At 41.6% G+C, this 72,089-nt stretch overlaps 2 protein-coding genes across 2 annotated transcripts in view; one reads left to right on the forward strand and one right to left on the reverse strand.

Annotated features, from left to right (window-relative positions):
* The window catches only part of LOC120045706 (forkhead box protein J1-B-like), a 2,451-nt gene extending 834 nt beyond the window's left edge, over positions 1-1,617 (reverse strand). The window contains exons 1-2 of the mRNA XM_038990647.1: positions 1,048-1,617; positions 1-15 (exon numbers count right to left, since the gene is read on the reverse strand). The exon at positions 1-15 is cut by the window's left edge and continues 834 nt beyond it. Coding sequence (XP_038846575.1) covers positions 1-15; positions 1,048-1,617 — 585 coding nt within the window. The remainder of the gene's footprint in view (positions 16-1,047) is intronic.
* Positions 1,618-7,577: 5,960 nt separating this feature from the next.
* On the forward strand, positions 7,578-50,563 carry LOC120046760 (UBA-like domain-containing protein 1). The gene is made up of 3 exons (XM_038992248.1): positions 7,578-7,853; positions 8,511-8,570; positions 48,548-50,563. Exons 1-3 carry the CDS (start codon positions 7,746-7,748, stop codon positions 48,872-48,874), a joined length of 495 nt encoding a protein of 164 aa, XP_038848176.1. The 5' UTR covers positions 7,578-7,745; the 3' UTR covers positions 48,875-50,563.
* The last annotated feature ends 21,526 nt before the right edge of the window (positions 50,564-72,089 follow it).

The raw sequence follows: 72,089 nt of genomic DNA on the forward strand, positions 1-72,089 counted from the left end.
ATGGCGGATAGAGTTCTGTTAGGGGAGGGGAGAAGGGGGGGGAGTGGAGATGGGGAGGGGAGGGGAGAATGGGAGGGGGAGGGGAGAAAGGGAGGGGGGAAGGGAGATGGGGAGGTGAAGGGGAGAAGAAGAGGGGGAGTGGATAAGGGGAGGGGAGAAGGGGGGAGTGGAGGGGAGAAGGGGGGAGTGGAGAAGGGGAGGGGAGAAGGGGAGGGGCAGGGAAGAAGGGGAGGGGAGAAGAAACAAATGTGTTAAATCCATGTTGCATGTGATGTATATAATAATCTAATTTGATATAGTGTGTGTATGTGTGTTCGTATGCGTGTGTGTGTCAAATAGAGAGAAAAAGAGAGAGGGGGCCTTCTAAGGGGGAGGAGGAGTTATTGTTGTTGTTTGTGTAGGAAATGTACCTAATGAGGCTTTCTAGTGTAGAGCTCTGTGCATTTCAAACATGATCAACTGTGCTTAGCTGCCAAGGGAGATCTCATAGGGATACTCATTAACACACACACACACACACACACACACACACACACACACACACACACACACACACACACACACACACACACACACACACACACACACACACACACACACACACACACACACACACACACACACACAACCCCCTCCCTAGAGCAGTAAAGCACTTGTGTCTGACCCCCTGAGATAGAAGCCTGCCAGAGATCTCTTGGAGGGTAGAAATAGCAGAGATGTACTCTTATTTGAGACACCTTGGTTTATAAAATTACAAATGTAAATTCAAATGAATATCACTAGGATCTAATAAAATACAGTATAAGTTACTGTTGATGATTATAAGTTACTGTTGATGATTATAAGTTACTGGATGATTATAATAAATAACAGGAACAATGTGTTTTAAATAGATTTTTGTGTATTAATATTCTTACAACAAAACAACAGGTTTAGTGTGCATATTGCAACCCTTCAGCTAGCCCTTATCTGGTCTCTCTCTCTTCTCTCCCTGTCGCCATTTAGCTCATCAATAATAGAGTGACAGAGGATAACCGGGTCATTTACCTGCCAGCTAGGATCTGCGTGTCTGTAGTAGCAGAAGTTGTCTGTGATCCAGTTATAGATGGTGGACAGAGTCACCTTGGGCTTCTTGCTAGCCTGCATGGCCATACAGATGAGAGAGGCGTAGGAATACGGCGGTTTGACTTTGGGGTTCGTTTTAAAGTCAATCTCCTCTGGTGAGATGATCTGCGCCTTGATGTGGTGGTCGTGGTGAGGGTAGTTCACCAAACGCACGTCGGTGGAGTTACTGCCAGAGGTAACCGGGCTCCCGAGGCAGAAAGGCATACCGGTAGCGGCGGTGTCCCCCGCTGGAGGGCTGGACGGGGAGTCGGTTCCACGGGGGTACATGCGCTGGTGGTAGGAAAGCAGGTGATGTGATGGGCAACCGGAGCCAGTGCCAGTGGGTCTTTCCTGGTTAGCGCTGAGGATGGAGAAGTTCTGCAGCCAGTGGAGGCTGGTCAGGCTGTCGTCCAGGTGCACTGAGCCGGCTGCGCTGTCCTGAAGCTCCGGCTGGAGGTTCAGCCATTTCTCCTTAAACTTGGAGGCGATCTCCGGACTCAGCAGGACAGGCATTCTAAGCGTGAGTCACGGGACGTTCAATCGCGAAGATGTGGAAATTTTGAAGGACTGTTCAATGAGATGTCCTGCAGCAAAACAAATATTGACATCGACCAAAACCACATGAAAAATTGCATTTGAGCCACTACCCCCATTACAGTAGCCTATTAAAAACACACTATATAAAAAAGCCTATTTGTCTCAACAGTCGAATTCGAGTCACTACTCCCATTACAATAGCCTATTAAAAACATTCTATATAAAAAAAACTATTTTTTCTCAACATGCCGACATGTCAAAACATGAAAATTAAACAAGTGATTATAACACAGTAGCCTATATACCCTTACCTCAAAAACAGGTCAGCGACAATGCTCGGGAACAGTGTACACCTGTTGCAGTGGTCGGTGATCGGTCGGTCCCTGTGCTCTATTCTCCTAGGACTCCGGAGAAGCAGCATCTATCTTCTGCGCAACAAGTGCAGAGGGGGAGGGCTCACCTAAGTATGATCCAGCAGTTTATATAGAAATGTAGAAGATTATTTAATCAATTTCAGTCGTTTTTGCATAATCCATAATATTTCAATCCCGGCCAATTGCTCACCAGAATGATACATGAAAAGGTCTGGGTGCTGGAAGGTTCTTGGATGCTCATAATAAAGGTGGAGAGACTCCCCACGAGCCCTTTAAACGTCTTAGAGGTCTCTGATTGGTTGCCTGCTCTCCAGGTTTCACTTGTCTTGACAGACAAAGCTGATGTGCATGAGGATATGGGGAGCGCGCTCAACTGCTCAACCAGGAATTTATCATTATACCGACATTAGGCTGGCCCTATGTTAAGGTTACATTGCGGAATACAAGGATAACCACAAAATCAACAACAATTGACATCTCGTTCTTCTTTCCTAAATGCTATTGTTGTCCCGAGCCCAATCCTGATCCAAGACCTGTTGAGAGCAATATGGCGCGACAATGCCCCCACGGAGCGCTGAAATGTCGCGCCACAAGTCCCGCGCGTGTGCTACACTTTACACTCAGCATTCCATACCTTTTGTCAACATTTAGCTAACCCCGTATTAACTGTAGGCTATCAAATAGCACCATCCAACTGCAGAGAGGGAAATATGAGAGGGAATTCCTACACAATAGCATCATAGGCTATAGCAGGTCTAGGCCTACTATAACATATTACGGTATCTGAATTATTTCATTTTAAATAATGTAATGTATATTCAATTTGTCTCCAACTATAATGCTTGTGAAATAGAATACAAAATGACTCAAGTTGCACAACTTCACTCCTAGGGAATTAGCGTAATATTGGGGGATGACCTAACAAATTAGCCTACTCCAACAAATTATTGACATTTTGAGGGATTTTGTATAATCCCTATGGACATCTAGTTTTTCTCTTTACTACAATCCACAGTTTCTAAATGACAACACCAAAAAACCTGCCTCCATGGAAAGCTATCTCCGCTCCTCACATAGGGATGCACTGCTGCTCTGTGGAGATATAGTGTACTGCAGCTTAATTTGAGCAAGTTTGCGACAGCAGGAAAATAATCCTCCAGCAACAAGAAATGTGAATTATTATGTGGATTATAAATCATATACATTTTTGTAGGGGTTGGTACATTTTTCATATCGGAAAATCAAGTCTGATATTTCAAGGTTTCAAAAAAACTCAAATGCCAACAACTATAAATGTTCTGTATTTCAGGAAAGTTCTCCTGCAACTGGGTGATCATATTAAGATCCTACACACTATACCTAGAGAGCTGAATCAATTTGTACTGATATGATAAAACTGGACAGGTGAAAGCAAATTCCCAGCAGGTTGGTGCATGTAGATCAATGCAAATGAAGGATAGGGCATGAGCAGAGGAAACCACATAAGACATTGAGATGCTGCCCATGGTGGTTTCAGCATCTTCAAACAGATGGCCCCAGACCTAAGCCAGTAATAGATCAGAGATTTTCTAGAGGTTCGCAGAGATTAAGGATCCTAACCTGACCTTACCTCACTCTCCCTCACGCACAGTGACCTGTCCTGCAATATTTTCCCTTTCACAGGCTTCATTTAACCTCTGTTGTAGTTGCTCTGAATCCATAGTCGTGGGAAGTAGGGGTGCTGAGGGTATTAATATATTAATATAAATTATATATATTTTTTTCTCACAAAAGTAGTGCACTGGGCATTTACTAGTATTAGCGGACCGATATAGCGGGCATCTCTGATTTGGCAAGAAAGGTGGTTGTATAATTAAGAACAGTATCTTGCAGGATTCAATAGTTGGAATTGTAAGAGTTGTTGCCCTGTCCCCTTCTCTTCTAAATCCATTCTAATGGAATCCAGAAAGAACCAAACCCTGTCTGTCTTCAAATATTTACATCAAAAGGCATCAAGTTATGGGCGACGACACAAAACATCCACATCAAAATAAATCTTTTTCTTAATCAAATAACATGGAAACCACCACTTTTTGTGCAGTATTATTTTACCGTTCTTACAAACCACTTAATGTAAATGTACGTTACTGTATTGTACATAGGCTGGTCATCTAGGTTTGTACCTGTAGACTTTCTGTCACTAAAAACAATGCACAATACAGTAATTGAGTACATTGAGACATCAAGTGGTTTGCAATGATGTGATGACGTGGTGCAGTTGGTAGACCATGGTGCTTGCAATGCCAGGGATGTGGGTTTGATTCCCGTGGGGGACTAGTATGAAAAGGTATGTAAATGCAACTTATTTCTATGTGAAAACTGAAATTGTCTATTCATTCCTTTTCCATTTTAGTAGACACTCTTATCCAGAGAAACTTACAGTAGTGAGCGCATACATTTTCAAAGTGGAAAACATATATCAACCAAATATTTTTAAATCCACAAGTATTATCAGATAATTATCAGACTCAAATTACAAATGCTTGTAAACACTCAAATACATTTAGGTTTTAAAAAAATCACAAATGTAGTGGATCCCCCAATACATTTTTATAATTAACTGCCAACATGCCTACATTCCATTCAAATAATGCAGTCAACCCACAGCCGGTCACTGGCTGAAATCAGTTGATGATAGGACTTAGACAAGTTGTAAATGCAACAAGTACTGACATTGTTTCATATAATAGCACTCACAGCTTTCCCCCACTTTTATTTTTTATTTGGACATCTATGGTCTGTTTACATATTTTAGTGGCTATTTATACAGAAAATTGGTATAAAACCTGTATAAACTATATTTATAATTATATGACAATATTCTAGGTTGACAAACGTGTTATTACTCCATTTGTGATATATTACATAACTTACGCTACTTTTATTTTCCTGCTTTAAGTAAAATCAGGATTATGCCTCTACTGCCATTCATTCTAATTAGACTGGTTAGGATTTCTCCCTGACCAATATGGCTGCCATTTTCACCCATTCTGGAACTTTTAGGGTTTATGACATAGTCGCTCTAGTAATTTAATAGAATCTCTATTGCGCTTGCCCTGTAACTTGAGGGTTGGTGGTTGGAGCGCCGAGCTGGCTGTTTCCTCTCAGTTGTTACATTTGTGGCTGTAGTGGGAAAATACTGCAGACTCTCAATCATTACACTGTTAATAGTGGGCATACTAAAGAGCCTTTGGGCTATGCGCTTGTAGAAGAGCGGGTTCACAAACAGTAGGCTAGTTGCCTGAACAGATCTGGGGCAAAGCAGAGCTGTGAATGCTGGGACAAAGAAGAAGTGGGTCATTTTATGAGAGTGGAGCATGAATGACTGCATGTAAAAACTTAGATAAGCCAGTCCAGCTGTTGCAGGCTGTCTGTCACGGAAGGAAGGAGGCACCACATGGTTTCAAAATCCCACTGGGCACAGACGTCAATTCAACGTCTACTCCACGTTGGTTCAATGTCATTTAATTGAAATGACGTGCAATTAACGTTGATTCAATCAGCGTGTGCCCAGTGGGATGTTTCCAGGTTCGTTTCTGGTCAATCACGAAGGGACCTGGTGAAACAGGGTAGTGTTTGACCAGCTGTTCTTATGGTTGCTAGAGGCAACAGCAGTGTTTGTCAAGAGAGGCCTATGGCATACAGTACGTCTACAGACGGGGGTCTGTTGTAATAGGGGATGTCTTGTAATCTGTCATTATTCACCTGTTTTGCATGACGTCTAGCCCACTTTACATGAGGACACTGAAATCAGGCCACGGTATATGGTCTAGCTATGATGTCCTTAAGGGGTGATTATAAAGGTCATCAGACCAATCAAAAAGGGGATTATAGTACTAAAAGCAACAACATTGACCATATTCATAGAGAGTCCAAAACTAGAATTTGTCAGTTTGGTTGTGCCCTGAGGATAGCTATATTATATTGATATAATGCATTTTTCAAAGGGACCATTTCACCAGCAGGTGTCTCTATTTCCAAAACCTAACACAAACCCACGCACACACACCCACAGAGAGGCTGCGCATAAGAGAGGCTGCACACAGATAACAGGATATTTACAGTATCCAGTTTCCCACAATCCTTGTAGGTTTATTGACGGTATTGAGGGTTCGTTTTACACACAATCTACTCCAGGGATCATCAACTAGATTCAGGCGCGGGACGATTTTTCTTGAGCAGATGGTCAGGTGGCCGGAACGTAATTACAAATAATTTATCAACTGCAAAATGACCGCAAGAAGCCCAAACAGATATAATATTAGACTAAAACAGAATAATTTCAAACCTTGCTGATATTTGTATATGGTCACATACTGTATATATCTCTATTATGCGTGGGAATACTTTGGAACAGATTTCCAAAATGAAAATCACTTGGAGCTGATTTGCTGGTGTTTTTACAGTATTTTACGTCCAACAATAAAATAAACAAATATATATATTATTATTTTTTGCTCAGAAAACGCCAGCTGGGGAACCGTTGTCTACTCCCTGTGGCTGCACTGTTATTTTCCTTTCACCCTGCATCCACTTCAATGCAATTTAGGCATTGGGGTCTGTTGTTAATAGGGGTCTCATTGGGGCCATTAAATGAAACATTGTCTTTCCTATGAGAGCTAATTGGGATGAAACAGTCTGCCAACTAGAGGCTCAGTACATAGGGTGTATGAACAAAGAGAGAAAATTATTGCAGATTCTGAAATCTGCACGAGCAGAATGAGAACAAGTCACACATGCAGTAGTCTCGCGTTACCAAACCTCCAAAATCACGTCGTTGTAACGCCTCCCTTGGATAAGCCTGGTTCTCGACGAGGCTACGCGTACAGTAATAGAGTCGTAGACAGTTTGAAACATATATATATATATATATATATATATATATAATACATTTATTATAAAGTATTCATAATACAAAACATAGATATAATTGGTATATGACAGCATTTAACAAGTAATTTATAAACATGTAATAAATGATTTAATGACTGCATATAGACAATCTAGGTTGTGCTGCGTGGTTTTGACTGCAATATTGACTTAAATCACCTCACTAAAGAAATGCGCAGACACGACGCTTCTGAATGTGGCTATATTAAATACACCCGTGAATAGACTGTCCCTAATGTAATTGTGGAAGTTTTGTTTACCATATTTGGCAAGATAGTGACACAGCGCGCATGGGAATTGGACAGGACCGGCCGTCATTCACAAAATTCCACCCCCTAGAACTTTGCAAACAATGCATTGACTCACGGGATTTGTAGTCCAAAACAAACAAATATAATAAATCCTCATTTTTGGGCACATAATCCTCTCATATTTGACGTTACTATTTTATATTTTCATGAACATGTGAACTGTCTAGATTCTAAGCATTTCCATATTATTTTTTGCAAAATACTGACAATTCCTGTCTTGTGATTCGAGAACATGGAATAATTCATCAAGGTCCCTTAGTTATGGCAGGACTTTTGCGGCATACAAATCCCATTTGCAGTGCTTTCTCTTCACTGGCTGCCGGCTGGCGTCACTCAAGGGGCACTACTGCTCCTACAGTAAATATTTGTGTTTTCGCAACGGGTTGTGATGGTGAACGACTGAGACCGAAAAGAGAGGAATAAAACCACGAATATCGAAGTCTAGACACAATACTACTAGACGCGAGTAGGAATAAAGATTCAGCGCAAAATGGAGGAGCTCAAACACCAAGTAATGATAAACCAGTTCGTCTTGACAGCGGGTTGTGCTGCAGATCAGGCAAAGCAGCTTTTGCAAGCAGCACATTGGCAATTTGAGGTATGGGGTTAGCTACGATCAGTAGCGAGATGGCTTGCTAATGTTTATGTTTGACTGCATATGTGACAGACAGTAAATGTAGTTTTGACCGGGCAGCGATTTTCGTTGTTGTTGGTCATGGCCGAAATTTGATGTTGCACAAGAACATTCGAAGAGAAAGATCAGTATCAACACTTAATAAACTCAACTTCTAACATGTATTTATTTGTATTTTTATCGAATTGTGCTATTGTATTTGTGCTTTATAAATATCCGTAGTATCCATTATGTAAGGCTGGAATGGGAAACGTTTACCCAGTCAATATCCAATTATAATTTACTCTAGCGATTAAATTAACCTGTTCCCATGCAGTGGTTAGGCGAGGCTAGAAAATGCAATTATGCAATGAAGACAACCGTGAAGACAACCGTTCGTTTGTTTTGACTGCACATGATTGTTTAGTCTGCACAGAAAAGTGAAATAGATTTTTCACATCACGTTTGATTCAGCTCCATTGTTTATGTGCTGAATGTTTTTGTAAACACACTGTAATTACATAAATCTCTAAACAACATGGATTTATATTGATTTATAAAAATAAAAAAAATACATGTTCTGTGTTCTATGTATTAGAGTCTAAATGTAATTGATCAAATTATATTTTATTTTTGTTTTAGACTGCCCTCAGTGCCTTTTTTCAAGAAACGAATATTCCATACGGTCACCATCATCAAATGGTGAGTATGGGCTCCGTATCGGAATGCAGTCCACTCTTCACCTTAATCTTTTTTTAATATGATGGTGTCATTTATTTTTAACAGTGTCAATAGTAGTATAGTAGAACTTCTCTTAGTTAATTAATTACTTAGAAAACGATAATTATGATGTAGCAACAATAACAAAGCACATGTCGGCCATGTTGCGTAGTTGGGGGCTCTGTAAACAGAGGCATGCTTGCAGCAGCAGCCACGTTCTTTTCAGCCAGCACAGGCTGTGTTCGATCAGAACGTTGGTGATCATGGAATGGACAGAGGAAAGTTGCAGATGGATTCGAAGAATATGTCGGTGATATGTGGACTGCATAGTGGTGGATACACGTGAACGGATTTCACATTCTGTGTGCCACAAACACCATATATTGTAACATAGTCCGATAAATGGAGACACCAGGTAATGTCATTTCCCAGAAAAGGACAGCCAGTCCCTGCTGCTGCAGTTGTCTCCATTTGTCGGACTATGTTACATCATTATGTGTTGTTCTACGTGTATTACATGTGTAAAGCAATAGAGGAAACAACATCTCAAGCATAACATTGTCAGTCAGTCACTTGTTATGGTTTTGTAAGCACTACACTGCCCACTCAGTGGCACATAGGCCTTTGTGTTGAGCTGCATGTCATGGCAGGACCTAGCAACAGCTGCATTCTGGGACACACCATAGATGAGGATTTGGGGAAATGTTGATCAGTTTGGAGCTGAGCAGAAACCCATCGCTATGTTTGTCCAGATTCTCTCTTTGTCAGGTGGCCTCACCACCTAGTGGACATTTTAGTGTTCATGCTGCTGTGTCAATGCAATGATTGGTATCAGATATATGTTTTATTTGTGTGCATGGCATGATGCTTACAGTACAGTGTATTCATCCAACACTGTTTATTTAAACTGGAGAATATGGTGTTTTACCTGAATCTTTTGTGATTGAAAATACAACACTGTAGGAGTGATTCAACCAAGACCTGATGACATCTATTAGCTGTGCAGAAACAATACTTCTACCTTCCAACCTTTTTTTTAGCCTATATGTGTGTCACCTGAAATGACTTTTTTATTTAGTAAGTCAACATTCTCGCAGATATAGGTGAACCTGGGTCGTACACTTGTATTTGTGTACAGTAGCCTGTATCATATCAGTAGGGGGGATTTCATATCCATAGACACAGAATAATGAACCTCCGTCTCAATACTGAACAGTTGGCTCTGTGTCTGTGTGTGTGTGGTAGTCTTCTTCATGACAGGCTGCAGCCATTGCCAACCCCCTGGAGCCTGTATGTGTGGCTTGGCTATAGAGACTTAATCCACTTTGCTCCAGTCTTTCCTCTGACTGACACACTTTATAGTGATTGACAGACCTGATGGATACAGCTAAAGCGCCGTAAAGGAAACCGGCATAAACCAGGTCCTGAGCAACTGTACTGAACATTAACCATGTCAATGCTCTACAGTACAATACACATGAATATAAATCTACCCCTAACATGAATGGTAAGATACTTAGCTATGTGTTTGTATGTAGTGTTCTAATGTATGCTAACCTCTTGTCCTCAAGCAGGTGGAATTTCTCTATTCTATGCTCATGAATTCACATAAAGGTTTATCCTCAGTATAATGAGATGATGACTGTTCCAGAGTATACTATAAAATATTATCTTTATTAATTCTGACTTTCCTTTAGCTAAGTCTAAATCGTATTTACCCTAGCATCAACACATTCTACCAATGAGCTTTTTCCAGCTGGAGATTGATCACCAATTAAATATGGACTGGTCCCAGTCGCGGCATGCAGAAGCCCCTGTCTCTTCTTGCATAATGTTGTGAAAGGTGGGAGATTTAGCCTAACTTAAGCTTTTTATTATTTTTTCAGCAGCTATTGCAAAGCTAGAGGAGTGCCGTGCCCTTTCCCTGGCACAACATAAACAAACGTTAAGCTTTGCACAGACACAGATTTGATGGGTGTGTGTTTGTGTGTGTGTTTGTACACAATCTTTTTTCAGAGAGCATAACAGGCTTCAAATTAGTCGTGTTTATTGGATAGAATACTAATGAAGCATCCTCTGTTTGACAACACAAAGACTAATGGGCGTGAAGCAGACCCTTTACTGTGGACTTCAGTTCTGTGAGCCTGTTACTGATGTAAGGGGCTTAGTTAAAGCCTGTAGTTAAAGTGAGACTTAGCCTAGCCGTGGTGGAGTTAGGAGCCTACTACTCAGTGAGGAGCTTAGGACCGAAGTAGCCTTTCTGGTACAGGTCTAGGATCAGCTTTCCCTCCCTAAATCCTAACCTTAACCATCAGATGGACTAGAGACCTATAGACCTTTCAAATCAGTGGCGAGGGGAAATGTACTCCTAAACTCCTGCCGGCTGCCTGGGTAGATTCCCTCCCTACCCTCCACCCTGCTGCCCTGCCCCTCCCTACTCTCCCTCCTGCTCCGCCTGCCCCCCCCCCTCTTCCCTCCACTCTGCCCCTCCCTACCCCCCACTCACTCCCCCAGCCCCTCCCTACTCTCTTCCCTGCTCCGCCTGCCCCTCCCTACCCTCCAGCCTCAGCCTCCAGCCCCCCCGCCCTTCCCTGTACTCCTCTCCGCCTGCCCCTCCCTGCCCTCCCCCCTGTCCCACCCTGGCTGTCTCTCCCCCCCCGCCCTTCCCTGTACTGCTCTCCGCCCTCGCCCCTTCCTGTCCCTCCTGACCCAGCGGTCCTCAGAGGCTAGCCTATGCTCAGCCATGTTTAGGTTTTCCTCTTTGTTGTGTCTGCTCGGCTCTCCCCTCCGCGGTTTCCCTCTCCATACACTATCTGCCCATACAAACAGTGCCACCGCAACACATTCCAATAGGAAGCCAGACTCCGGCTGTTCCAAATGGACTCTTTCAGAGCAGCAGGGGCCAGCTAGGCTGCAGACACAGAGCTAACTATCTGGCTATGTTTTGGGCCTAGACCGAGGTCACACTGCACCTCTATGAGGGTGTGAGCTGGGGGACTTTCTGAATAGACAGAGGTCACACGGCACCTCTATGAGGGTGTGAGCTGGGGGACTTTCTGAATAGACAGAGGTCACACGGCACCTCTATGAGGGTGTGAGCTGGGGGACTTTCTGAATAGTCAGAGGTCACACTGCACCTCTATGAGGGTGTGAGCTGGGGGACTTTCTGAATAGGAGGTGGTGAAACCACCCACTCTTTGAAGTGTGTGCGTGTGTGTGTGTTGTTGACTGGCGGCTTTGCTGGAGAGTGGAACTGAAAGTAACTTCTCTTATCTCTATCTGGGCCTTACAGCTGTAGTAAAGTGAATGGAGCATCACGTGACCTGGGAGAAGGAAGTGGGCTGACTTTCACTACAGCACATGTGACTGATCACTAACCTAGAGAACCAGCTACAGTAACAACCAGGAAATACAGTTTATAAAGCCTAGACTGATACAATATGCCTGTAGATTTGACTAATTTCATGTCACTATTGTATTATCAAAACCAGGGGATGTGACTCACTCCAACACAAATATACAGTTTGTGGATATGAATGTCATTGTTCATTCATGTCTGGTGTGATATTGTAGGTCTAGATGATCAATGAACAAACCATTAGACTCCATGTGTCGTCTTGTGGTCCAATGAACCACTCTTTACAATGCTGGCATTCACAGTAGCTGGCTAGCTGTCGTCTGGATACGCTGACGTAGTCAAGAAAGGATTGGACAGCAGAGTAAGTTAGCAAGAGTAGTTGAACATTTGTTTCCTGGAACTATGAATACTCTGATGTTGGGTGGGAGAGAGGGATGGGGGTGGGAGAGAGGGATGTGTGAGGGAGAGAGGGATGGGATGGAGGAGGGGGTGGGAGAGGGATGGGTAGGGGGTGGGCTGGGGAGAGGGGGAGGGGGTGGGAGAGGGGGGAGAGAGGGATGGGTAGGGGGTGGGATGGGGAGAGAGGAGGGAGATGGGGGAGGGGTGGGAAAGAGGGAGGGAGAGGAGTAGGGGAAAGATGGGGGAGGAGGGAGAGAGAGATGGGAAGAGGGGGAGGGGCGGTGGGGAGAGAGGGATGAGGAGGGAGAGATGGGGGAGAGAGGGATGGGCGGTGGGAGGGAGAGAGAGATGGGGAGTAGTTTCTGGTAACTAAACTTGTGATTTTGTTTCTGGGTGTGGCTAAAAAGACTGTTAGAAGAACTCTGATTAGCTGACACACACAAACAAACACACTCTTTCACACACGTACATTGTAATGTTGTAATATTGTGGTATTATACATTTTGTATTGTAGAAATATTGTGGTATAGAGTAGTGTGTAATAATGTGTTGTATTGTAGATATGTTGTGGTAGAGTAGTGTGTAATAATGTGTTGTATTGTAGACATGTTGTGGTAGAGTAGTGTGTAATAATGTGTTGTATTGTAGATATGTTGTGGTAGAGTGTGTAATAATGTGTTGTATTGTAGATATGTAGTGGTAGAGTAGTGTGTAATAATGTGTTGTATTGTAGATATGTTGTGGTAGAGTAGTGTGTAATAATGTGTTGTATTGTAGATATGTTGTGGTAGAGTAGTGTGTAATAATGTGTTGTATTGTAGATATGTTGTGGTAGAGTAGTGTGTAATAATGTGTTGTATTGTAGATATGTAGTGGTAGAGTGTGTAATAATGTGTTGTATTGTAGATATGTTGTGGTAGAGTGTGTAATAATGTGTTGTATTGTAGATATGTTGTGGTAGAGTAGTGTGTAATAATGTGTTGTATTGTAGATATGTTGTGGTAGAGTAGTGTGTAATAATGTGTTGTATTGTAGATATGTTGTGGTATAGAGTAGTGTGTAATAATGTGTTGTATTGTAGATATGTAGTGGTAGAGTAGTGTGTAATAATGTGTTGTATTGTAGACATGTTGTGGTAGAGTAGTGTGTAATAATGTGTTGTATTGTAGATATGTTGTGGTAGAGTAGTGTGTAATAATGTGTTGTATTGTAGATATGTAGTGGTAGAGTGTGTAATAATGTGTTGTATTGTAGATATGTTGTGGTAGAGTAGTGTGTAATAATGTGTTGTATTGTAGATATGTAGTGGTAGAGTGTGTAATAATGTGTTGTATTGTAGATATGTTGTGGTAGAGTGTGTAATAATGTGTTGTATTGTAGATATGTTGTGGTAGAGTAGTGTGTAATAATGTGTTGTATTGTAGATATGTTGTGGTAGAGTAGAGTGTAATAATGTGTTGTATTGTAGATATGTAGTGGTAGAGTAGTGTGTAATAATGTGTTGTATTGTAGATATGTGGTGGTAGAGTAGTGTGTAATAATGTGTTGTATTGTAGATATGTTGTGGTATAGAGTAGTGTGTAATAATGTGTTGTATTGTAGATATGTTGTGGTATAGAGTAGTGTGTAATAATGTGTTGTATTGTAGATATGTAGTGGTAGAGTAGTGTGTAATAATGTGTTGTATTGTAGATATGTTGTGGTAGAGTAGTGTGTAATAATGTGTTGTATTGTAGATATGTTGTGGTAGAGTAGTGTGTAATAATGTGTTGTATTGTAGATATGTAGTGGTAGAGTAGTGTGTAATAATGTGTTGTATTGTAGATATGTTGTGGTAGAGTAGTGTGTAATAATGTGTTGTATTGTAGATATGTAGTGGTAGAGTAGTGGTGTGATAATGTATTGTAGATATGTTGTGGTAGAGTAGTGTGTAATAATGTGTTGTATTGTAGATATGTAGTGGTAGAGTAGTGTGTAATAATGTGTTGTATTGTAGATATGTTGTGGTAGAGTAGTGTGTAATAATGTGTTGTATTGTAGATATGTTGTGTAGAGTAGTGTGTAATAATGTGTTGTATTGTAGATATGTTGTGGTAGAGTAGTGGTGTAATAATGTGTTGTATTGTAGATATGTTGTGGTAGAGTAGTGTGTAATAATGTGTTGTATTGTAGATATGTTGTGGTAGAGTAGTGTGTAATAATGTGTTGTATTGTAGATATGTGGTGGTAGTGTGTAATAATGTGTTGTATTGTAGATATGTTGTATAGAGTAGTGTGTAATAATGTGTTGTATTGTAGATATGTAGTGGTAGAGTAGTGTGTAATAATGTGTTGTATTGTAGATATGTTGTGGTAGAGTAGTGTGTAATAATGTGTTGTATTGTAGATATGTTGTAGTAGAGTAGTGTGTAATAATGTGTTGTATTGTAGATATGTTGTGGTAGAGTGTGTAATAATGTGTTGTATTGTAGATATGTTGTGGTAGAGTAGTGTGTAATAATGTATTGTAGATATGTAGTGGTAGAGTAGTGTGTAATAATGTGTTGTATTGTAGATATGTTGTGGTATAGAGTAGTGTGTAATAATGTGTTGTATTGTAGATATGTAGTGGTAGAGTAGTGTGTAATAATGTGTTGTATTGTAGATATGTTGTGGTAGAGTAGTGTGTAATAATGTGTTGTATTGTAGATATGTTGTGGTAGAGTAGTGTGTAATAATGTGTTGTATTGTAGATATGTAGTGGTAGAGTAGTGTGTAATAATGTGTTGTATTGTAGATATGTTGTGGTAGAGTAGTGTGTAATAATGTGTTGTATTGTAGATATGTAGTGGTAGAGTAGTGGTGTGATAATGTATTGTAGATATGTTGTGGTAGAGTAGTGTGTAATAATGTGTTGTATTGTAGATATGTTGTGGTAGTGTGTAATAATGTGTTGTATTGTAGATATGTAGTGGTAGAGTAGTGGTGTGATAATGTATTGTAGATATGTTGTGGTAGAGTAGTGTGTAATAATGTGTTGTATTGTAGATATGTTGTGGTAGTGTGTAATAATGTGTTGTATTGTAGATATGTTGTGGTAGAGTAGTGTGTAATAATGTGTTGTATTGTAGATATGTTGTGGTAGAGTAGTGTGTAATAATGTGTTGTATTGTAGATATGTTGTAGTAGAGTAGTGTGTAATAATGTGTTGTATTGTAGATATGTGGTGGTAGAGTGTAATAATGTGTTGTATTGTAGATATGTTGTGGTAGAGTAGTGTGTAATAATGTGTTGTATTGTAGATATGTTGTGGTAGAGTAGTGTGTAATAATGTGTTGTATTGTAGATATGTGGTGGTAGAGTAGTGTGTAATAATGTGTTGTATTGTAGATATGTGGTGGTAGAGTAGTGTGTAATAATGTGTTGTATTGTAGATATGTAGTGGTAGAGTAGTGTGTAATAATGTGTTGTATTGTAGATATGTTGTGGTAGAGTAGTGTGTAATAATGTGTTGTATTGTAGATATGTAGTGGTAGAGTAGTGTGTAATAATGTGTTGTATTGTAGATATGTTGTGGTAGAGTAGTGTGTAATAATGTGTTGTATTGTAGATATGTAGTGGTAGAGTAGTGTGTAATAATGTGTTGTATTGTAGATATGTTGTGGTAGTGTGTAATAATGTGTTGTATTGTAGATATGTTGTGGTAGAGTAGTGTGTAATAATGTGTTGTATTGTAGATATGTTGTGGTAGAGTAGTGTGTAATAATGTGTTGTATTGTAGATATGTTGTGGTAGAGTAGTGTGTAATAATGTGTTGTATTGTAGATATGTTGTGGTAGAGTAGTGTGTAATAATGTGTTGTATTGTAGATATGTTGTGGTAGAGTAGTGTGTAATAATGTGTTGTATTGTAGATATGTTGTGGTAGAGTAGTGTGTAATAATGTGTTGTATTGTAGATATGTTGTGGTAGAGTAGTGGTGTAATAATGTGTTGTATTGTAGATATGTTGTGGTAGAGTAGTGTGTAATAATGTGTTGTATTGTAGATATGTAGTGGTAGAGTAGTGTGTAATAATGTGTTGTATTGTAGATATGTAGTGGTAGAGTGTGTAATAATGTGTTGTATTGTAGATATGTTGTGGTATAGAGTAGTGTGTAATAATGTGTTGTATTGTAGATATGTAGTGGTAGAGTAGTGTGTAATAATGTGTTGTATTGTAGATATGTTGTGGTAGAGTAGTGTGTAATAATGTGTTGTATTGTAGATATGTTGTGGTATAGAGTAGTGTGTAATAATGTGTTGTATTGTAGATATGTTGTGGTAGAGTAGTGGTGTAATAATGTGTTGTATTGTAGACATGTTGTGGTAGAGTAGTGTGTAATAATGTGTTGTATTGTAGACATGTTGTGGTAGAGTAGTGTGTAATAATGTGTTGTATTGTAGATATGTTGTGGTAGAGTAGTGTGTAATAATGTGTTGTATTGTAGACATGTTGTGGTAGTGTAGTGGTGTAATAATGTGTTGTATTGTAGATATGTTGTGGTAGAGTAGTGTGTAATAATGTGTTGTATTGTAGATATGTTGTGGTAGAGTAGTGTGTAATAATGTGTTGTATTGTAGATATGTTGTGGTAGAGTAGTGTGTAATAATGTGTTGTATTGTAGATATGTTGTGGTAGAGTAGTGTGTAATAATGTGTTGTATTGTAGATATATTGTAGTAGAGTAGTGTGTAATAATGTGTTGTATTGTAGATATGTTGTGGTAGAGTAGTGTGTAATAATGTGTTGTATTGTAGATATGTAGTGGTAGAGTAGTGTGTAATAATGTGTTGTATTGTAGATATGTTGTGGTAGTGTGTAATCATGTGTTGTATTGTAGATATGTAGTGGTAGAGTAGTGTGTAATAATGTGTTGTATTGTAGATATGTAGTGGTAGAGTAGTGGTGTAATAATGTGTTGTATTGTAGATATGTTGTGGTAGAGTAGTGTGTAATAATGTGTTGTATTGTAGATATGTGGTGGTAGAGTAGTGTGTAATAATGTGTTGTATTGTAGATATGTAGTGGTAGAGTAGTGTGTAATAATGTGTTGTATTGTAGATATGTTGTGGTAGAGTAGTGTGTAATAATGTGTTGTATTGTAGATATGTAGTGGTAGAGTGTAATAATGTGTTGTATTGTAGATATGTTGTGGTAGAGTAGTGTGTAATAATGTGTTGTATTGTAGATATGTGGTGGTAGAGTAGTGTGTAATAATGTGTTGTATTGTAGATATGTTGTGGTAGAGTAGTGTGTGATAATGTGTTGTATTGTAGATATGTTGTGGTAGAGTAGTGTGTAATAATGTGTTGTATTGTAGATATGTTGTGGTAGAGTAGTGTATAATAATGTGTTGTATTGTAGATATGTTGTGGTAGAGTAGTGTGTAATAATGTGTTGTATTGTAGATATGTAGTGGTAGAGTAGTGTGTAATAATGTGTTGTATTGTAGATATGTAGTGGTAGAGTAGTGGTGTAATAATGTGTTGTATTGTAGATATGTTGTGGTAGAGTAGTGTGTAATAATGTGTTGTATTGTAGATATGTTGTGGTAGAGTAGTGTGTAATAATGTGTTGTATTGTAGATATGTTGTGGTAGAGTAGTGTGTAATAATGTGTTGTATTGTAGATATGTTGTGGTAGAGTAGTGTGTAATAATGTGTTGTATTGTAGATATGTTGTGGTAGAGTAGTGTGTAATAATGTGTTGTATTGTAGATATGTTGTGGTAGAGTAGTGTGTAATAATGTGTTGTATTGTAGATATGTTGTGGTAGAGTAGTGTGTAATAATGTGTTGTATTGTAGATATGTTGTGGTAGAGTAGTGGTGTAATAATGTGTTGTATTGTAGATATGTTGTGGTAGAGTAGTGTGTAATAATGTGTTGTATTGTAGATATGTAGTGGTAGAGTAGTGTGTAATAATGTGTTGTATTGTAGATATGTTGTGGTAGAGTAGTGTGTAATAATGTGTTGTATTGTAGATATGTTGTGGTAGAGTAGTGTGTAATAATGTGTTGTATTGTAGATATGTTGTGGTAGAGTAGTGTGTAATAATGTGTTGTATTGTAGATATGTTGTGGTAGAGTAGTGTGTAATAATGTGTTGTATTGTAGATATGTTGTGGTAGAGTGTGTAATAATGTGTTGTATTGTAGATATGTTGTGGTAGAGTGTGTAATAATGTGTTGTATTGTAGATATGTAGTGGTAGAGTAGTGTGTAATAATGTGTTGTATTGTAGATATGTGGTGGTAGAGTAGTGGTGTAATAATGTGTTGTATTGTAGATATGTTGTGGTAGAGTAGTGTGTAATAATGTGTTGTATTGTAGATATGTAGTGGTAGAGTAGTGTGTAATAATGTGTTGTATTGTAGATATGTAGTGGTAGAGTAGTGTGTAATAATGTGTTGTATTGTAGATATGTAGTGGTAGAGTAGTGTGTAATAATGTGTTGTATTGTAGATATGTTGTGGTAGAGTAGTGTGTAATAATGTGTTGTATTGTAGATATGTTGTGGTAGAGTGTGTAATAATGTGTTGTATTGTAGATATGTTGTGGTAGAGTAGTGGTGTAATAATGTGTTGTATTGTAGATATGTAGTGGTAGAGTAGTGTGTAATAATGTGTTGTATTGTAGATATGTTGTGGTAGAGTAGTGTGTAATAATGTGTTGTATTGTAGATATGTTGTGGTAGAGTGTGTAATAATGTGTTGTATTGTAGATATGTTGTGGTAGAGTAGTGGTGTAATAATGTGTTGTATTGTAGATATGTTGTGGTAGAGTAGTGTGTAATAATGTGTTGTATTGTAGATATGTGGTGGTAGAGTAGTGTGTAATAATGTGTTGTATTGTAGATATGTGGTGGTAGAGTAGTGTGTAATAATGTGTTGTATTGTAGATATGTTGTGGTAGAGTAGTGTGTAATAATGTGTTGTATTGTAGATATGTAGTGGTAGAGTAGTGTGTAATAATGTGTTGTATTGTAGATATGTTGTGTAGAGTAGTGTGTAATAATGTGTTGTATTGTAGATATGTTGTGGTAGAGTAGTGTGTAATAATGTGTTGTATTGTAGATATGTTGTGGTAGAGTAGTGTGTAATAATGTGTTGTATTGTAGATATGTTGTGGTAGAGTAGTGTGTAATAATGTGTTGTATTGTAGATATGTAGTGGTAGAGTAGTGTGTAATAATGTGTTGTATTGTAGATATGTGGTGGTAGAGTGTAATAATGTGTTGTATTGTAGATATGTGGTGTTAGAGTAGTGGTGTAATAATGTGTTGTATTGTAGATATGTGGTGGTAGTGTGTAATAATGTGTTGTATTGTAGATATGTGGTGGTAGAGTGTAATAATGTGTTGTATTGTAGATATGTGGTAGTAGAGTGTAATAATGTGTTGTATTGTAGATATGTTGTGGTAGAGTAGTGTGTAATAATGTGTTGTATTGTAGATATGTAGTGGTAGAGTAGTGTGTAATAATGTGTTGTATTGTAGATATGTTGTGGTAGAGTAGTGTGTAATAATGTGTTGTATTGTAGATATGTTGTGGTAGAGTAGTGTGTAATAATGTGTTGTATTGTAGATATGTTGTGGTAGAGTAGTGTGTAATAATGTGTTGTATTGTAGATATGTTGTGGTAGAGTAGTGTGTAATAATGTGTTGTATTGTAGATATGTTGTGGTAGAGTAGTGTGTAATAATGTGTTGTATTGTAGATATGTTGTGGTAGAGTAGTGTGTAATAATGTGTTGTATTGTAGATATATTGTAGTAGAGTAGTGTGTAATAATGTGTTGTATTGTAGATATGTTGTGGTAGAGTAGTGTGTAATAATGTGTTGTATTGTAGATATGTAGTGGTAGAGTAGTGTGTAATAATGTGTTGTATTGTAGATATGTTGTGGTAGTGTGTAATCATGTGTTGTATTGTAGATATGTAGTGGTAGAGTAGTGTGTAATAATGTGTTGTATTGTAGATATGTAGTGGTAGAGTAGTGGTGTAATAATGTGTTGTATTGTAGATATGTTGTGGTAGAGTAGTGTGTAATAATGTGTTGTATTGTAGATATGTAGTGGTAGAGTAGTGTGTAATAATGTGTTGTATTGTAGATATGTAGTGGTAGAGTAGTGGTGTAATAATGTGTTGTATTGTAGATATGTTGTGGTAGAGTAGTGTGTAATAATGTGTTGTATTGTAGATATGTTGTGGTAGAGTAGTGTGTAATAATGTGTTGTATTGTAGATATGTTGTGGTAGAGTAGTGTGTAATAATGTGTTGTATTGTAGATATGTTGTGGTAGAGTAGTGTGTAATAATGTGTTGTATTGTAGATATGTTGTGGTAGAGTAGTGTGTAATAATGTGTTGTATTGTAGATATGTTGTGGTAGAGTAGTGTGTAATAATGTGTTGTATTGTAGATATGTTGTGGTAGAGTAGTGTGTAATAATGTGTTGTATTGTAGATATGTTGTGGTAGAGTAGTGGTGTAATAATGTGTTGTATTGTAGATATGTTGTGGTAGAGTAGTGTGTAATAATGTGTTGTATTGTAGATATGTAGTGGTAGAGTAGTGTGTAATAATGTGTTGTATTGTAGATATGTTGTGGTAGAGTAGTGTGTAATAATGTGTTGTATTGTAGATATGTTGTGGTAGAGTAGTGTGTAATAATGTGTTGTATTGTAGATATGTTGTGGTAGAGTAGTGTGTAATAATGTGTTGTATTGTAGATATGTTGTGGTAGAGTAGTGTGTAATAATGTGTTGTATTGTAGATATGTTGTGGTAGAGTGTGTAATAATGTGTTGTATTGTAGATATGTTGTGGTAGAGTGTGTAATAATGTGTTGTATTGTAGATATGTAGTGGTAGAGTAGTGTGTAATAATGTGTTGTATTGTAGATATGTGGTGGTAGAGTAGTGGTGTAATAATGTGTTGTATTGTAGATATGTTGTGGTAGAGTAGTGTGTAATAATGTGTTGTATTGTAGATATGTAGTGGTAGAGTAGTGTGTAATAATGTGTTGTATTGTAGATATGTAGTGGTAGAGTAGTGTGTAATAATGTGTTGTATTGTAGATATGTAGTGGTAGAGTAGTGTGTAATAATGTGTTGTATTGTAGATATGTTGTGGTAGAGTAGTGTGTAATAATGTGTTGTATTGTAGATATGTTGTGGTAGAGTGTGTAATAATGTGTTGTATTGTAGATATGTTGTGGTAGAGTAGTGGTGTAATAATGTGTTGTATTGTAGATATGTAGTGGTAGAGTAGTGTGTAATAATGTGTTGTATTGTAGATATGTTGTGGTAGAGTAGTGTGTAATAATGTGTTGTATTGTAGATATGTTGTGGTAGAGTGTGTAATAATGTGTTGTATTGTAGATATGTTGTGGTAGAGTAGTGGTGTAATAATGTGTTGTATTGTAGATATGTTGTGGTAGAGTAGTGTGTAATAATGTGTTGTATTGTAGATATGTGGTGGTAGAGTAGTGTGTAATAATGTGTTGTATTGTAGATATGTGGTGGTAGAGTAGTGTGTAATAATGTGTTGTATTGTAGATATGTTGTGGTAGAGTAGTGTGTAATAATGTGTTGTATTGTAGATATGTAGTGGTAGAGTAGTGTGTAATAATGTGTTGTATTGTAGATATGTTGTGTAGAGTAGTGTGTAATAATGTGTTGTATTGTAGATATGTTGTGGTAGAGTAGTGTGTAATAATGTGTTGTATTGTAGATATGTTGTGGTAGAGTAGTGTGTAATAATGTGTTGTATTGTAGATATGTTGTGGTAGAGTAGTGTGTAATAATGTGTTGTATTGTAGATATGTAGTGGTAGAGTAGTGTGTAATAATGTGTTGTATTGTAGATATGTGGTGGTAGAGTGTAATAATGTGTTGTATTGTAGATATGTGGTGTTAGAGTAGTGGTGTAATAATGTGTTGTATTGTAGATATGTGGTGGTAGTGTGTAATAATGTGTTGTATTGTAGATATGTGGTGGTAGAGTGTAATAATGTGTTGTATTGTAGATATGTGGTAGTAGAGTGTAATAATGTGTTGTATTGTAGATATGTTGTGGTAGAGTAGTGTGTAATAATGTGTTGTATTGTAGATATGTAGTGGTAGAGTAGTGTGTAATAATGTGTTGTATTGTAGATATGTTGTGGTAGAGTAGTGTGTAATAATGTGTTGTATTGTAGATATGTTGTGGTAGAGTAGTGTGTAATAATGTGTTGTATTGTAGATATGTTGTGGTAGAGTAGTGTGTAATAATGTATTGTATTGTAGATATGTTGTGGTAGAGTAGTGGTGTAATAATGTGTTGTATTGTAGATATGTGGTGGTAGAGTGTAATAATGTGTTGTATTGTAGATATGTGGTGGTAGAGTGTAATAATGTGTTGTATTGTAGATATGTGGTGGTAGAGTAGTGTGTAATAATGTGTTGTATTGTAGATATGTTGTGGTAGTGTGTAATAATGTGTTGTATTGTAGATATGTGGTGGTAGAGTGTAATAATGTGTTGTATTGTAGATATGTGGTGGTAGAGTAGTGTGTAATAATGTGTTGTATTGTAGATATGTTGTGGTAGAGTAGTGTGTAATAATGTGTTGTATTGTAGATATGTTGTGGTAGTGTGTAATAATGTGTTGTATTGTAGATATGTGGTGGTAGAGTAGTGTGTAATAATGTGTTGTATTGTAGATATGTGGTGGTAGTGTGTAATAATGTGTTGTATTGTAGATATGTGGTGGTAGAGTGTGTAATCATGTGTTGTATTGTAGATATGTTGTGGTAGAGTAGTGTGTAATAATGTGTTGTATTGTAGATATGTAGTGGTAGAGTAGTGTGTAATAATGTGTTGTATTGTAGATATGTAGTGGTAGAGTAGTGGTGTAATAATGTGTTGTATTGTAGATATGTTGTGGTAGAGTAGTGTGTAATAATGTGTTGTATTGTAGATATGTAGTGGTAGAGTAGTGGTGTGATAATGTGTTGTATTGTAGATATGTTGTGGTAGAGTAGTGTGTAATAATGTGTTGTATTGTAGATATGTTGTGGTAGAGTAGTGGTGTAATAATGTGTTGTATTGTAGATATGTTGTGGTAGTGTGTAATAATGTGTTGTATTGTAGATATGTAGTGGTAGAGTAGTGGTGTGATAATGTGTTGTATTGTAGATATGTTGTGGTAGAGTAGTGTGTAATAATGTGTTGTATTGTAGATATGTTGTGGTAGAGTGTGTAATAATGTGTTGTATTGTAGATATGTAGTGGTAGAGTAGTGGTGTGATAATGTGTTGTATTGTAGATATGTTGTGGTAGAGTAGTGTGTAATAATGTGTTGTATTGTAGATATGTAGTGGTAGAGTAGTGGTGTGATAATGTGTTGTATTGTAGATATGTTGTGGTAGAGTAGTGTGTGATAATCTGTTGTATTGTAGATATGTTGTGGTAGAGTAGTGGTGTAATAATGTGTTGTATTGTAGATATGTTGTGGTAGTGTGTAATAATGTGTTGTATTGTAGATATGTAGTGGTAGAGTAGTGTGTAATAATGTGTTGTATTGTAGATATGTTGTGGTAGAGTAGTGTGTAATAATGTGTTGTATTGTAGATATGTTGTGGTAGAGTAGTGTGTAATAATGTGTTGTATTGTAGATATGTTGTGGTATAGAGTAGTGTGTAATAATGTGTTGTATTGTAGATATGTTGTGGTAGAGTAGTGTGTAATAATGTGTTGTATTGTAGATATGTTGTGGTATAGAGTAGTGTGTAATAATGTGTTGTATTGTAGACATGTTGTGGTAGAGTAGTGTGTAATAATGTGTTGTATTGTAGACATGTTGTGGTAGAGTAGTGTGTAATAATGTGTTGTATTGTAGATATGTAGTGGTAGAGTGTGTAATAATGTGTTGTATTGTAGATATGTTGTGGTAGAGTAGTGTGTAATAATGTGTTGTATTGTAGATATGTTGTGGTAGAGTAGTGTGTAATAATGTGTTGTATTGTAGATATGTTGTGGTAGAGTAGTGTGTAATAATGTGTTGTATTGTAGATATGTTGTGGTAGAGTAGTGTGTAATAATGTGTTGTATTGTAGATATGTTGTGGTATAGAGTAGTGTGTAATAATGTGTTGTATTGTAGATACGTTGTGGTAGAGTGTGTAATAATGTGTTGTATTGTAGATATGTTGTGGTAGAGTAGTGTGTAATAATGTATTGTAGATATGTTGTAGTAGAGTGTGTAATAATGTGTTGTATTGTAGATGTGTTGTGGTAGTGTGTAATAATGTGTTGTATTGTAGATATGTTGTGGTAGAGTAGTGTGTAATAATGTGTTGTATTGTAGATATGTTGTGGTAGAGTAGTGTGTAATAATGTGTTGTATTGTAGATATGTGGTGGTAGTGTGTAATAATGTGTTGTATTGTAGATATGTAGTGGTAGAGTGTGTAATAATGTGTTGTATTGTAGATATGTGGTGGTAGAGTGTGTAATAATGTGTTGTATTGTAGATATGTGGTGGTAGAGTGTGTAATAATGTGTTGTATTGTAGATATGTAGTGGTAGAGTGTGTAATAATGTGTTGTATTGTAGATATGTTGTGGTAGAGTAGTGTGTAATAATGTGTTGTATTGTAGATATGTTGTGGTAGAGTAGTGTGTAATAATGTGTTGTATTGTAGATATGTGGTGGTAGAGTGTAATAATGTGTTGTATTGTAGATATGTAGTGGTAGAGTAGTGTGTAATAATGTGTTGTATTGTAGATATATTGTAGTAGAGTAGTGTGTAATAATGTGTTGTATTGTAGATATATTGTAGTAGAGTAGTGTGTAATAATGTGTTGTATTGTAGATATGTAGTGGTAGAGTAGTGTGTAATAATGTGTTGTATTGTAGATATGTTGTGGTAGAGTAGTGTGTAATAATGTGTTGTATTGTAGATATGTTGTGGTAGAGTAGTGTGTAATAATGTGTTGTATTGTAGATATGTTGTGGTAGAGTAGTGTGTAATTGCCTTCATCTTGTTTGGACCACAGGAAGAATAGCTGCTGCCTTGGCAGGAAGTAATGTGTATCCTTAATAAATACAAATACACGCACACATTTATTTTGAAGTCTCCATTAGGCTATAACTGGTCATGTTTTAGATGGGAAGATATTTATAATCACAGTCATAAATGACAACATGGCTGACTGACTGCACTTTTGCAATGGCTGCTAGGAGAGAAATGGTCCTATCCCTCTCTGTCTGACTGGCCCTGGACAATGACCATGATCTGTTCATCACAAGGGCAGAGGGAGGGAGGGAAGAAGGGAGAGAAAAGAGGAGAGTAGTGAGGCATTAAGGAAGGGAGGAAAATAAAGTCAGAGTATTGGTTTTCCAGCAGGGTAGAATAGGGTAATAACAGGGTAATGATGATGAAGTATTTGGAGACGAGAGATGATTCTCCTCAGTTACTAACAAAGATCATCTTTGTGTCTGTGGCAGTCTGCCTGGCTGGTGAAAAAAGTTCATCTTTGTCTCTGGATAAATACCATTGGAATGAACTGAAATCCACTGTATGTTTCCCGTATTGAGAAAGACAGGTGTGTGTGGGTGCATGACTGTGTGTATCTGCGTGTGTATTTTTGCTCGTAGTTCCAAGTTTACCATCTGTTCAGGCCACGCAGAGTGTATAGTATTTCCCTGTGTGGTGTGTGTGGGGTGTCACAGTACCAGGCAGGCTTGTCCTGAGCTCAGTATGTTCCAGCGTGCTGTTCTGCATGTTTCCACGAGCAACACTACCCAGAACACTGGACCTGGCTATCCACACACACACACAGGTACAACACACACACACACACACACACACACACACACACACACACACACACACACACACACACACACACACACACACACACACACACACACACACACACACACACAGGTACAACACACACACACACACACACACACACAGGTACAGTCGTGGCCAAAAGTTTTGAGAATGACACAAATATTAATTTTCACAAAGTCTGCTGCCTCAGTTTGTATGATGGCAATTTGCATATACTCCAGAATGTTATGAAGAGTGATCAGATGAATTGCAATTAATTGCAAAGTCCCTCTTTGCCATGCAAATGAACTGAATCCCCCAAAAACATTTCCACTGCATTTCAGCCCTGCCACAAAAGGACCAGCTGACATCATGTCAGTGATGCTCTCGTTAACACGGGTGTGAGTGTTGACGAGGACAAGGCTGGAGATCACTCTGTCATGCTGATTGAGTTGGAATAACAGACTGGAAGCTTCAAAAGGAGGGTGGTGCTTGGAATCATTGTTCTTCCTCTGTCAATCATGGTTACCTGCAAGGAAACACGTGCCGTCATCATTGCTTTGCACAAAAAGGGCTTCACAGGCAAGGATATTGCTGCCAGTAAGATTGCACCTAAATCAACCATTTATCGGATCATCAAGAACTTCAAGGAGAGCGGGTCAATTGTGGTGAAGAAGGCTTCAGGGCGCCCAAGAAAGTCCAGCAACCACCAGGACCATCTCCTAAAATTGATTCAGCTGCGGGATCGGGGCACCAACAGTACAGAGCTTGCTCAGGAATGGCAGCAGGCAGGTGTGAGTGCATCTGCACGCACAGTGAGGCGAAGACTTTTGGAGGATGGACTGGTGTCAAGAAGGGCAGCAAAGAAGCCACTTTTCTTTAGGAAAAACATCAGGGACAGACTGACATTCTGCAAAAGGTACAGGGATTGGACTGCTGAGGACTGGGGTAAAGTCATTTTCTCTGATTAATCCCCTTTCCGATTGTTTGGGGCATCCGGAAAAAAAGCCTGAGACTTGTCCTGAGAAGACAAGGTGAGCGCTACCTTCAGTCCTGTGTCATGCCAACAGTAAAGCATCCTGAGACCATTCATGTGTGGGGTTGCTTCTCAGCCAAGGGAGTGGGCTCACTCACAATTTTTCCTAAGAACACAGCCATGAATAAAGAATGGTACCAACACATCCTCCGAGAGCAACTTCTCCCAACCATCCAGGAACAGTTTGGTGACAAACAATGCCTTTTCCAGCATGATGGAGCACCTTGCCATAAGGCAAAAGTGATAACTAAGTGGCTCGGGGAACAAAATATTTATATTTTGGGTCCATGGCCAGGAAACTCCCCAGACCTTAATCCCATTGAGAACTTGTAGTCAATCCTCAAGAGGTGGGTGGACAAACAAAAACCCACAAATTCTGACTAACTCCAAGCATTGATTATGCAAGAATGAGCTGCCATCAGTCAGGATGTGGCCCAGAAGTTAATTGACAGCATGCCAGGGCGGATTGCAGAGGTCTTGAAAAAGAAGGGTCCACACTGCAAATATTGACTCTTTGCATCAACTTCATGTAACATACACACACACACAGGTACAGTGCACACACACACAGGTACAGCGAACACACACACACACACACAGGTACAGCACACACACACACACACCACACACCACACACACACACACACACACACACACACACACACACACAGGTACAGTGCGCACACACACACACACACACACACACACACACACACACACACACACAGGTGCAGAACACACACAGGTACAGCACACACACATACACACTAGAGGTCGACCGATTAATCGGAATGGCCAATTATTAGGGCCGAATTCAAGTTTTCATAACAATCTGTAATCGGCATTTTTGGACACCGATCATGGCCGATTACATTGCACTCCACGAGGAGACTGCGTCGCAGGCTGGCTACCTGTTATGCGAGTGCAGCAAGGAGGTAAGGTGCTAGCTAGCATTAAATGTATCTTATAAAAAACAATAAATCTTAACATAATCACTAGTTAACTACACATGGTTGATGATACTACTAGTTCATCTAGCTTGTCCTGCGTTGCATATAATCGATCTGGTGCCTGTTAATTTATCATTGAATCATAGCCTACTTCGCCAAACTGGTGATTTAACAAGTGCATTCGTGAAAAAAGCACTGTCGTTGCACCAATGTGTACCTAACTATAAACATCAACGCCTTTCTTAAAATCAATACACAAGTATATATTTTTAAACCTGCATATTTAGTTAATATTGCCTGCTAACATGAATTTCTTTTAACTAGGGAAATTGTGTCACTTCTCTTGCGTTCTGTGCAACAGAGTCAGGGTATATGCAGCAGTTTAGGCCGCCTGGCTCGTTGCGAACTGTGAAGACTATTTCTTCCTAACAAAGACAGCCAACTTCGTCAAACGGGGATGGTTTAACAAAAGCGCATTTGCGAAAAAAGCATAATCGTTGCACGAATGTACCTAACCGTAAACATCAATGCCTTTCTTAAAATCAATACACAGACGTATATATTTTTAAACCTGCATATTTAGTTAAAAGAAATTCATGTTAGCAGGCAATATTAAACTAGGGAAATTGTGTCACTTCTCTTGCGTTCAGTGCACCCAGAGTCAGGGTATATGCAACAGTTTGTGCCGCCTGGCTCGTTGCGAACTAATTTGCCAGAATTTTACGTAATTATAACATAACATTGAAGGTTGTGCAATGTAACAGGAATATTTAGATTTATGGATGCCATCCGTTAGATAAAATACGGAACAGTTCCGTATTTCACGTTTTATTTTCAAAATGATAGTTTCCGGATTTGACCATATTAATGACCTAAGGCTCGTATTTCTGTGTGTTATTATGTTATAATTAAGTCTATGATTTGATATTTGATAGAGCAGTCTGACTGAGCGGTGGTAGGCAGCAGCAGGCTCGTAAGCATTCATTCAAACAGCACTTTTGTGCCAGCAAAAGTAGCTCTTCGCAATGCTTCAAGCATTGCGCTGTTTATGACATCAAGCCTATCAACTCCCGAGATTAGGCTGGTGTAACCGATGTGAAATGGCTTGCTAGTTAGCGGGGTGCGCGCTAATAGCGTTTCAAACTTCACTCGCTCTGAGACTTGGAGTAGTTGTTCCCCTTGCTCTGCGGCTTTTGTGGAGCGATGGGTAACGATGCTTCGAGGGTGGCTGTTGTCGATGTGTTCCTGGTTCCAGCCCAGGTAGGGGCGAGGAGAGGGACGGAAGCTATACTGTTACACTGGCAATACTAAAGCACCTATAAGAACATCCAATAGTCAAAGGTATATGAAATACAAATGGTATAGAGAGAAAAAGTCCTATATTTCCTATAATAACTACAACCTAAATCTTCTTACCTGGGAATATTGAAGACTCATGTTAAAAGGAACCACCAGCTTTCATATGTTCTCATGTTCTGAGCAAGGAACTTAAACGTTAGCTTTTTTACATGGCACATATTGCACTTTTACTTTCTTCTCCAACACTTTGTTTTTGCATTATTTAAACCAAATTGAACATGTTTCATTATTTATTTGAGGCTAAATTGATTTTATTGATGTATTATATTAAGTTAAAATAAGTGTTCATTCAGTATTGTTGTAATTGTCATTATCACAAATAAATAAGTAATAAAAAAAAATCGGCCTATTAATCGGTATCGGCTTTTTTGGTCCTCCAATAATCGGTATCGGCGTTGAAAAATCATAATCGGTCGACCTCTAATACACACACATACAGGCACAGTACACACACACAGGCACAGTACACACACACACACACACACACACACACACACAGGTACAACACATACACACAGGTACAGCACACACACACACACACACACACAGGCGCAGCATGCACACACACACACACACACACACACAGGCACAGTACACACACACGTACACGCACGCACGCTTTGGTTTCACACCCACACACTCTACTTTGTCTCAACCGATAACTGTGAGTGTTGTCCCGCTTGTACACTACATGACAAAAAGTATGTGGACACCTGCTCGTCAAACACTTCATTCCACTCTTCTGGGAAGGATTTCCACTAGATGTTGGAACATTGCTGCGGGGACTTGCTTCCATTCAGCCACGAGCATTAGTGAGGTCGGCACTGATGTTGGGAGATTAGGCCTAGCTCGCAGTCGGTGTTCCAATTCATCCCAAAGATGTTCAATGGGGTTGGAGTCAGGGCTCTGCAGGCTCATCAAGTTCTTCCACACCGATCTCGACAAACCATTTCTGTATGGACTCGCTTTGTGTACGGGGGCATTGTCATGCTGAAACAGGAAAGGGCCTTCCCCAAACTGTTGCCACAAAGTTGGAAGCACAGAATTGTCTAGAATGTCATTGTATGCTGTAGTGTTAAGATGTCCCTTCACTGGAACTAAGGGGCCTTCCCCAAACCATGAAAACCCCCAGACCATTATTCCTACTCCACCAAACTTTACAGTTGGCACTATGCATTGGGACAGGTAGCATTCTCCTGGCATCTGCCAAACCCAGATTCGTCCGTCGAACTGCCAGATCGTGAAGCGTGATTCATCACTCCAGAGAATGCGTTTCCACTGCTCCAGAGTTCAATGGCGGTGAGCTTTACACCACTCCAGCCAACACTTGGCATTGCACATGGTGATCTTATGCATGTGTGCATGGCTGCTCGGTCACGGAAACCCAATTCATGAAGATCCTGACGAACAGTTCTTGTGCTGACATTGCTTCCAGAGGCAGTTTGGTAGTGAGTGTTGTAACAGAGGACAGACAATTTTTACATGCTACGCGCTTCAACACTCGGCGGTCTTGTTCTGTGAGCTTGTGTGGCTTACCACTTTGCGGCTGAGCCGTTGTTGCTCCTACACGTTTCCACTTCACAATAACAATCACAGCAGCAAGATTTGTGACCTGTTGCCACAAGAAAAGGGCAACCCTCTGTCTCTCTTTCTGTCTCGGTCTCTCTCTGCCTCTTTGTCTCTGTCTCTGTCTTTGTCTCTCTGTCTCTCACTCTGTCAATCTCTTTCTCTCTCTGTCTCTCTTTCTCTCCGACAGTTCAACACTGCTGCCAGTCTGTGCATCATTATGCGTCTTATCAGGTTGCTTTACAGTGGAACACAGAGACTCATCAATTATTCCATTACCTACCATGTAATTATATTAACTAGCATATTATTATATTAATTACAGGACATCCTAGTCACCTAGCCCCAAGGGTCCCTGATAGTCAGAGGAAGCATCCCAATAGTCTAAAGTTGATTGTTTTGCTTATCTCCTCTCCTGTATTTGCACAGACCTGAAAGGACTGGAGCTAGTCAGTCACTTTCTCCCTCTGTCACAACACAGGTCGATGACTTTGGAACAGACCTCCTCATTGGACAGAATGGATTTTGAAAACAATCCTGCACAATTCTACGTTATGCTCCGGTACATTCCACATTCAACCAGTTAAGACAGGTGCAGCTTTTTCATGGCTCTCGCAAAAAACTGTAAATACTTCCCTACCCTGTTTATTGAGCAAGGGACGTCATTGGACAGGGATTCATGCCGCGTTTATGTGCTAGTCGGAACTAGCAAACTCTGACATTTTTGACTAACTGGTTGTAGTTATACACGTGCTGCGTTCAACCAGTTAGCAAGTCGGAAATCAGTTAGCAAATCAAATGAACACGACACTAGAGGAAATGTTGGTGGAGAGATGATGTTGGCGAAATAAAAATAAAATAAAATTTTATTGGTCACATACACATGGTTAGCAGATGTTAATGCGAGTGTAGCGAAATGCTTGTGCTTCTAGTTCCGACCATGCAGTATAATCTAACAAGTAATCTTAACAATAGAAAGTTACGCCTAGAAACTGATCTAAGGTCAGTTATGTGTTTGGCCCACATAATGGTTAGCGTTAAGATTTGGGGAGGGTAAACTGATCCTAGATCATCTGTGCCTAAGGGCAACTTCTACCCAGATCTTTGTGGTTCTCTAGTTAAACTCTCATGAGTCTGTCTGCAAGGGGTGACATGAAACAGCCACTGGAAGAAGAGACGGACAGAGACAACTAACATGTGGTTGAATAATATGCAGGGCTACAGCATTCATGTAAAAGTTTGAACCTCTCCAGGCTGGATAGTGATCGGGAGGAATATCTGCTCCCCTTACAAATTCAACACATGTTGCTCCCTGTAAACAGGGTTTTATTCAGGAATGTCGTCGGTCAGAGACATTAGTGAAGAGTGAGGACTGGGGCTTAAGCCTCACCACAGTGGAGGGCTGGTTGGACAGAGACAGAAAGGCATGTCTAGAGTGGTGCAGTGTGAAACGTCAGATTGGAGTCCACAGTAAACTTAATGACAGACGTCCTACACACAAAAAAATGATGGTTCCTCAAGGGTTCTTTGGGATTGATGATGGTTCTACGTGGGTCAACCTTTGAGCCCTTCAATGGTTCTTTACAGTTCACAAAAGGGTTATTTGCTCATTTAGTGATCACTCAAATGTAGGGCCGGCAGCTCATTAGCATATTTTGAGGTGTGGTTTGCTCACAGCTCTTTTTGTACAACCCTGAGTGAGAGTGTCATTCCAGTTGATCTAATGTTGTTGTGTAATGTCAGTACATATTAGTGATGGAAAATCCGGCTCTATTTGCGACTTCAGCTGTTTGACTGCTGCGAGAGAGATTTGCACAATAGGCTATCATTTGTGAAATGTAGCAGCCGCACAAACTATTGGTTCTGGAGTTTGAGTGTTCAGCAGAGGCAGGCTGTGTATGTTCTGGTTCTACAAAGCTGTGTCCATCCGTAACGTTCAATAATCAATTCATTCTTGCACCATGCAATCATTTCTCAGTTATTTCCCTTGTCTATGCTGCCTGCAGCATGATCTATATTATTACATGATAGACAGTTGGTGGTCTGAGCACCTCTCCGGAGCCGCTGAACCAGAGGAGCACGTATTAATCCTGCTTTAGAATTTATTGCGGACAGGCGAGTCAGCAGATCAAACAAACTATTAAAATTAAAGAGTCACTCGGAAATACAAATCATGACTCACGAGTCAGTTAAAAAGAGTGCGAACTGCACACCACTACTGCATGTTATACTGTATATGACTATGGCCAGTGTCTTGTGAGAGACTCACTTATGGCCTTCTGTCATTTGAAAATGGTTGACTAAATCAGTCACTAGTTGTCCATTCTCCCCTCAGAGACCCCCAGCTGTTCTAGAGGTAGCTGACTTGATTCAACTTGTCAATAAACACATAATAACACCTATGGAATTTAACAATATAATATGGCTGACCAGAATTTAAAAAACATTATGGTTCTTCAAAAGGATTTTCAGATTGAGAAAGGTTATTTTATAGAACCGTTCTCCATAAAGGTTCTAGAAAGAACCATACAAACGTGTTCTATATAGCCCCAAAAGGGTTGTAGCCAGAGCGAAACCCTTTTTTGGTGCTGTATAGAACCTTTTATTAATGGTTCTTCATAGCATTTTAGTACAGGGTTCTTTATAGTACTATACAGGTTCCATTTAGAACCTTATCAGCATGGTTCTTTATATCAAAAAGGGTTCCACTATGGTTACAAGCCAAAGAACCCCTATCTGGTACAATTTAGCACCTTTATTTTTGTGTGTATCCATCACCACCAGATCTGTCTTCATCATAACAATGGGCCATCCCCATCACAACGCCTCAGTGTTTGCCTATTTTAGAACACTCTCCTTCTAGAACAAATACACTCTCTCTCTAAATAATGGATGCTGTCGTCGGGAACATGCATTTCTCTTAGTGTGTACATGCATGCATTTATGCACCTTTCTCATTTCAAGTGCACATGCCCCCACTCATCCAATCGGATTTGATGCTTTGCCCTCACACACTGTCCCAGCACCCATTTCAGCATTACCTGGCTGTGTCCTTCACAGACAGACAGGTCCTAATTTTTATCTTCTGCCAGCCTGATCAAGCTACTATGGCTTTACAGCAGGCTTAATGCTGTAGTCTGCAGTCTTCACAGCCCAGTGTGTGCTGCCTGGCTATGACTGAAAATAAACTGTACATAGACTATTCCTCTGAGCATGTGCTTCCTTCCAGCCTGGATAAACATCAGCACTCTGTCACTGACTGCAAGGTTGAGGACAGACAGACCTCTACAGACACTGACTGCAAGGTTGAGGACAGACAGACCTCTACAGACACTGAATGCAAGGTTGAGGACAGACAGACAGACCTCTACAGACACTGACTGCAAGGTTGAGGACAGACAGACCTCTACAGACACTGAATGCAAGGTTGAGGACAGACAGACCTCTACAGACACTGACTGCAAGGTTGAGGACAGACAGACCTCTACAGACACTGACTGCAAGGTTGAGGACAGACAGACAGACCTCTACAGACACTGACTGCAAGGTTGAGGACAAACAGACCTCTACAGACACTGACTGCAAGGTTGAGGACAGACAGACAGACCTCTACAGCCACTGACTGCAAGATTGAGGACAGACAGACAGACCTCTACTGCCACTGACTGCAAGGTTGAGGACAGACAGACAGACCTCTACAGACACTGACTGCAAGGTTGAGGACAGACAGACCTCTACAGACACTGAATGCAAGGTTGAGGACAGACAGACCTCTACAGACACTGACTGCAAGGTTGAGGACAGACAGACAGACCTCTACAGACACTGACTGCAAGGTTGAGGACAGACAGACCTCTACAGACACTGAATGCAAGGTTGAGGACAGACAGACCTCTACAGACACTGACTGCAAGGTTGAGGACAGACAGACAGACCTCTACAGACACTGACTGCAAGGTTGAGGACAGACAGACAGACCTCTACAGACACTGACTGCAAGGTTGAGGACAAACAGACCTCTACAGACACTGACTGCAAGGTTGAGGACAGACAGACAGACCTCTACAGCCACTGACTGCAAGGTTGAGGACAGACAGACAGACCTCTACAGCCACTGACTGCAAGGTTGAGGACAGACAGACAGACCTCTACAGCCACTGACTGCAAGGTTGAGGACAAACAGACCTCTACAGACACTGACTGCAAGGTTGAGGACAGACAGACAGACCTCTACAGCCACTGACTGCAAGGTTGAGGACAGACAGACAGACCTCTACAGCCACTGACTGCAAGGTTGAGGACAGACAGACAGACCTCTACAGCCACTGACTGCAAGGTTGAGGACAGACAGACCTCTACAGACACTGCATGCAAGGTTGAGGACAGACAGACAGACCTCTACAGACACTGAATGCAAGGTTGAGGACAGACAGACCTCTACAGACACTGACTGCAAGGTTGAGGACAGACAGACCTCTACAGACACTGACTGCAAGGTTGAGGACAGACAGACAGACCTCTACAGACACTGACTGCAAGGTTGAGGACAAACAGACCTCTACAGACACTGACTGCAAGGTTGAGGACAGACAGACAGACCTCTACAGCCACTGACTGCAAGATTGAGGACAGACAGACAGACCTCTACTGCCACTGACTGCAAGGTTGAGGACAGACAGACAGACCTCTACAGACACTGACTGCAAGGTTGAGGACAGACAGACCTCTACAGACACTGAATGCAAGGTTGAGGACAGACAGACCTCTACAGACACTGACTGCAAGGTTGAGGACAGACAGACAGACCTCTACAGACACTGACTGCAAGGTTGAGGACAGACAGACCTCTACAGACACTGAATGCAAGGTTGAGGACAGACAGACCTCTACAGACACTGACTGCAAGGTTGAGGACAGACAGACAGACCTCTACAGACACTGACTGCAAGGTTGAGGACAGACAGACAGACCTCTACAGACACTGACTGCAAGGTTGAGGACAAACAGACCTCTACAGACACTGACTGCAAGGTTGAGGACAGACAGACAGACCTCTACAGCCACTGACTGCAAGGTTGAGGACAGACAGACAGACCTCTACAGCCACTGACTGCAAGGTTGAGGACAGACAGACAGACCTCTACAGCCACTGACTGCAAGGTTGAGGACAAACAGACCTCTACAGACACTGACTGCAAGGTTGAGGACAGACAGACAGACCTCTACAGCCACTGACTGCAAGGTTGAGGACAGACAGACAGACCTCTACAGCCACTGACTGCAAGGTTGAGGACAGACAGACAGACCTCTACAGCCACTGACTGCAAGGTTGAGGACAGACAGACCTCTACAGACACTGCATGCAAGGTTGAGGACAGACAGACAGACCTCTACAGACACTGACTGCAAGGTTGAGGACAGACAGACCTCTACAGACACTGAATGCAAGGTTGAGGACAGACAGACCTCTACAGACACTGACTGCAAGGTTGAGGACAGACAGACCTCTACAGACACTGACTGCAAGGTTGAGGACAGACAGACAGACCTCTACAGACACTGACTGCAAGGTTGAGGACAAACAGACCTCTACAGACACTGACTGCAAGGTTGAGGACAGACAGACAGACCTCTACAGCCACTGACTGCAAGGTTGAGGACAGACAGACCTCTACAGACACTGACTGCAAGGTTGAGGACAGACAGACAAACCTCTACAGACACTGACTGCAAGGTTGAGGACAAACAGACCTCTACAGACACTGACTGCAAGGTTGAGGACAGACAGACAGACCTCTACAGCCACTGACTGCAAGGTTGAGGACAGACAGACAGACCTCTACAGCCACTGACTGCAAGGTTGAGGACAGACAGACATACCTCTACAGCCACTGACTGCAAGGTTGAGGACAGACAGACAGACCTCTACAGCCACTGACTGCAAGGTTGAGGACAGACAGACAGACCTCTACAGCCACTGACTGCAAGGTTGAGGACAGACAGACAGACCTCTACAGACACTGACTGCAAGGTTGAGGACAGACAGACAGACCTCTACAGACACTGACTGCAAGGTTGAGGACAGACAGACAGACCTCTACAGACACTGACTGCAAGGTTGAGGACAGACAGACCTCTACAGACACTGACTGCAAGGTTGAGGACAGACAGACCTCTATAGACACTGACTGCAAGGTTGAGGACAGACAGACCTCTACAGACACTGACTGCAAGGTTGAGGACAGACAGACCTCTACAGACAAGGAGTGTGTTGCAGCCTCTACACTGAGCACCGGTCCGTTTCCCTATGGATCAATGTGTGTGTGTGTGTGTGTGTGTGTGTGTGTGTGTGTGTGTGTGTGTGTGTGTGTGTGTGTGTGTGTGTGTGGTGTGTGTGTGTGTGTGTGTGTGTGTGTGTGTGTGTGTGTGTGTGTGTGTGTGTGTGTGTGTCTAGGAGTGAATGTATGTGAGTGAGAAGGGCAAATGTGAGCTCAGCAGTAAGACAATCTGGGGTGGTCCGTTTAGCGTAGCGGTGTTACATACTAGTGGTGCTAGGGACAGCTGTATGTTCACCCGCAATTGCTAATAACCCATCCACAACCGCCTGACTATATGTGATAAAGTGAAAATCTCAGGCCCACACCCGACTCTAAACCGCTAATATAGAAAATGCGCTGTAGGCCACAGTCAGACGGCAGAACTATTTTTTTGACAGGGTGCAGGATTGAATTTTTCTTTATATATAATTTCTGACATTTTGGTAGGCTATTTGTTAGTCAGCTTGTCTATAATTAGATACATGCAGCTTCTCTCCTGTCATTATATGTTGCCCTAGAATACTAAATAAACCCTCACGAGAATAATGTTATAAATCGATATAATGACCGCTTCAATCTAGTTGAAATCAGTAAAAAACTTATTTGGGGCTCCCAAGTGGCGCAATGGATTAAGGCACTGCATTTCAGTGCAAAAACAACACTACAGTCCCTGGTTCAAATCCAGGCTGAATCACATCTCCCTTTTATTGGGAGTCCCGTAGGGTGGCTTGCAATGGCCCAGTGTTGTCTGGGTTGGCTGGGGTAGGCTGTCATTGTAAATAAGAATTTGTTCTTCACTGGCTTGCCAAGTTACATATAGGATAAATACAATTATTTCTTGGAGCAAAGATGTTTAGGGACCGGGGGGGGGAAACAGGAAAGATTTTTCTGCGCAAAAAAGGAAATAGAAAGCTGTGAAAACGACTCAACATGTTTCTGATCAGATTTCAGTTCGGCTTGGATGCATATTTTGTGTGGATGAAATACTATCAGCTTTTATGATGCTGATAAAGACAGCACCTCTACAGACGGTCCCTAACTGCACATTCACATTCTCTCAAGATGCTGATACAAAGAAAGCATATATCCTCTCCTGTTCCCAAGTCTAAATTTTGCCTAGATTTTGGTGTATAATTTTACTGCACGAAAGGGTCTGCAGGAGTTAATATTAGGGCTATGTGAGAGGTTATAGGCCTATAGTCAGTGTCCAGATTTCAGTTTCCATTTAACCCATCTCAACAATAGACTACAGTTCGCTTGACATCCCATAGGCCTATCCCCGTCTTGTGACCGTGGAATTTGTATAGCGCCTCACAATCATCACCAAATCTTTCCCAAACATGACTTTTCTGGCCCTCGCTTCTCTTTTATTTTCAACTCTCCATTTTGCAGCTTTTTGCCTCCGTGGATCGACGTTACTTTTTCTGACTGTTCCCAAAAGCAATTGGTGTGTAGGCTATTTGGCAGGAGTACAGTTAGGCCCTAAAGCTTAGGGTAATGCACTAATGCCAGCTAGCCTAAAGTAAAGAAAAACCTTTATAGATATAAATTGCACAACAATGATACATTTATGAATTTTTCAAGATATTGTTTTCTCTTTACTCAACCCGCCCTTCATCCTCCCTAAACTGTGGGTTATGAGTCAACACGCGCATCACTATTTCAATACCTAAGTAGAGGAAATAGGGAGGAAGTAGAGGGGTTAACCAGGAAGTAGAGGGGGTAACCATGAAGGACAGGACGTTTCCTCTCGCTGCTGGGTGTCTGTGTGCATACATGGCATGTATTTTGTTATAGGCTAACAGTGTTGTGTAGACACAGTACTCGTGACCCATTCTCAAAATTAGCATTCATCGTCACAAGTTGGGCTATTCTAGTTTACCTCCTGTTCTGCCATTGGGAGTTGAAGGCTGTGTAACGTCTTGTTGTAGTTCAGGAATAGACAGTAGCTCTATGGGGCTGCCTGTGTAACGTCTTGTTGTAGTTCAGGAATAGACAGTAGCTCTATGGGGCTGCCTGTGTAACGTCTTGTTGTAGTTCAGGAATAGACAGTAGCTCTATGGGGCTGCCTGTGTAACGTCTTGTTGTAGTTCAGGAATAGACAGTAGCTCTATGGGGCTGCCTGTGTAACGTCTTGTTGTAGTTCAGGAATAGACAGTAGCTCTATGGGGCTGCCTGTGTAACGTCTTGTTGTAGTTCAGGAATAGACAGTAGCTCTATGGGGCTGCCTGTGTAACGTCTTGTTGTAGTTCAGGAATAGACAGTAGCTCTATGGGGCTGCCTGTGTAACGTCTTGTTGTAGTTCAGGAATAGACAGTAGCTCTATGGGGCTGCCTGTGTAACGTCTTGTTGTAGTTCAGGAATAGACAGTAGCTCTATGGGGCTGCCTGTGTAACGTCTTGTTGTAGTTCAGGAATAGACAGTAGCTCTATGGGGCTGCCTGTGTAACGTCTTGTTGTAGTTCAGGAATAGACAGTAGCTCTATGGGGCTGCCTGTGTAACGTCTTGTTGTAGTTCAGGAATAGACAGTAGCTCTATGGGGCTGCCTGTGTAACGTCTTGTTGTAGTTCAGGAATAGACAGTAGCTCTATGGGGCTGCCTGTGTAACGTCTTGTTGTAGTTCAGGAATAGACAGTAGCTCTATGGGGCTGCCTGTGTAACGTCTTGTTGTAGTTCAGGAATAGACAGTAGCTCTATGGGGCTGCCTGTGTAACGTCTTGTTGTAGTTCAGGAATAGACAGTAGCTCTATGGGGCTGCCTGTGTAACGTCTTGTTGTAGTTCAGGAATAGACAGTAGCTCTATGGGGCTGCCTGTGTAACGTCTTGTTGTAGTTCAGGAATAGACAGTAGCTCTATGGGGCTGCCTGTGTAACGTCTTGTTGTAGTTCAGGAATAGACAGTAGCTCTATGGGGCTGCCTGTGTAACGTCTTGTTGTAGTTCAGGAATAGACAGTAGTTCTATGGGGCTGCCTGTGTAACGTCTTGTTGTAGTTCAGGAATAGACAGTAGCTCTATGGGGCTGCCTGTGTAACGTCTTGTTGTAGTTCAGGAATAGACAGTAGTTCTATGGGGCTGCCTGTGTAACGTCTTGTTGTAGTTCAGGAATAGACAGTAGCTCTATGGGGCTGCCTGTGTAACGTCTTGTTGTAGTTCAGGAATAGACAGTAGCTCTATGGGGCTGCCTGTGTAACGTCTTGTTGTAGTTCAGGAATAGACAGTAGTCTATAATAATAATATCGATGTGGAGTAAAGGAAACTGGCCCTGGAACAACCAGGCCTCTGGGAGTGAGATGCTGTGTGTTGTTGCTACAACACTCTGAGGAGTGTGTTATGAAAACAGTGTTTACGCCTGCCTGGCCTGGCTCCTGAACTGCAGGGAGGTGATGGTTGGCTGGTGTTGTTTTTGGCAGGGTAGGGGGTTGTACTGTAGATGTTGTGACATTGTCTTCACCCCCACCACTATCATCTTCACTGAAGGAGTTACTACCAGAGATGGCGCCGTGACAATGGGGAGGGAGGATGGGGGTTGGCAGAGAGATTTGTCAGTGTACTGCTAACAGGATGTGAGGTCGTGGAGAGGCTGAACCCAAACACAGGTTGTTAGGAACCGAACAGAGAAAGGGGTGGGAGGAATGTCGTCAGGATCCTCAGGGAGAGAGAGGACGGGATTCCCCTACATTCCTCTCTATTTTGGACTAACCATATACAGGCTTAGATACTGGCCTCCTCATCCTGGATGCAGTGATGGTGTGTAACATATAGTGATGGTGTGTAACATATAGGGATGGTGTGTAACATACAGTGACGGTGTGTAACATATAGGGATGGTGTGTAACATACAGTGACGGTGTGTAACATATAGGGATGGTGTGTAACATATAGGGATGGTGTGTAACATACAGTGACGGTGTGTAACATATAGGGATGGTGTGTAACATATAGGGATGGTGTGTAACATATAGGGATGGTGTGTAACATACAGTGACGGTGTGTAACATATAGGGATGGTGTGTAACATATAGTGATGGTGTGTAACATATAGGGATGGTGTGTAACATATAGTGATGGTGTGTAACATACAGTGATGGTGTGTAACATATAGGGATGGTGTGTAACATATAGTGATGGTGTGTAACATATAGGGATGGTGTGTAACATATAGTGATGGTGTGTAACATATAGGGATGGTGTGTAACATACAGTGACGGTGTGTAACATATAGGGATGGTGTGTAACATATAGTGATGGTGTGTAACATATAGGGATGGTGTGTAACATACAGTGACGGTGTGTAACATATAGGGATGGTGTGTAACATATAGGGATGGTGTGTAACATATAGGGATGGTGTGCAACATATAGGGATGGTGTGTAACATATAGTGATGGTGTGTAACATATAGGGATGGTGTGTAACATATAGGGATGGTGTGTAACATATAGTGATGGTGTGTAACATATAGGGATGGTGTGTAACATACAGTGACGGTGTGTAACATATAGGGATGGTGTGTAACATATAGGGATGGTGTGTAACATATAGGGATGGTGTGCAACATATAGGGATGGTGTGCAACATACAGTGATGGTGTGTAACGTATAAGGATGGTGTGTAACATATAGTGATGGTGTGTAACATACATGTTACACACCATCACTGTATGTCACACACCATCACTATATGATATACAGTATTTACAAGAACAGTGTCAATAACAATATCAGTGATAGATGAGGTAGTTATATGCATACAATCAGGGGTAAAGTGGCTGAGCAGCAGGATAAAAAAAGAAATAGTAGCAACAACGTTTGGTGTGTGTTAGGAGCCGAACCACGCATGAACAAGGAAATCTATATTCGGAGAGCCTGTTTTTGTCCTGCCCTTGACTTTGATGCAGGGCATCTGATGTCCATAGCCTCTTTGTTGCAAAACTCCCTGATCTTCTCAAAAAGATAAGTTTGTCTAGCTGTGTCCAGTCCAGGTGGTGCTTGTACAGGCAGACTATCTATGGGAGGAAGGATGTCAGCGTTGCGCAGCACCTGAAACCTGGTCCCGACTGAGTCCAATGCTCCTTGGTGACAACAATACCAGGCTCCAGAGCATCGAAGTTCTAAAACAGGAAATAACAAAAAGACATTACAACCTTGAACTACATTAATTCACCTCCCAGGTTTAGATAGGAAGAATAACCTCATACAATTCAATGAAAAATATATTCACCTGAAGAGCTGGTACTGCTTAAACCGTGGCAGCGACCTGAAGTACGGAGTCAGGTGTTGTTGCCAGCCATAGCTTTCCACCAGCACCGTACCATCCTCAGGTCCACATGTGTTTCCCCAGCTCTGTAGTTGGTGAAGAAATGGTGCATGCAGTTGATGACTGCGCTGCTGCCTTTGCTGGATGACAAGCCTTCATCAATCAAGTAGTTGACTTATTGTGGTATTCCTTCACAGCAGACACCAAACAAGCCACACTTGCAAGGAGTTAAAAAGTTGATGGGACTTGGCTGCATAGAGCCAGAAGGATAGTGCCCCTGCAAACAACAAAATAACATTAAGATAAGTTCATGAAAAGAAAATGTGAAGTAAAACTTAATACCATTTTTTTTATGCATCATTATCAGGTAAGTTTCACTTACCTACAAATGTGCAGAGCTGCAGCACTGCATACAGAAACATCATCTTGGAAACTGGAAGTTGAAATAATAACACAGCCCAACTACACGTACCTCTGGAAAATACAGAAATGATGTGATATCAATAAAAGTAATGACAATCATGTTGGAGGTCAATTAAATAATAAAGACGTGTTGTTTATGCTTTACATACCAAGGTGTAACCTGTGCTTGCTTGGTATTTTTGATGGGAGGCATTAGACCATTCTCCTTGTATGACTTGTGGAGGAGAGTCAGGCGTGTTCTACTGATGCTGAAAGACAAATTCCAGATACACATGTTTTGGCATTATTATTCAATAGATAGCCGTAATCACCGTCAGACACACCTGGCTAACTTGATGGGTCATGTAATCATCTGGCAAAGTGGAGTCTTTTTTGTTCAGACATGCTAGCTAAACAATGAAGCATAATGCCAATCCATAGAGTACTAGCCATACAAACCGATTGTCATAGCTAGCTTGGCATTCTGAGATAACATTACTACACACAGATCATAGATGTAATGTTAGCTAGCGAGCCAGCCATCTAACTTCAGCTAGCTAGCTAACAGTAAGCTTTAACTTGGTATTTTGTTTATACATGAAGCTAGCTAGCTAAACAATGAACCATAATCACCAATCCATAGAGTACTAGCAATACAAACTGATTGTTGTAGCTAGCTAAAGTTAACCAAATAGGTTCAGACTGCAACCCCTTTCATTAAATAAGACGTCCTGTATCGTTTCCTTTTTGTTTGTACAGCTTGCTTGGCCCGTTGTTGTGTCAAGTCACTCTGGTTCACACTGACTGTGTGCAATGCCATGAGAATCATCTTAAACTTCATCCCCCACCCAAACTCTGACCATTTTACTCGCCCTAGCAGAGCTGGTTAGGCTGTTTTCATGTTCTCCAGAGTGTTGGTGACTGTAACTGTTCTCCTGGTGTAACGGTCCTGACCTGTTTTATGTTGTTTTTGTATGTGTTTATGGTCAGGGCGTGTGTTTTGGGTGGGCAGTCTATGTTTTGTATTTCTAGGTTGGGTTTTGTGTTCGGCCTGGTGTGATTCTCAATTAGAGACAGGTGTGTATCGTTTGTCTCTAATTGAGAGTCATACTAAGGCAGCCAGGGTTTCACTGGGGTTTTGTGGGTGTTTGTTCCTGTGTCCACACATGGACGGTTGAAGGTTAGTCACATTTGTTGTTTTGTAGTTTTGTAGTGTCTTATTTGCTGTTGTCATTAAAAGATGGCTTATTTCCCTCAATCCGCATCTTGGTCCTATCCATGCTCCTTCTCGTCTAAGGGGGAGAACAACAATGACTGCCTTTACACCTGGCAACAATTTAATTACGCTTTTTTGCCGTGTTTACTGACCACGGCCATATTCAACCGGTGTTGAGCGTGCGTAAATTCATCAGTTATTCTGCGCTCTGGCACACTCAGACGAGAGTGCTCTGAAACAGTTGTTTGCGTTGACATTCTATTGAAATGGATAATTGCATAGTGGAGTCTTTTGTTAAGTTTTACTACGCAATAAATAAAAAAAAATAAGCAGCGTTAGACAGGTTTCCTAGACATACTGACCAGCTCAAATAGACAGAAGCGTGCTATATGGCAGACCAATCCAAACTCTCGGCGTATGGGGCGACAGGTAGCCTAGTGGTTAGAGCGTTGGACTAGTAACCGAAAGGTTGAAAGATTGAATCCCCGAGCTGACAAGGTAAAAATCTGTTATTCTGCCCCTGAACAAGGCAGTTAACCCGTCATTGAAAACAAGAATTTGTTCTTAACTGACTTGCCTAGTTAAATAAAGGTAAATAAATATCCAACCAACTCATTTTCTCAGCCAATCATGGCTAGTGGGAAGGTTGCTGTCTTTTTCTGTGGCTTAGGCTAGGGGTTCCACTAGCGGAACCCCTAGACAACATCCGCTGAAATGGCAGAGCGCGAAATTCAAAAATATTGTTTTGAAATATTTAACTTTCCTACAGTCACAAGTGCAATACACCAAATTAAAGCTTAACTTCTTGTTAATCTAGTCATCATGTCCGATTTCAAAAAGGCTTTACATCAAAAGCACACCATTCGATTATGTTAGGTCAGCGCCTAGTCACAGAAAAACATACAGCCATTTTCCAGCCAAAGAGAGGAGTCACAAAAAGCAGAAATAGAGATAAAATTAATCACTAACCTTTGATGATCTTCATCAGTTGGCACTCATAGGACTTCATGTTACACAATACATGTATGTTTTGTTCGATAAAGTTCATATTTATATCAAAAAATCTCAGTTTACATTGGCGCGTTATGTTCAGTAATGTTGTGCTCGAAAACATTCGGCGAATTTGCAGAGAGCCACATCAATTTACAGAAATATTCATCATAAACTTTGATAAAAGATACAAGTGTTATGCATAGGATTAAAGATACAGTGGGGCAAAAAAGTATTGTCAGCCACCAATTGTGCAAGTTCTCCCACTTAAAAAGATGAGAGAGGCCTGTAATTTTCATCATAGGTACACCTCAACTATGACAGACAAAAGAGAAAAAAAATCCAGAAAATCACATTGTAGGATTTTTTATGAATTTATTTGCAAATTATGGTGGAAAATAAGTATTTGGTCGCCTACAAAGAAGCAAGATTTCTGGCTCTCACAGACCTGTAACTTCTTCTTTAAGAGGCTCCTCTGTCCTCCACTCGTTACCTGTATTAATGGCACCTGCTTGAACTTGTTATCAGTATAAAAGACACCTGTCCACAACCTCAAACAGTCACACTCCAAACTCCACTATGGCCAAGACCAAAGAGCTGTCAAAGGACACCAGAAACAAAATTGAAGACCTGCACCAGGCTGGGAAGACTGAATCTGCAATAGGTAAGCAGCTTGGTTTGAAGAAATCAACTGTGGGAGCAATTATTAGGAAATGGAAGACATACAAGACCACTGATAATCTCCCTCGATCTGGGGCTCCACGCAAGATCTCACCCCGTGGGGTCAAAATGATCACAAGAACGGTGAGCAAAAATCCCAGAACCACACGGGGGGACCTAGTGAATGACCTGCAGAGAGCTGGGACCAAAGTAACAAAGCCTACCATCAGTAACACACTACGCCGCCAGGGACTCAAATCCTGCAGTGACAGACGTGTCCCCCTGCTTAAGCCAGTACATGTCCAGGCCCGTCTGAAGTTTGCTAGAGAGCATTTGGATGATCCAGAAGAAGATTGGGAGAATGTCATATGGTCAGATGAAACCAAATTATAACTTTTTGGTAAAAACTCAACTCGTCGTGTTTGGAGGACAAAGAATGCTGAGTTGCATCCAAAGAACACCATACCTACTGTGAAGCATGGGGGTGGTTACATCATGCTTTGGGGCTGTCTGCAAAGGGACCAGGACAACTGATCCGTGTAAAGGAAAGAATGAATGGGGCCATGTATCGTGAGCTTTTGAGTGAAAACCTCCTTCCATCAGCAAGGGCATTGAAGATGAAACGTGGCTGGGTCTTTCAGCATGACAATGATCCCAAACACACCGCCCGGGCAACAAAGGAGTGGCTTTGTAAGAAGCATTTCAAGGTCCTGGAGTGGCCTAGCCAGTCTCCAGATCTCAACCCCATAGAAAATCTTTGGAGGGAGTTGAAAGTCCGTGTTGCCCAGCAACAGCCCCAAAACATCACTGCTCTAGAGGAGATCTGCATGGAGGAATGGGCCAAAATACCAGCAACAGTGTGTGAAAACCTTGTGAAGACTTACAGAAAACGTTTGACCTCTGTCATTGCCAACAAAGGGTATATAACAAAGTATTGAGATACACTTTTGTTATTGACCAAATACTTATTTTCCACCATAATTTGCAAATAAATTCATTAAAAATCCTACAATGTGATTTTCTGGATTTTTTTTCTCATTTTGTCTGTCATAGTTGAAGTGTACCTATGATGAAAATTACAGGCCTCTCTCATCTTTTTAAGTGGGAGAACTTGCACAATTGGTGGCTGACTAAATACTTTTTTGCCCCACTGTATACTCCTCCTTAATGCAACCGCTGTGTCAGATTTCAAAAAAGCTTTACGGAAAAAACACACCATGCAATAATCTGAGTACAGCGCTAAGCCACAAAAACAAGCCATACAGATACCCGCCATGTTGTGGAGTCAGTAAAAGTCAGAAATAGCGTTATAAATATTCACTTACCTTTGATGATCTTCATCAGAATGCACTCCCAGGAATCCCAGTTCCACAATAAATGTTTGTTTTGTTCGATAAAGTTCATCTTTATGTACCTCCTTTTTGTTAGCGCGTTTAGTTCACCAATCGAAATTCACAAGGCGCACGAAAGTCCAGACGAAAAGTCAAAAAAGTTCTATTACAGTTCGTAGAAACATGTCAAATGATGTATAGAATCAATCTTTAGGATGTTTTATCATAAATCTTCAATAATGTTTCAACCGGACAATTCCTTTGTCTTTAGAAATGAAAAGGAACAGAGCTCGCTCTCACGGCCGCGCGCCTGACTTAGCTCATGGCATTCTGCCAGACCCCTTAGTCAAACAGCTCTTATTCGCTCCCCCCTTCACAGTAGAAGCCTGAAACAAGGTTCTAAAGACTGTTGACATCTAGTGGAAGCCGTAGGAAGTGCAATATGACCCCATAGACACTGTATATTTGAAAGGCAAAGACTTGAAAAACTACAACCTCAGATTTCCCACTTCCTGGTTGGATTTGTCTCAGGTTTTCGCCTGCCATATGAGTTATGTTATACTCACAGACATCATTCAAACAGTTTTAGAAACTTCAGAGTGTTTTCTATCCAAATCTACTAATAATATGCATATATTAGCTTCTGGGCCTGAGTAGCAGGCAGTTTACTCTGGACATGCTTTTCATCCGAACGTGAAAATGCTGCCCCCTATCCCAAACAGGTTAACAAACTAGGCTTGTAATTTAACAATTTTACTCATATTTACAGATGGCAGGTAGCCTAGTGGTTAGAGTGTTGGGCCAGTAACCGAAAGGTTACTAGATGGAATCCCTGAGCTGACAAGGTAAAAATCTGTTGTTCTACCCCTGAACAAGGCAGTTAACCCACTGTTCCCCGGTAGGCTGTTGTTGTAAATAAGAATTTGTCCTTAAGTAACTTGCCTAGATAAATAAAAATGAAGGCAATTGAAAATTCACAAGGCATTTCTGCCCAAAAAACTATTTTGATTTTAGAGTTCAAACGGCTCTCCTGTGAAGTATTGGCCATGATATACGCCTAGTTTCCTGAAACATGTCACACACAGTGATGGTGTGTCACACACAGTGATGGTGTGTCACACACAGTGATGGTGTGTCACACACAGTGATGGTGTGTCACACACAGTGATGGTGTGTCACACACAGTGATGGTGTGTCACACACAGTGATGGTGTGTCACACACAGTGACGTTTATGAACAGTATGGGCTCCTCTTCTGTCCCTCTAACATCTCTGTCTCTCTCCTCCAGATGTGCACCCCAGCTAACACACCGGCCACCCCGCCCAACTTCCCTGACGCCCTTGCCATGTTCTCCCGGCTGAAGGCCTCAGAGAGCTTCACCACCAGCAGCCCCATGGCCTCCATGGCCACCTCTCCCCCTCCTCCACACGATTGCTGGGGCGTGCCACCGCCCCCCATGCCCATGAGCGGCCCACAGGGTCAGGGACTATGGATTCAGGGGGAGCCCCCCTCCCACCCCGCAGCCTGGCCCACGGGGGTCACCATTAACCCCCACACCCACCAACACCCGGCCACCGAACAGAAGGCGAGTGTGGCCATGGAGGCCGAGAGATGAGGGGCCAGGACTGGACGGCCCTGGGTGGCGGAAGGGAGAGGGAGGGATTGGTGACGAGGAAAGGAAAGGTGAAGGTGTCTCTTTCCAATTGAGGATGGGAGGGTGGAGACAGAGACAGCTACATAAACCAAGAAAAACCAAGCAACTACATAATGTGGACATTTCAACAAGAGGTGGAGAAAATGATTCAAATAAGGAATCAAAAGTAAAACATTTAATGGAAAAAGCAGTGCACACACTTAGCAATAAGAGAGCAACTGAAATCTTTATTAGTTTGTTTTTCTTCTCTCTCAGTAAATGTATAGATAAGACAAAGAAATGTATGGAACTAAAAGTAATCACCATCATGCTGATGTTTTCTGACACTTAAAAGGCAGCAACTGTTTCTTCTCTTGTTCTTCTTCTTTTCTTTTTGTCTGTCCATCCAGTGTTTTCCCTCTACTGGGGACCTGTGATAAGAAGTGTTTGTGCTGCATGGAGAGAGACAATCTGTCCATCCAGTGTTTTCCCTCTACCGGGGACCTGTGATAAGAAGTGTTTGTGCTGCATGGAGAGAGAGAATCTGGCAGTGTAATGTTTTACTCTAGTATTCTCAACATGTGTCTGTGTGCAGTGTAACCGTCACACACACTTACACACTCAACTAGCGAGCAGAAGAAACAGTGACATAGTTTTCATTACCCATCAGAAGGTGGAACTCTTCTTACCTCACCTGGTGGTCACCTGACTTCTTTCAGCCTATCAGGGATTCTCAACTGTTTGACAATGCAGAACATTTTTTTAAACTGATTGTAATTTTTCAGCTCTGGTATTTTCTCATGATGATGACACTGTTCACTACTATAGCTTTTCTTTCCAACGAGGGGTGATGCTTTACTATTAACCTGTTCTGGAAGATAGAACTGGCCACTGCAATGGTTCTGCAGATTTGGGTATTATATAAAAATCATGGTTTGATATATTAAAGTTCATGTTTTTCTTGGTGGGAGGGATGGGCGGGGTTTTGGAGGGATTTGTTTATGTTGTGTTTGGGAAGAGCCAATCGGAGAAGCTAAAAATAAATCTACAGAAAAAACAGACTACCATAAATACATTGACCATTTGTAAAGCAGAACTTGCCACTTTGCATGATGTATACTGTCTTGTAGCAAACACTTGAAACCGAGACATGTTTCTGGCTGTTGGCGCAGGGGATACTACATGGTTTATCCCTCTGATTTATAATTTGTATAGCAGCATTATATAACTGGTTATGATCACATGTGTACTGTGATCCTGCCTATAGCAGATTATGTAAAGCATTGTTTAAGACAATATTCACATGCAGGGTCGGCCCCATTCAGTTTTGTTGTCCTTGGGTTATTTCAATTGAATAAAGAATATAAAATAAAACCCAGCTAGAAATCTTTGTTTATGTAAGTTCTTTTTTTAGGAAGAACATGTTCAGGAAAATATCATTATAATTCTGAGTAAACCATCTTTAATTTTACTAAAATAATGTTTCAGTTCATCCCTTTTCCATCATTTTTGTTTGAATCTGGGCATCTTGGGATGGCCTGTACCTGAATGGTTTCTCAGTGTATGTTTCCCCCTGTGTGACTGTATTACCATTCCCACAATATTTGTGGACTACCTGATAATTAACTTAGCATTTTTTGTGTTCCTAAATAAATATTGTATGTCGACCTACACAGTATGATCTTTCTTTGGTTGTGACTGAACTGAATGTAGCCATCAGCTGGTGAAAGAGATGGAGATAGATTTTAGAGAAGAGAAGGGTAGATATAGATAGAGAAAAGAGTTGGGGGAGAAAGGGTGAGTCAGCTTGGGTGAATCTAAATGTGTTAACCGTGACACAGAGAAGATGGATGAATCCTAATCGACATGCCTGGCTACTCAAGAGAGGAACAGGGATTTAATCCACCAGTCCAGTGTCAGACCGAAGTACCCCTAATAGTTTAACCAGTAGACTACTGTCTGTCTGTTGGTCCCTCCAGACTCCTAACTAGTTTAACCAGTAGACTTGTTTACGTGCTGCTGTGTGGTTTGTTGCTAACCTTACTTTGCTACCTGCCAACTTTACGGTTTTTAGTTACCGTTTATATTTTTAGTTTTTCCCTCGCACTACTTTTTTCATTCAACTTTTTCACCCCGGACGCTTTATCTGGACGTGGTTCGTCAGGACCTCCACCAACCGAAGCTAAGTAGTAACATTAACATGATGCCTTCTACTTGCAGTCGCTGTAATCATAATATACAGGAGAACTATATGGCGAGGATAGCTGTGCTGCAAGCCCAGCTTCAGACGCAATCGTTAGGCAAGGGTCATTTAAGTTTAGGAAAGGATGAAACAGCGTCTGTGCCACCAGTAAGTACAGATAGTAGTATAAATCCCCTCGCACAGTCCCCGCAGCCGGACAATTTTCTCATGGCTTCTGGAAGGAAATGCTGTAGGAATGCTCAACCGGTGTCGCTCATTCAGCCGACAGAAACTTTCAATCGGTTCTCCCCATTAAGCAACGGGTTGGAGTCAAAGGCCGAGCCTTCTCTGGTCTCTACTCCCGTTATGGGGTCTGAGACGCCGAAGCCTCCCACCATTAGCTCTGACAAATTGAAAACCCTAGTCATTGGCGACTCCATTACCCGCAGTATTAGACTTAAAACGAATCATCCAGCGATCATACACTGTTTACCAGGGGGCAGGGCTACCGACGTTAAGGCTAATCTGAAGATGGTGTTGGCTAAAGCTGCCGAGTATAGGGATATTGTTATCCACATCAGCACCAACAATGTTAGGATGAAACAGTCAGAGGTCACCAAGTACAACATAGCTTCAGCGTGTAAATCAGCTAGAAAGATGTGTTGGCATCGAGTAATTGTCTCTGGCCCCCTCCCAGTTAGGGAGGGGGCCAGAGACACAACTCAATCGCTGGTTGAAAACTGTTTTCTGCCCCTCCCAAAAGACAGAATTTGTAGATAATTGGCCCTCTTTCTGGGACTCACCCACAAACGGGACCAAGCCTGGCCTGCTGAGGAGTGATTGACTCCATCCTAGCTGGAGGGGTGCTCTCATCTTATTGCTACGAACATAGACAGGGCTCTAACTCCCCTAGCTCCACAATGAGATAGGGTGCAGGCCAAGCAGCAGGCTGTTAGCCAGCCTGCCAGCTTAGTGGAGTCAGCTCAGCTATCCCATTAAGACCGTGTCTGTGCCTTGATCTAGGTTGGGCAAAACTAAACATGGCGGTGTTCACTTTAGCAATCTCACTGGAATAAAGACCTCCTCCATTTCTGTCATTATTGGAAGACATTGTGATATCTCACATCTCAAAATAGGGCTACTTAATGTTGGATCCCTCACTTCCAAGGCAGTTATAGTCAATTAACTAATCACTGATCATAATCTTGATGTGATTGGCCTGACTGAAACATGGCTTAAGCCTGATGAATTTACTGTGTTGAATGAGGCCTGAGCTCCTGGTTACACTAGTGACCATATCCCCCACACATCCCGCAAATGCGGAGGTGTTGCTAACATTTACGATAGCAAATAAAGCATTTTTAAAAACGACTGGGTTTTCGTCTTTTGAGCTTCTAGTCATGAAATCTATGCAGCCTACTCAATCACTTTTTATAGCTACTGTTAACAGGCCTCCTGGGCCATATACAGCATTCCTCACTGAGTTCTCTGGATTCCTATCGGACTTTGTAGTCATAGCAGACAATATTCTAATTTTTGGTGATTTTAATATTCACATGGAAAAGTCCACGGCTCACTCCAAAAGGCTTTCGGAGCCATCATCGACTCAGTGAGTTTTGTGAAACATGTCTCTGGACCTACTCACTGCCACAGTCATACTCTGGACCTAGTTTTGTCCCATGGAATAAATGTTGTGGATCTTAATGTTTTTCCTCATAATCCTGGACTATCGGACCACCATTGTATTACGTTTGCAATTGCAACAAATAATCTGCTCAGACCCAAACCAAGGATCATCAAAAGCCATGCTATAAATTCTCGGACAACCCAATGATTCCTAGATGCCCTTCCAGACTCCCTCCACCTACCCAAGGACGTCAGAGTACAAAAATCAGTTAACCACCTAACTGAGGAACTCAATTTAACCTTGCATAATACCCTAGATGCAGTCGCACCCCTAAAAACAAAAAACATTTGTCATAAGAAACTAGCTCCCTGGTATACAGAAAATACCCGAGCTCTGAAGCAAGCTTCCAGAAAATTGGAACGGAAATGGCGCTACACCAAACTGGAAGTCTTCCGACTAGCTTGGAAAGACGGTACTGTACAGTATCGAAGAGCCCTCACTGCTACTTGATCATCCTATTTTTCCAACTTAATTGAGGAGAATAAGAACAATCCAAAATATATTTTTGATACTGTCGCAAAAAGCAGCATTCCCCAAGAGAGGATGGCTTTCACTTCAGCAGAGATAAATTCATGAACTTCTTTGACGAAAAGGTCATGATCATTAGAAAGCAAATTACGGACTCCTCTTTAAATCTGCCTATTCCTCCAAAGCTCAGTTGTCCTGAGTCTACACAACACTGCCAGGACCTAGGATCAAGGCAGACACTCAAGTTTTTAATACTATATCTCTTGACATATTGCTGAAAATAATCATGGCCTCCAAACCTTCAAGCTGCCTACTGGACCCTATTCCAACTAAACTACTGAAAGAGCTGCTTCCTGTGCTTGGCCCTCCTATATTGACTATAATAAATGGCTCTCTATCCACCGGATGTGTACCAAACTCACTAAAAGTGGCAGTAATAAAGCCTCTCTTGAAAAAAACAAAACTTGACCCAGGAAATATAAAAAACCATCAGCCTATATCGAATCTCCCATTCCTCTCAAAAAGTTTTGAAAAAGCTGTTGCGCAGCAACTCACTTCCTTCCTGACAAACAATGTATACGAAATGCTTCAGTCTGGTTTTAGACCCCATCATAGCACTGAGACTGCACTTGTGAAGGTGGTAAATTACCTTTTAATGGCGTCAGACCGAGGCTCTGCATCTGTCCTCGTGCTCCTAGACCTTAGTGCTGCCTTTGATACCATCGATCACCACATTCTTTTGGAGAGATTGGAAACCCAAATTGGCCTACACGGGCAAGTTCTGGCCTGGTTTAGATCTTATCTGTCAGAAAGATATCAGTTTGTCTCTGTAGATGGTTTGTCCTCTGACAAATCAACTGTAAATTTCAGTGTTCCTCAAGCCTCCGTTTTAGGACCTCTATTGTTTTCACTATATATTTTACCTCTTGGGGATGTCATTCGGAAACATAATGTTAACTTTCACTGCTATGCGGACAATACACAGCTGTACATTTCGATGAAACATGGTGAAGCCCCAGAATTGCCTACCCTGGAAGCCTGTGTTTCAGACATAAGGAAGTGGCGGCAAATGTTCTACTTTTAAACTCGGACAAAACAGAGATGCTAGTTCTAGGTCCCAAGAAACAAAGAGATCTTCTGTTGAATCTGACAATTAATCTTGATGGTTGTACAGTCATCTCAAATAAAACTGTGAAAGACCTCGGCGTTACTCTGGACCCTGATCTCTCTTTTAACGAACTTATCAAGACTGTTTTAAGGACAGCTTTTTTCCATCTACGTAACATTGCAAAAATCAGGAACTTTCTGTCCAAAAATGATGCAGAAAAATTAATCCATGCTTTTCTATGATAGACTACTGCAATGCTCTACTTTCTGGCTACCCGGATAAAGCAATAAATAAACTTCAGTTAGTGCTAAACACGGCTGCTAGAATCTTGACTAGAACCCAAAAATGTGATCACATTACTCCAGTGCTAGCCTCTCTACACTGGCTTCCTGTTAAGGCTAGGGCTGATTTCAAGGTTTTACTGCTAACCTACACAGCATTACATGGGCTTGCTCCTACCTATCTCTCCGATTTGGTCCTGCCATACATACCTACACGTACGCTACGGTCACAAGACGCAGGCCTCCTAATTGTCCCTAAAATTCTAAGCAAACAGCTGGAGGCAGGGCTTTCTTTAAGTCTTTATTGAAGACTCACCTCTTCAGTAGGTCTTATGATTGAGGGTAGTCTGGTCCAGGAGTATGAGGTGAACAGAAAGGCACTGGAGAAACGAACCGCCCTTGCTGTCTCTGCCTGGCCGGTTCCCCTCTCTCCACTGAGATTCTCTGCCTCAAACCCCATTACAGGGACTGAGTCACTGGCTTACTGGTGCTCTTCCATGCCATCCCTAGGAAGGGTGCTTCACCTGAGTGGGTTGAGTCACTGACGTGATCTTCCTGTCTGGGTTGGCGTCCCCCCTTGGGTTGTGCCGTGGCGGAGATCTTTGTGGGCTATACTCTGCCTTGTCTCAGGATGGTAGGTTGGTGGTTGAAGATATCCCTCTAGTGGTGTGGGGGCTGCGCTTTGGCAAAGTGGGTGGGGTTATATCCTGCCTGTTTGGCCCTGTCCGGGGTAATCATCGGATGGGGCCACAGTGTCTCCTGACCCCTCCTGTCTCAGCCTCCAGTATTTATGCTGCAGTAGTTTATGTGTCGGGGGGCTAGGGCCAGTCTGTTATATTTCTCCTGTCTTATCCGGTGTCCTGTGTGAATTTAAGTATGCTCTCTCTAATTCTCTCTTTCTCTCTCTGAGGACCTGAGCCCTAGGACCATGCCTCAGGACGACCTGGCATGATGACTCCTTGCTGTCCCCAGTCCACCTGGCCGTGCTGCTGCTCCAGTTTCAACTGTTCTGCCTGCGGCTATGGAACCCTGACCTGTTCACCGGACGTGCTACCTGTCCCAGACCTGCTGTTTTCAACTCTCTAGAGACAGCAGGAGTGGTAGAGATACTCTGAATGATCGGCTATGAAAAGCCAACTGACATTTACTCCTGAGGTGCTGACCTGTTGCACCCTCTACAACCACTGTGATTATTATTATTTGACCCTGCTGGTCATCTATGAACATTTGAACATCTTGGCCATGTTCTGTTATAATCTTCACCTGGCACAGCCAGAAGAGGACTGGCCACCCCTCATAGCCTGGTTCCTCTCTAGGTTTCTTCCTAGGTTCTGGCCTTTCTAGGGAGTTATTCCTAGCCACCTTGCTTCTACACCTGCATTGCTTGCTGTTTGGGGTTTTAGGCTGAGTTTCTGTACAGCACTTTGTGACATCAGCTGATGTATGAAGGGCTTTATAAATACATTTGATTGATTTGATTGACTACTGTCTGTCTGTTGGTCCCTCCAGACTCCTAACTCTAGTTTAACCAGTAGACCACTGTCTGTCTGTTGGTCCCTCCAGACTCCTAACTCTTGTTTAACCAGTAGACCACTGTCTGTCTGTTGGTCCCTCCAGACTCCTAACTCTAGTTTAACCAGTAGACTACTGTCTGTCTGTTGGTCCCTCCAGACTCCTAACTCTTGTTTAACCAGTAGACCACTGTCTGTCTGTTGGTCCCTCCAGACTCCTAACTCTAGTTTAACCAGTAGACCACTGTCTGTCTGTTGGTCCCTCCAGACTCCTGACTAGTTTAACTAGTATACTACTGTCTGTCTGTTGGTCTCTCCAGACTCCTAACTCTAGTTTAACCAGTAGACTACTGTCTGTCTGTTGGTCCCTCCAGACTCCTAACTCTAGTTTAACCAGTAGACTACTGTCTGTCTGTTGGTCCCTCCAGACTCCTAACTCTTGTTTAACCAGTAGACTACTGTCTGTCTGTTGGTCTCTCCAGACTCCTAACTCTTGTTTAACTTCTACTTGCACACAATCCCGGATCCGGGAGCACCCCCATCAGTAAAAAAGCTGACTAGCATAGCCTAGCATAGCGTCACAAGTAAATACTAGCATCTAAATATCATTAAATCACAAGTCCAAGACACCAGATGAAAGATACACATCTTGTGAATCCAGCCATCATTTCTGATTTTTAAAATGTTTTACAGGGAAGACACAATATGTAAATCTATTAGCTAACCACGATAGCAAAAGACACAACTTTTTTTCCCCACCATTTTTTTCCTGCATAGGTAGCTATCACAATTTCGACCAAATAAAGATATAAATAGCCACTAACCAAGAAACAACTTCATCAGATGACAGTCTGATAACATATTTATTGTATAGCATATGTTTTGTTAGAAGAATGTGCATATTTCAGGTATAAATCATAGTTTACCATTGCAGCCACCATCACAACTCTCACCAAAGCAACTAGAATAACTACAGAGACCAACATGAATTACCTAAATACTCATCATAAAACATTTCTGAAAAATACACAGCGTACAGCAAATGAAAGACAAAGATCATGTGAATCCAGCCAATATTTCAGATTTTTTAAGTGTTTTACAGCGAAAACACAATATAGCATTATATTAGCTTACTACAATAGCCAACCACACAACAGCATTGATTCAAGCCAACAATAGCGATAACGAATAAACCAGCAAAATATATAAATTTTTTCACTAACCTTCTCAAACTTCTTCAGATGACAGTCCTATAACATCATATTACACAATACATATAGAGTTTGTTCGAAAATGTGCATATTTAGCGGCACAAATCGTGGTTATACAATGAGAATAGTAGCCAAGCTGCCAACAATATGTCGGGAGAAATCTTGGGAGAGGCACCTAATCTAATCAGTAACTAATCCTAAACTTGACTAAAAAATACAGGTTGGACAGCAAATGAAAGATACATTAGTTCTTAATGCAATCGCTGTGTTAGATTTTTAAAATTAACGTTACTACGACATACAGCGTGCGTTAAAGCGAGACCGCACCGAAATTAATGGCGGAATATGAGTTTTACATTTTTCAACAGAACAACGAATTAACATCATAAATAGTTCTTACTTTTTGATGAGCTCCCATCAGAATCTTGGGCAAGTTGTCCTTTTTCCAAAAGAATCGTTGCTCGGTTGTAGATTGTCGCTTTCAACTTTGGAATTAGCAGTAAACATTAGCCATGTGGGCCAGACGTGCCCAACTCCCTAGAACGCAGCACAAATAAATACCCGAAAATCGCAATATACTGATATAAACTGATATAACTCGGTTTAAAATAACAACATTATGATGTCTTTAACACCTATATCGAATAAAATCAGAGCCCGATATATCTAAGGGCTATAACGGGAGCTTTCTAGAACGCCATCCTGAGGTCTGTCTTGCGTCATGGCGAAGGGAAGAAAGAGAGGACACCACGTTGCCAGCCCATTTATAAGGCCTCAGATCTGCCTAGCAACTCCATTCCAATTCTCACTATTTGCTGACATCCAGGGGAAGGCGTATGCAGTGCATCTCAACCAATAGAATACATGCAAATTAATAAACCAACCTCAGAACAGCCTGCAGATTTCAGATTTCTCACTTCCTCATAGGAAAATTGCTCCAACTCGAGTTCTGTTTTACTCACAGATATAATTCAAACGGTTTTAGAAACTAGAGAATGTTTTCTATCCAATAGTAATAATAATATGCATATTGTACGAGCAAGAATTGAGTACGAGGCAGTTTAATTTGGGAACGAAATTATTACAAAGTGCAAACAGCACCCCCTATTGAGTTAACCAGTAGACCACTGTCTGTCTGTTGGTCCCTCCAGACTCCTAACTCTTGTTTAACCAGTAGACCACTGTCTGTCTGTTGGTCCCTCCAGACTCCTAACTCTTGTTTAACCAGTATACTACTGTCTGTCTGTTGGTCCCTCCAGACTCCTGACTAGTTTAACTAGTATACTACTGTCTGTCTGTTGGTCTCTCCAGACTCCTAACTCTAGTTTAACAAGATTAAAGGAGTGATAGAGAAAGTGACATTTGATTTGATAGAGGGTTGGATCAAGAAGGCAGTCATCCCCCCCGTTTATCTCCCAGAATGAGAGTTGTTCATATAAACGCAAACACCAGCTGTTTCCAAAACAACCACGCCCCTCCCATCGTCTTAGTAATGGAGGGGTCACTGGGTTCTGAGCGTGTCCTCAGCTCACCTCTGCCTGCCTCACACTCCTCAGCAGGGAATGAGAGAGAGCGCCTTTGTGCCCAGCCCCTCCCAACACAGTGGTGTGTGTGTCCTTGCCGCCATGTGTGTGTGTGTGTGTGTGTGTGTGTGTGTGTGTGTGTGTGTGTGTGTGTGTGTGTGTGTGTGTGTGTGTGTGTGTGTGTGTGTGTGTGTGTGTGTGTGTGTGTGTGTGTGTGTGATTGAAAGCACTGCCATCTTGGCACTGGGCTGCGGCTCTGAGCCTGTTGAAGCAAACATGAGACCCAGCCTAACAGTACCCAGAGTATTCCGTCTCAAACACACACACACACACCGTAACACACACACACACTGTGGTGTCTACCGCATAGCGCAGCACAGAACGTCACAACCTGGTACAGTATGGTGCAGTGGAGGTTGCTGGCCAAAACACACTCACATGACGAGACCTGAAGACTTACATCAAAGCTTTAGCTCCGTGTGCTAACATGGCCCTGAGTCACGCGGACCAGACCACCCCGGTTGGATACCTGTTTAGTTGCTATAGAAGAGAAGGCTATGGTGTAGATTTTCCATGACTCATCCAACCACATTACATGGGACAAAAGCAGTAGCACTTCTGACAGAAACTCAGTACAGCATAGAGAATGTTAGAAAAAAAACTTACAGGAAAGCTTATAGGAAAGCTTTTTATTTATTTATTATTGAACCTTTATTTAACTAGGCAAATCAGTTAAGAACAAATTCTAATTTACAATGACGGCCTACCCCGGCCAAACCAGTGGGACTCCCAATCACGGAAATATTATAGGAAACCTTATAGGAAATATTATAGGAAACCTTTGACCATACTGGTCATTTATGAACATTTGAACATCTTGGCCATGTTCTGTTATAATCTCCACCCGGGCACAGACAGAAGAGGACTGGCCACCCCTCATAGCCTGGTTCCTCTCTAGGTTTCTTCCTAGGTTCTGGCCTTTCTAGGGAGTTTTTCCTAGCCACCGTGCTTCTACACCTGCATTGCTTGCTGTTTGGGGTTTTAGGCTGGGTTTCTGTACAACACTTTGAGATATCAGCTGATGTAAGAAGGGCTATATAAATACATTTGATTTGATTTGATTTATAGGAAACCTTATAGGAAAGCTTATAGGAAACCTTATAGGAAAGCTTATAGGAAACCTTATAGGAAAGCTAATAGGAAACCTTATAGGAAAGCTTATAGGAAACCTTATAGGAAAGCTAATAGGAAACCTTATAGGAAACATTGTAGGAAAGATTATTGGAAACCTTATAGGACACCTTAAAGGAATAATATACAAAACCTTATAGGAAACCTGCATATGATCTAATAATGACAAAGTCAGAGTTTCATGCATAGGCTTCTGTTATTCAGCAGGCACACAATTTACAAGGCCACCAAAATGAGAAAGCAGCCTTTGAGACCAACCACTCTAGTCAGGAATGCTGGACTTTAGTGTACTCTTTCGTACACTGTAGCTGGCAGCTGGCCCTGTACCACACTGAGATAGCTGCTTCAGCACAGATCGTGTATCAGCCCACCCTCCCCAATCCCTTTCCTTTCCCAATCCTAGGATGGGAAAAACTAACCTTAGATCAGTGTCTAGGGAGAATTTCATCCTCTGCTGAGTTGGCCAGGTAGGAGAGAGAAAGGGAGATAAGGGAGTGAATTTTATTTATAATAAGGTTACATGGTGAAAATTGGAGAGGAGAGTAGAGGAGAGCACAGGAGAGGAGAGGAGAGCAGGGGAGAGGAGAGCAGAGGAGAGTGGAGCAGGGGAGGGGAGAGCAGGGGAGGGGAGAGCAAGAGAGAGGAGAGGAGAGCAGGGGAGAGGAGAGGAGAGCAGGGGAGAGGAGAGCAGAGCAGGGGAGGGGAGAGCAGGGGAGGGGAGGGGAGAGGAGAGCAGGGGAGAGGAGAGGAGAGCAGGGGAGAGGAGAGGAGAGCAGGGGAGAGGAGAGGAGAGCAGGGGAGAGGAGAGGAGATGAGAGGAGAGGAGAGGAGAGGAGAGGAGAGGAGAGGAGAGGAGAGGAGAGGAGAGGAGAGGAGAGGAGAGGAGAGGAGAGGAGAGGAGAGGAGAGGAGAGGAGAGGAGAGGAGAGCAGCAATGAGAGAGGATAGGAGAGCAGGGGAGAGCAGTGGTATTGGGTGCATTGGTAACCTGGCCCCTATGTCTCTCTGGGTGAGGCTGAGGAAAAGTTGGTTGCTTAATGAATGGCCATGAGTTAGCAGGAAGTGTGACAAAGGTAACAAGCTGGGTGGGAGGGACAGGAGGAAAGGAGGGAAAGAGAGAAATAAGATGAAAGAAAGAGTATGAGTGTACAAGAAATCCCAAATACTTCTTTCTGGAACCCAAAAGAGTTCTATCTGGAATCTAAAAGAGTTCTATCTGGAACCCAAAATAGTTATTTCTGGAACCCAAAAGAGTTCTATCTGGAAGCCGAAAGAGTTCTATTTGGAACCCAAAAGAGTTCAATCTGGAACCCAAAAGAGTTCTTTCTGGAACCCAAAAGAGTTATATTTGGAACCCTAAATAGTTATTTCTGGAACCCAAAAGAGTTCTATCTGGAACCAAAAATAGTTATCCTATGGAGACAGCCGAAGGAGCCTTTTTTCTTAGAGTGTAGTGTTTTGTAGTGTTGATACTCAGGCATACTGTAGAGGACACCTCACTGCCTTCATACTCACTAATGACCAAAATAGACATTCAGATGAACAGCAAATCACAGTTCCAAACTCTAGCCAGGATAACATGAAAATGTACTGATACACAAATGAACAGATATATAACTCAAACACGTAATAAGATAGTACAATAGGTTCAGTGCTTTATTGTCCATGTTTGGTAAAGAGATGGTGTGCCAGGTTTGAAGCGTCATACCCAAGAAGACTCGAGGCTGTAATCACAGCCAAAGGTGCATCAACAAAGTACTGAGTAAAGGGTCTGAATACTTATGTAAATGTCATATTTCAGTTGTTTAAAAACCTGTTTTTGCTTTGTCATTTTGGGGTATTGTGTGTAGATTTATGAGGGGGGAAAACGATTTAATCATTTTCAGAATAAGGCTGCAACGTAACAAAATGTGGAAAAAGTCAAAGGGTTTGAATAGTTTCCGAATGCACTGTATATAGCCTACCACGTGTATGAGCTGTTCCATCTATTCTCTACAGCAGCAGTAGCAGTAACTATAGTAGCCTGTACTAACTGACCTTGACATGCACCCTGTGAACCTACAGTAGCATGACAATGCCCCATGCAGCTTCAGCCCTTCCATGGTCCACTTCCTAAGTGGGGCACAAAAGGCTGGTTTACCATGCCTCTGTTCTGCGTGTCAGTGCTGCCTGAGTAAACACATTAGCAAGCCTCTTACACTGCAGATACAGGCTGGACGGACTGGACATGGACACACACACACCAAGCACACACACACCAAACACGCACACACTGAACACACATACACGCAGTGAAGACCTGTGTAAAACATTATTTCATCTGCTTGAGTCTTCCTAGAAACAGGAAGAGGCCTCTGCTGCGCTTTGGTGTGTCATTGGAGCTTTTATGCTGAAATCTGGTGAAGTGTTTGTACAACCTTAGTAGCTAATTGCTGTTGTTGTGTGTGTGTGTGTGTGTGTGTGTGTGTGTGTGTGTGTGTGTGTGTGTGTGTGTGTGTGTGTGTGTGTGTGTGTGTGTGTGTGTGTGCGTGTGCGTGTGCGTGTGCATGTGCCTACACTGACAAAACAGGTCAGACAAGGCTAATAACAACAAAATGCATCAGAGAGCACATTTCTTCCTCTGTGCCTCTATCTGTCCCTCTATCTCTCCCTCGCACTCCTTCACTCCCTCCTGTGTGCGTGATAAAGCTCCACCCCCTGCGGCTGACAACACACAGACACATTCCAGTGTCCCCCACCCAAAAAACACTCACACTCAATACACACACCCTGAGAGAGAGAGAGAGAGAGAGAGAGAGAGAGAGAGAGAGAGAGAGAGAGAGAGAGAGAGAGAGAGAGAGAGAGAGAGAGAGAGAGAGAGAGAGAGAGAGAGAGAGAGAGAGAGAGAGAGAGAGAGAGAGAAACCTTTTTATGGGTAAATCACCAGGTTCCTAAGCTGCACTATGTACGAAGAGACTTCTGACCTCTGGTGAAGACATTCAGCTCTGTCTCAGAAAAGGATGTTGATGCTGACTTGTTTTACCACGGCAATTCCCAATCTGCCTACCACATTGCACCACAGACAGTGTGTATGTGCATGCATGTGCGTGCATGTGTGTCAGTGGTGCAGTGGACCAGTCCGTCCGACACCAAGCATGTCCTGGTATGATGACATCACTGCAGCTCACGTTTAGCCAATGTGTCGGTGGGGAGACGGCTGCTCTTCTGTGTCCTGAATATGCCGCAGCATGAGAGAGAGAGGGAGGAAAATAGGGAGGGGAGAGAGGGAGAGAGTGAGAGAAGGAGATTGATAGAGAAGGGACGGAAAAAGCAGAAGAGAGAGAGAGAGAGGAGGAGGAAAGCTGAACAGTGATTAGTGGCTGTGAGTCTTTCATCATGTCATGTGTCAGTTCTTTCATTCTCCCGGTTCTACATGGGAAATAGCCTCATTCAGACAAATATTGAGAACACACACACATATACTTTTGTGCAGCTGAATTTTTGGAACGTGACGCAACTATGAAATCACTGTGGAGAGCACCTAAAGGGTTAGTTTAGCCCTAACCCTAGCTTTATATCTACATCCCAGCTCAACCCTAAACTTAGCCTCAACCCTAACCCAAACTGTCACGTCCCTGACCTGTTTTCTCTTGTTTTTGTATGTGTTTAGTTGGTCAGGGCGTGAGTTGGGGTGGGCATTCTATGTTATGTGTTTCTATGTTTAGGTTCATTGTCATTTAGCCTGATATGGTTCTCAATCAGGGACAGGTGTTTTACGTTTCCTCTGATTGAGAACCATATTAAGGTAGGTTGTTCACACTGTTTGTTTGTGGGTGGTTGTCTTCCGTGTTTGTGTCTGTGCACCACACGGGACTGTTTCGTTTGTTCGTTCGTTTGTGTAGTCTGTACCTGTTCATGCATTCTTCGTGTATATGTAAGTTTGTTTGTTCAGGTCTGTTGACTTCGTTTATTATTTTGTAAATTCTCAAGTGTGTTTAGTTTTCGTCTTGTTTTATAAATATCATGTCGTATAACAACGCTGCGCTTTGGTCCAATCCCTACTCCTCCTCTTCGGACGAAGAGGAGGAGGACAACCGTTACACAAACCCTCAACCCTAACCCTTGCATCATGTCCACATCCCAGTTTAACCCTGCCTTGAATCCCCCAAGGAAAGGGGAAAATATATATTTTGGGTGTTCCGTTGAGAAAGGCACTTGGCGCCAACTGTTTTATGTTACGCTGTTGATGGGAATTTATGCCATTTAGTGACAACTAAAAAATATAACAGGGAACAACCCTGTGTTCTGGTTGGAAGTTTTGAGCTTTCTGGGACCACTTCATCTATTTTTACAGTGTATTAAAATGGTACCTTGGTTTTAACTAGAGGTTCATAAAATGAGTGGGGTAATTGTATATGTGCCCTTGCACCCTGTACCCCTTGAGGGTAACAGTTTTTGTCCCATTATCTAACCCCAACCCAAACCCTAACTCTTCAACTTAACCTAAACCCAGCACTTACAGGTTACCAAGTAATGCCCTTGATCCTTGACCTAATCTTAACCCCACCCTTTACTGAGGCCCTAACCTTAACCTTCCTTTGGGAATGTTTACTCACCTCTCATATAACAACTTTTATAAAGATGTCTCCCTAGGAGCAATAGAATTAGAGAACATGTGCCCGTGCATTGCTTTCACCTAACCCTTAACCCTAACCTTGACCCTAACCCTTAACCCTAACCCTAACCTTAACCCTAACCCTAACCTTAACCCTCGCTTCATGTCCACATCCCAGTTCAACCATAACCTTAACCCTAACCTTAACCCTAGCTTCATGTCCACATCCCAGTTCAACCCTAACCCTAACCCTAACCTTAACCCTAGCTTCATGTCCACATCCCAGTTCAACCATAACCCTAACCCTAACCTTAACCCTAACCCTAACCTTAACCCTTCGCTTCATGTCTACATCCCAGTTCAACCATAACCCTAACCATAACCTTAACCCTAACCCTAACCTTAACCCTAGCTTCATGTCCACATCCCAGTTCAACCATAACCCTAACCCTAATCTTAACCCTAGCTTCATGTCCACATCCTATATACCTCTGGTGTACTATTTCTCTATGTGTTGTGTCCCTCCCTGGGTGGTAACACTGAGACAGCTGGCACACTGACATGGATCCTCTCTGTCTGTCACGCCATAAACAGTGCATTCGGAAAGTATTCAGACCCCTTGAGAAGATCTGCAGAGAAGAATGAGAGAAACTCCCCAAATACAGGTGTGCCAAGCTTGTAGCACCATACCCAAGAAGACTCGAGGTGCTTCAAAATAAATATTTTAAAAATCTGTTTTCTCTTTGTCATTATGGGCCATTGTGTGTAGATTGATGAGGAAAAAAATCATTGTATACATTTTTGAATAAGGCTGTTACGTAACAAAATGTGGAAAAAGTAAAGGGAACTGAATACTTTCCAAATGCACTGTATGTCACATCTCATAGGAAAGTGTAGGGAGCAGCAGGACACTATCACCCATGTAGTGAGACGCTGTGTGTGTGTGTGTGTGTGTGTGTGTGTGTGTGTGTGTGTGTGTGTGTGTGTGTGTGTGTGTGTGTGTGTGTGTGTGTGTGTGTGTGTGTGTGTGTGTGTGTGTGTGTGTGTGTGTGTGTGGTAATGAATGGCGATGAGTGGACCCCCTGTGTGTGTGTGGTAATGAATGGCGATGAGTTGACACCCTGTGGGAGGATGCCTGAACTAGGCTCACTCATGTCACCTGGGAGAGAGAAAGAAAATGGAGTGAGGGGAGGAGAGAATCAAGGAAGAGTTGGAAAAATAATCAAAAGAGCAAATCGAGAGAGAGAGAGGAAGATTAGTTTAGAGTGGGGTGTTGGGAAGGAAAGGAGGAAGTAGAGAAGCGGAGGCAGGCAGATCTCTTCGTCTGGTAATATTTTACCTCTGTATGACGCAGCGCAGCAGAGCACACATTGAAGCTGTTCTACTGACTACTTCATACCAGAGAATTCTTCAATATGACAGGCCTCAGGCTGCATGGGAATCTGTGTATGAGACTGCCCTCTAGTGGTGGTTTACCTGAATAACAACAGCATATACAGTATCCTAAGGCACTGGTTCCAAAACTGTGGGCTGGGGTCCCCCCACAAAAAAAAAATATATATATATATATTATTATTATTTTTAAAGGAACTCAGTCCGATTTTAAACTTACCCTTTAAAGTTGTAATAGTAGGATGCAGAAGATGCAATTTCTAAATTGAGTAGCACATCATTAGTTCCTCTTGTCATGTTAGTCATTGAATACCTTAGAGAGCTATTAATGACTTGTCAGAAATTTCCAGATCAACTAGCCCATGTCAGCAAAAAAAATGTATTTAGGTTTTTTAGTTCATAGATGTTGTAATTTTTTTGTCATTCAAATATCACTAGAATACACATTAGACATGGCAAAATGTATAGAATTGCAAGAAAATTAACTTGAAAACTGCTAAATGTTCTTTGCCCCCCAAATTTCTCTCCACTAACAAGAGGGGTGTGAACAGTTTGTATCATGAACAAACTGTGGCCATAGAAATAGATGTGGTGCGTGCAATGCTGGAAGGGGGGCCCCGAGTGAAAAAGTTTAGGAATCCTTGTCATAAGACACCCACTCTATACCACTATTGAAGAGGCTTCAATAAAAATGAATTAGGCCAACACCATAAGGCTACAGCTACTGCTATTCTTATCTATATAAACTGATTACAGTTACAACTATGTATTTGATCAAAGCAGCTGGTGATTATGTAGCAATGTGATGTAAATGAGAGGTTGTGTACAGTACTTATTATTATGAATATAGGACAGGATGGAATCAGCTCACTTCCTGTTCTCTTATGATCAAAATAAATAACAAATAATACAAAAACAAAGACGTTTTATTGTCACACCCCGGATTATGAGTGTGTAGATTGATATAGTCTTCAGTGGAACAGATAAGACAAAGCTAGTGTCATTTGGTAGTGTGCATGCGGCTCTTTAAAACAGGTGGCCATCCATTTTTTTTAAATTTATTTAACCTTTATTTAACCAGGAAGGCCTCATTGAGATTTAAAATCTCTTTTTCAAAAGCGTCCTGGCCAAGATAGGCAGCACCAAGTCATTACAAAAATTACAGACAAACAACATGAAAAACTACAAGTAATCTAGAAAAAACCGTAGAATTCACAAGAGTATAATAAAATCAAAAACAGCTAATTAAAAACATTGACAGGTCAGGGAATCAGTCTCAAGATCATTCATCAGTGATTTAAAAATACCAATCGGGACAAGTTCTTCCAGTTTAAAAGTATTTTGTAAGGTGTTCCAAGACGATGGCGCAGAGTACATAAAAGCCCTTTTACCAAATTCAGTTCGGACATTTGGAACAGTTAGCAGGATAAAGTCCAGCGAACGAAGAGAGTACCCACCACATTTCTGAACAATAAAAATGCCCAAATAAAAAGGTAGTAAACCCAAAATGGCTTTATAAATAAAAGTATACCAGTGACTGAGCCTACGAGTGACTAGAGAAGGCCAGCCAACCCTGGTATACAAAGTGCAGTGGTGCGTAAGGGTTTTGCAGTTTAAAATAAATCTCAAAGTGCCATGGTAAAGGGTGTCAATTGATCTCAAACACTGAGCGGAAGCATTCATATATAAAATATCCCCATAGTCTAGTAAAGGCATAAATGTAGCTGATACTAGCCTCCTTCTGGCTTCAAAAGAAAAACAGGCCTTACTCCAAAAATAAAATCCCAATTTCAGCTTCAATTGTTTTGTAAATTGTTGAATATGCAATTTAAAAGAATGGCCGTCATCAATTAAAATTCCAAGATATTTATATGAGGTTACAACCTCAATCTCCTTGCCCTGACAGGTAGTAATAGGTATAAGGTTCAGAGGTCTATTTCTTGCTTTAGAAAACACCATTAGTTTAGTTAAGCTTCAATAAGCTTCAATTGGCACAAGGTATGTTGAACAGTATAAAAATCCATCATATGCACTGTAATGGTTTGTTGTCATCATGGATAATAACAAAACATGCAAATGCATGAAAGCCTATGTTTAGCCCGTCATAACCTGCTAGGTGCTGCCCAGAGAAATATTTGCCAGCTAACAGAGAGGTACGTTCAATCGGTTATTCAGAAGAACTTCAGGTCTTTTCCCCTCTTGGAGCAGCCAAGCATTTATTGTTAATCAATTGAGCAACACTGAAACTACTTTAAAGGATGGAAATAAAGGAGAGTTTTCCCACTCAGGACCCAGAGTTCCCCTCAACTAGATTGGTTATGGACTGGCAGTCTGACACAGAGCAGGTAGAGACAATCTCTGAAGACCCAGAGAAGCCTTCCTTACAGGGTGAGAGCGTCTCCTCCGGGACGGACCAGGGCTCCCCAGACCTGGGTAGGGTGTCCTCTGAGCTGGCCTTCATCACCTTCCGGAGGCAGCTGCTCCACAACCAGCGGATCAGCAGTTCAGAAACAAGAGCAAAGACAGGGAAGGTGAGTGGTCTGGTCAAGGCAATCATAATAGTGGGGCTAAGGGGGAATAGAACACAGACAGGCAGGCAGGCAGGCAGGCAGGCAGGCAGGCAGGCAGGCAGCAGTAGCTGAAAAGCAGTGTTGGTTTCTTGTGTTCTGAAGCAATCACAACATTTTTCAACCACTTCCTCATCTTCCTCTGTCTCCCTCAAACTCCCAGCCTTGTTCCCTATCGTCTCTTTCCCAGAGGAGTCTGAGCCATCAGAGCTGGAGGCCATAGTACAGGAGCTACATGATCTGATGGAGAGAAAACAGAAGCTACTACAGAAACCAGACAGAAAGCAATGCTGGGGCTGAAGTTGAACGTGGCCCACTGCCAGGTAGACACAACAAATACATTTAGAAACAAGCTGCCTTATTGTATATATGTTAAGCTTGATTGATTGTTTGTTTGTTTGAGCCTACAGTGCAGCAGAGATCTTTGTCCTGTCCGTTAAAGCTATTGAACAACTATAGATTGTTGCTTTCCATTCATGTTTGGATAGATGTCAATAGGATGTTTCATAACTTTATTTCCTCATGACTGAGCACTAATTGTTTTTTTATATACCTTTGTATCTTTATAGACCATATAGAGGAACTCATGGGCCGCTATCACAGAGTGTATGTCCTACCTAGTAACACACCAGAGGACATGACTCAATATACACTACAGGCTACAACTCCTGCTGCGCCAGGTATGTGAGCATTGGTAGGATGTACAATTAGGTAGAGCAGATACTGTACATTATGAAATATTTCCCATAATGTGTCAAGCTCTGACATAAGCTCTACAGTACTTGTCATTTCTCCATCTATGTCCAGATGAGCACAGGAAGAACACATATCAGGGAGTATATGTCCTGCCCCCATCTGGTTCACTACAAGTTAGGGTAAGTCCTGTCAGAGAAGTTAGGGTGAGTCCTGTCAGACAAGTTAGGGTGAGTCCTGTCAGACAAGTTAGGGTAAGTCCTATCAGACAAGTTAGGGTGAGTCATGTCAGACAAGTTAGGGTAAGTCCTATCAGACAAGTTAGGGTGTCCTGTCAGACAAGTTAGGGTAAGTCCTATCAGACAAGTTAGGGTGAGTCCTGTCAGACAAGTTAGGGTGAGTTCTGTCAGACAAGTTAGGGTGAGTCCTGTCAGACAAGTTAGGGTGAGTCCTGTCAGACAAGTTAGGGTGAGTCCTGTCAGAGAAATTAGGGTAAGTCCTGTCAGACCAGTTCTTGTCATCAGATCTGGGGCCGTATCAAGCGCTACATACCAGGAGTGCTGATTTAGGATCAGCTCCCCCTTGTTCATGTAATCTTATTCATTGTGATCTAAAAGGCAAAACTGATACTAAATCAGCACTCCTGCTCTTAAACATCAATTTGACATTAGATCAGAGTCAAGGGGCAACTTTATCTAACTACCAGAAACCATATGTCCTAATACTTTAGTCTGTCTTATTAAGCTAATTAAGCAATAATGCCTTGAGGGATATGGTATATGGCCAATATACCACGACTAAGGGCTGTTCTCGACACAATGCGGAGTGTCTGGATACAGCCCTTAGCTGTGGTATATTGGCCATACTGTATATCACAAACCCCCGAGGTGCCTAATTGCTATTATAAACTGGTTACCAATGTAATTAGAACAGTAAAAAATAAATGTTTTGTCATACCCATGGTATACGGTCTGATATACCATGGTTGTCAGCCAATCAGCATTCAGGGCTCGAACCACCCAGTTTATAATACGGTATAAACCCTCTCCCTCTCCGACCAGGTGTGTGGATGGGTGCTGTCTCATACCTTTCTGTTTGGACAACCTAAAGGACGTCAGACATCGATGCCCTGAGTGTCACAGCAACATCTACACCGCAGAACGGATGTGAGGACAGGATGGTACTTCTACAAATCAAATCATATTCAAATTAAATCACATTTTATTGGTCACATACACATGGTTAGCAGATGTTATTGCAAGTGTAGCAAAATGCTTATGCTTCTAGATCCGACAATGCAGCAGTATCTAACAGGTAATATCTAACCATTCCACAACAAAACCTAATATATAATCATTCCACAACAAAACCTAATATATAATCATTCCACAACAAAACCTAATACACACAATCTAGTAAAGGAATGGGATGAGAATATATAAGTATAAAATATATGGATGAGCAGTGACAGAGCGGCTAAAATGCAATAGATAGTATAGAATAGATAGTGAAGGATACAGTACACATTATATACATATGAGATGAGTAATAAGAGATAAGTAAACATTCTTAAAGTGGCACTATTAAAGTGACTAGTGTTCCATTTATTAAAGTGGCCAATGATATCAAGTCTGTATGCAGGCAGCCGCCTCTCTGTGCTAATGGTGGCTGTTTAACAATCTGATGGCCTTGAGATAGAAGCTGTTTTTCAATCTCTCTGTCCCAGCTTTGATGCACCTGTACTGACCTTGCCTTCTGGATGGAAGCAGGGTGAACAGACAGTGGCTCGGGTGGTTATTGTTCTTGATGATCTTTTTTGCCTTCCTGTGACATCGGGTGTTGTAGGTGTCCTGGAGGGCAGGTATTTTGGCCCCGGTGATGTGTTGTGCAGACCGCAACACCCTCTAGAGAGCCCTGCGGTTGTGGGCGGTGCAGTGCAGTTACAGATACTGTATCAGTGGCTACAGTTTCTCTGGTGTTGGATATAGCGGGACAGTGAATGGTCTGGTTGGGCGTTATGCCCTCTGGACTGTGTGACATGAGAAAGAGAAAGACCGTGTTATGGTTACGGTTTGAGGGGATTGAGATTGGAGATTGACTGTTGTTGGGGTGATAGCTTCTCTCTGGGAAAAAGTTGGAGGATGATCCTAAAAAGCCCTGGGAGTCTGTAGCAGTGTCCAGTCGTGACAGCATTTTGGTTCTGTCAACAGTGCTGATACCAACAGAACCTGAGAAAACCTACTATAATAGCACTCATAGTGAATGGATATACCATTTCCTTTACTTTCCTTGCTTCCTTAACTTTAAAACTTATTTTTGAATATTCTTTTCGGAATACTTTTTTATTTATTTTCATAAGATTTTATTTCATATTTTATCAACAATGCAAAACATACACATACAAATGATGACATCATACAAACATCAACTACATCACACCTGCCCAGACCCACTAGCCATCACCCATACATCACTCCTGCTCAGACCTACCAGCCCTTACCCCTACATCAACTACATCACACCTGCTCAGACCCACCAGCCCTTACCCCTACATCAACTACATCACTCCTGCTCAGACCTACCAGGCCTTACCCCTACATCAACTACATCACACCTGCCCAGACCCACCAGCCCTCACCCCTACATCAACTACATCACACCTGCTCAGACCCACCAGCCCTTACCCCTACATCAACTACATCACTCCTGCTCAGACCTACCAGGCCTTACCCCTACATCAACTACATCACACCTGCCCAGACCCACCAGCCCTCACCCCTACATCAACTA

This window comes from Salvelinus namaycush, chromosome 4, assembly GCF_016432855.1.
Source record: "Salvelinus namaycush isolate Seneca chromosome 4, SaNama_1.0, whole genome shotgun sequence".
Lineage (NCBI taxonomy): Eukaryota > Metazoa > Chordata > Actinopteri > Salmoniformes > Salmonidae > Salvelinus > Salvelinus namaycush.

Coding starts and splice junctions, on each gene's coding strand:
- LOC120046760 (XM_038992248.1), top strand. CDS start 7,746: ATGGAGGAGCTCAAACACCAAGTAATGATAAACCAGTTCGTCTTGACA. Junction 7,854..8,510: donor CAGCACATTGGCAATTTGAG/GTATGGGGTTAG, acceptor TTTTTGTTTTAG/ACTGCCCTCAGTGCCTTTTT. Junction 8,571..48,547: donor ACGGTCACCATCATCAAATG/GTGAGTATGGGC, acceptor TCTCTCCTCCAG/ATGTGCACCCCAGCTAACAC.